The sequence below is a fragment of the Podarcis melisellensis genome, assembly GCF_964234715.1.
Source record: "Podarcis melisellensis genome assembly, chromosome: 8".
Classification (NCBI taxonomy): Eukaryota; Metazoa; Chordata; class Lepidosauria; order Squamata; family Lacertidae; genus Podarcis; species Podarcis melisellensis.
In genome coordinates this window covers 5,025,375-5,097,463 of record NC_138540.1, presented here as the reverse complement: position 1 = coordinate 5,097,463, position 72,089 = coordinate 5,025,375, and the positions used below count along the sequence as shown (strand labels likewise).

The following is a 72,089-nucleotide window of genomic DNA, read 5'->3' as shown; positions in this document are numbered from 1 at the left end:
CCATTCAGAATAAGGGCTTGCACAACCCACGAAGGAAGATAATAGCACAATACCATTCAAAACAGCACCAATTAATTGCAGGTTTATTTATTTATTTATTTATTTATTTATTTGCAATACATATATGAAGGGGACGCGGGTGGCACTGTGGGTCAAACCACAGAGCCTAGGACTTGCCGATCAGAAGGTCGGCGGTTCGAACCCCCGCAACGGGGTGAGCTCCCATTGCTCGGTCCCTGCTCCTGCCAACCTAGCAGTTCGAAAGCACGTCATAGTGCAAGTAGATAAATAGGTACCGCTCCGGCGGGAAGGTAAAAGGCGTTTCCGTGCACTGCTCTGGTTCGCCAGAAGCGGCTTAGTCATGCTGGCCACATGACCCGGAAGCTGTACGCCGGCTCCCTCGGCTAATAAAGTGAGATGAGCGCCGCAACCCCAGAGTCAGCCACAACTGGACCTAATGGTCAGGGGTCCCTTTACCTTTCACTTTATGTATATGAAATCTTTACATAATGATACATATACATTATATTTGTAAATTCACATTTTCACATTTCTTTATGTACCAACATTTATCCATTTCTTATTTCCTGTGTCTTCCCTCCACCTGTGCGTGACTTCCTTATTATTATTGTATAACTTTATTATTGAGATTGTATTTTTGTATCTTAATAATTAAACATTCAGTCTTATATATCTGCTTAGCTTAGCTTAACTTTGTGAAACCAGTCTATACATATTAATTAATTGCAGGTTTATTCAGCATTCGGTTTAAACTACTTAGCTTACCGTAATTTAACAAAATCGAGGAACGTGATCTTCCAGTGACACTAGCTTTATTATTGTTATTGGTGTTCTGTTGCAAGCCGCCCAGAGTGGTTGGGGATTCCCAGCCAGATAGGCGGGGTATAAATAATGTTGTTGTTGTTGTTATAGTGGTACCTTGATTCTCAAACTTAATCCGTTCTGGAAGTCTGTTCCAAAACCAAAGCATTCCAAAACCAAGGCGCGCTTTCCCATAGAAAGTAATGGAAAATGGATTAATCCGTTCCAGACTTTTAAAACAACTCCTAAAACAGCAATTTAACATAAATTTTACTATCTAATGAGACCACTGATCCATAGAATGGAAGCAATAAACAACGTACTGCAGTCACACAATCAATCAATCAGCAGCTGAACTGGGTTCCACACAGTCACAAAAACGAAACAAGAAAGCTGCAAAAACAAAAATGCAAAATAAATAGCAAAATCAAACAGACCTCAGCGTAACACTCAAATACAAAATTGTGGCACTCAAAATGGAAGTGCAACACTCAAAACAGAGCATGTTTGGCTTCTGAAAAAAGTTCACAAACCAGAACACTTCCGGGTTTGCAGTGTTTGGGTTCCAAGTTGTTTGAGTACCAAGGCGTTTGATAACCAAAGTACCATTGTATTATTGCTACTACTACTACTACTACTACTACTACTATTAAAAAGTCTGATATCCATTGACACTCCCAGCACCCTCCTGCTGCTCCCTGGAGGGTGGGGGTGGGGTGCTACTGCCTCCTTTGGGAACCATTAGACTAGAACCATTAGATCATGGAACTCTCTCCCACAGGAGGCAGGGATGGCCACCAAGCTGGATGGCTTTAAAAGAGGATTGGAGAAATTCATGGAGAAGGAGAGGGCTGCCAGTGGCTACAAGCCAGAATGGCTAAGTTCTGTCTCCACGGTTGGAGGCAGCAAAGAGGTATCAGTTGCTGGAAACCACAGGAGGGGAGAGGGATCTTGTGCTTGGATCCTGCTCGCGAGTTTCCCATGGGTTGGCCACTGTGAGAACAGGATGATGCACTAGCTGGGCCACTGGCCTGATCCAGCAGACGCTTCTCATATACTTAGTGTTGGACTAAGACCTGGGAGTCCAGGGCTTGAATCTCCACTCAGTCCTGAAGCTCAGAAGGTGCTCTTGGGCCGGGAACTCATTCTCAGCCTAACCTGCCTCCCAGGGTTGTTGTGGGGATTAAATGAGGAAGGGGAGATCCTTGAGCTCCTTGGAGGAAAAGGTGGGATTGGAATAAATAAATAAAATCCCCTTTTCCCAACTCCCCTCCCGACCCAGCTACTTGTAAAAATTGTGGTTGTTTAGAGCAAAGCATCGCCTGTCACCTGACAACCAGGTCACTCGGGGCCTGCCGGTTGCAAAGACAAGGCTGTTATTCTGTCCGTCAAAGTGCGCAATCGAGGCCTGGATTAATTTCAGGAGATTAACGTCATACACACATAGGGTTTGTTAACTTTCATCTGACACTGTTTGGACTGGGGTGGGGGCAAGGACAGGAGGTCCTTTGAAGGGGATTCCAGGCACCAGTTTCGTTGAGTGTTTCTTGCTCCCTTCCCTCTGGGCTGTTTTTGCAAAAGACAGGTTTGCCAGTGTCAACACAGGGGGCAGGGTTCGTTCACGTTCACAACCCGAGCATCCACTATATTCTAGTTTCTACACAAATTCACTCACCCCTCTCTATCCACCATCCAGCCAAGCAAGAGGCGTGGCCAGAGTTCAAGGGCAAGCGAAAATACTCAAGGAGGGGGCGGGGGCAAAGCTGCATACTCCACTACCGGGGGCGGAGAGCAGGCAGGGGCGTGGCTTTTTTTTAACTCAAACCTGGGAGACCAGGGTTCAAATTCTCGCTCAGCCATAAAATTCACTGAGTGAACTTGAGCCAGTCACTGCCTCTCAGCCTAATAACAATAACAATAATAATAATACAGTGATAATAATATCCCGTATTTTTCCGTGTATAACACCCCCCCATGTATAAGACGCACCCTATTTTGGGGGACTCCAAATTGGGAAAGTGGGGGGAGATTGTGTCCATGTATAAGACGACCCACAATTTTGAACATAGTTTTTAAATAAAAAAAACCTAGTCGTATAAGTCCTATAAATATAAAAACAAAGTACCATAGTGAGCATACTGTGGGCCACCAGAATGATGCTCATGGGGCCGTGGTGGTCTATGGGCCACAGTTTGGGAACGCCTGTTATAAATCAAATGCCACAGGCTTAAACCCTCAAAGGAAGATATGCAGGGAGGCCTGACTGGATGGGGGCCGCACCAAAGTGGCCCACGCCAAAGTCCAGCACTAGATTCTACTTGGAAGTGGCCATTGAGGTGGTGATCAGTGGAAGGCACAGACTCTGAGCCGGCTCTGCCATGAGGCAGAGTGAGGCAGCTCCCTCAGGCGGCAAATATTGAGGGGCAGTGCATGGAGAAAGCTCTGTGCGGGTGCTATGCCCTTGAGGTGCAATGGAGGGTGTTGAAATAACATTCAGCGATCTGCTGATTTTTTTGTACGTGGAAGGGGACGAGGCAATTTCTTGCCTTTTGCTTCAGGCAGCAAAGCCCCTTGGACCGGCCCTGCCTAGACAAAGTGGTCCATGAAAGCCCAATGAAGGGTTGCTAATGCTAATGGGAGCAGAGTGAGTTACTCTCCGCTCCTGGTCAGGTTCTTAGAGGCTCAGAGCCATGTGCTCTGCATTCATAATATAGAAATTTTGCTGTGAGATTTGCGATGCGCCTTTCTCCAATAAGCCGTGTGTGGGTTGCGATTCGGCGCTTCTGCGCATGTGCAAAGCACGCTGAAACCCAGAAGTAACCCGTTCTGGTACTTCTGGGTTTTGGTGTGTCTGTAACCCGAAAAAATGCAACCTGAAGCGTCTGTAACCCGAGGTATGACTGTACTTATGGCAGTGAGCATAGCCTTGAAAATGGTGGTCCTGGCTGGGACTGATGGGAGTTGTAGTCCAAAACCTCTGCAGGGCTCCAGGCTTGGGAAATGTCTCCACTACATATGCTACACTTCTGTTATAAATTCATAGAAAATCAACCATACATTGGATTTGCGCTGTTCCACTTTTATTTTACTCCATGAAGGAAGGACTACAAAATGGGGAAGGTTTGATACAGGGCAGCCATAATCCCTTCAGCATAACAGCACATCCACAGAAGCCCTGCCCAGTTGCTATGCCAACCCTGATGGTCCTAGACAACCCGCAGTCCATCAAGACCATCAAGATCACAAAGAACTTGCATATGGGAGTGGATTCAGCACAGACTGGAACAAAGGACAATAATCAGCTCTTCCCTCTGGGGGCAGGAAACTGCAAACTCCCCTCTGTCACCTGGAAAATACTCATGGGGAGGGGGAAAGGGGGAACCAGCCAGGTGACAGGACACTCAGGTTACCACCACAACTCCTCCCTCAACCCCTCCTTTCTGTGATGTATGCATGATGTTTCTGGGGGTGGGCTTGATCTACAGGATGGGAATTTCAAAAGTCTTTATAAGACTTTGCACCCCATTTTTTCTGTGTCCTTCCTCTCTCCTGCAAGTGAGGGGAGCACCCTGTTGCAACAGTTCAATAAAGGCCAAGCCTACAGGCTGCTGTTTTGCTCCAAGTTATCCTGGTTGGTATATTTGTTTTTGTCCAAGGGAGCCCTCGGATTTTTCTGTTAACAGTGCAAAGCGCGATTTAGCGCTTCTACGTATGCGCGAGCGTGAGCACTGGAACCCGGAAGTAACCCATTCCGGTACTTCCAGGTTCGGAGCGGTGCGCAACCTGAAAACGCACAACCTGAGGCGTCTGTAACCCGAGGTATGACTGTAGTGTCCAAAGGTAACCTGAATTTCAGCTGCCCTGCCCACCTTTACGCCCAAAGGGAATGCAGCCTTTGGATTGAAAAAGGTAGCCTTGCCTCCCTCTGGCTATAAATCTTTCACTTGTTCTAGTTCCTGGGCACCTTCAGGAAGTCTTAGCCCTCTGTGCAAACAACCGTGTGTTGTCTGAGCTGAATGAATGCTCCCGGTGAGAGAAGGTGAATGAGTCCTGGGAACTGCCTCAGCCCTGCCATTGAGTAGCTTTCTAACCCAAGACTTCCCTTCCCACTAGGCAAACACAGATAACACCTGCAAACTGCAAAAGTCCCATCCATTGATAGCAATGGCCACAGCAAGCGTTGTAAGCATGCCAGAGAGGTTGGGTTGCTTTTTCCCAGTTGTCAGATAGCTATTCTTGTCCTTTGAGTCCAGTGGTTCGGATCCTTGCCTCTGGAGCAGCAGAAAACAAGCTCGCCCCATCTTCCGTCAGAAACTAAACCTTACGAGGGAGCAGGGTATGTTTAGCCTGGAAAAGAGGAGACTGAGAGGAGATACGATGGCCATCTTCAGATACCTTGAGGGCTGTCACATGGAAGAGGAGACATGCTTGTTTTCTCCTGCTCCGGAGGGGAGGACTCGAACCAATGGCTTCAAGGGACAATAAAGGAGATTCCGCCAAACATTCAAAATAACTTTCTGAAAGTAAGAGTTGTTCAGCAGTGGAACAGACTCCCACAATAAGTGGTGGACTCTCCCCTGGGGATTTTTAAGCAGAGGCTACCTGTCATGGGAGCTTTAGCTGAGATTCTCGCATTGCGGGGGGCAGCGGCGTAGCGTGGGTTGTCAGCACCCGGGGCAAGGCAAGTAATTTGCGCCCCCTAACCCGGGGCAAGGCAAGTAATTTGCGCCCCCTAACCCCTAACCTGCCGCCGCTGCCAGCTTCTTCTTGCTGCTGCCTGGGCTGGGGTATTTACAGTAAGGTAGCCACGGCGGTGGCGGGTCCGTGTCAGGTGATCTGAAGCGAGTTGCCGCTGGTGCTGCCGTCGTTGACACCGCTTGCCCGGAGGAGGAGGGCAGAGAGGCGAGGAAAATGCAACATGGCCCAGCAGCTGCAGCAGCAGCAGCGGCAGCGGGATTGTGAGGAGGGGCTGCCTGGCGCGCCCTCCGCGGCCCTGACGCGTGGGGACCACGGCGAGCGCTGAGAGCCGCTGCCTGCTGGACGCCATCAACCCGGACACGCACACAGCTCGTCAGTTCCGCGAGACATGGGGCTCTCTTATAGCCTGCACCTGAGGCTCTTTGACGACTCCGGAGGCGGCGAGCGCCCCCCCCCCGATGTTGCGGCCGGTGCGGCCGGCCCCCCTGCACCCCCACGCTACGCCACTGGCGGGGGGTTGGACTAGATGACCCTCGGGTCTCTTTCAGCTCTAAGATTCTATGATTTGAACGTGGCTCTGATATCACCTCTCAGTTTTGTCTTCTCCACCCGAAACATCCCCAACTGATCCTCCTCTTAAGCCCTCGATATAATGCAATATTATCCAGCAGCACCCTTCCCCTTGGCCGAGATGCTTCTGTAATGTTTACTCACAAGTAAATCTTATTCAGTAAAGATCCCGACTCCCCAGCCATATCAAGTGAAGCAGGCTTTGTGCTTTATTTATTGCAGGTTGATTCCAGGGACGGGGTGTTGTTATTTCCTTATGAGTGGAAGTAGGCAATTAAGAAGGAACAGCCAGTTTAATTACCCCAAAATTGTTTCTCTAAATTGCCTGCCCCTTTGTGCCTTTCTGTTCCAGTGATGGGGAGGCACTGGGCTCCTTTGGAAGGAAGGGTGGAATACAAATGGGGAGAGGAGAGAAAAATCCAGAACTGAAGTCTTCCCTCCTTAAAATATTAAAGCCTCAAAAGCTCTCTACCTGCATGTGGTCCAGTTGCATTTGTGGTTGTTCATCACAAATCCATACCCTCCAACATTTTGTGGGGGGAAATTGGGGGCACCAAATCTGTCTCTTGCCCCCTCCCTGCCGCTGACCCCCTTCCTTGCCCATTTGGTCACTGCAGAAACCCCCTTGTTTTCCTCCGCCTTCCCCCTCCTCTCTTCTAGCTCCTGCTCCTCACGAGACACAGCATGGCCTGCAGCAGCCTGTGGGAAGGGTGCCCCAGCGCGTGCTGCTTCTGGAAAACTGGGGCATCCCGGATTGGGATCAGTAGCCGGGGCAGCTTCTGTCAGTTCAGGATGTCCCAATTAAATAGGGACACTTGAGGGGCATGCAAATAAGTGCAGAACTCAGACAGATAGTGTGGTGTAATGGTTAGAGCAAGGATACCGCCCACTAATGCATCTTTCTTGATGGTAAAATTTCCTTACCGCCCACCAGTGCTCGATAGGAGGATCAGCTTGTGCCGTAGAATCCCCTACCCCCCACCTAGAAGCCTGAAACGCCCACTAGTGAGCGGTAGGGACCAGGTTGACAACCCTGGGTTTAGAGTGTTGGATTGTGTCCTTGGAGCCCTGGGTTCGAATCTCCACTCCGCCAGGAAATGCACTGGGTGACGTTGGGCCAGTCACTGTCTCTCAGCCTAACCTATCTTGCAGGATTGTCGTGAGGATGAAATGCAGGGAGGAGAACAAGGTACAGTGGTACCTCGGATTAAGAACTTAATTCGTTCCGGAGGTCCGTTCTTAACCTGAAACTGTTCTTAACCTGAGGTACCACTTTAGCTAATGGGGTCTCCCGCTGCCACTGTGCCGTGATTTCTGTTCTCATCCTGAAGCAAAGTTCTTAACCCGAGGTACTACAGTGGTACCTTGGTTACAGACGCTTCAGGTTACAGACTCCGCTAACCCAGAAATAGTACCTCGGGTTAAGAACTTTGCTTCAGGATGAGAACAGAAATTGTGCAGCAGTGGTGCAGCGGCAGCAGGAGGCCCCATTAGCTAAAGTGGTGCTTCAGGTTAAGAACAGTTTCAGGTTAAGAACAGACCTTTGGAACGAATTAAGTTCTTAACCCGAGGTACCACTGTATTTCTGGGTTAGCGGAGTCTGTAACCTGAAGCGTCTGTAACCCGAGGTACCACTGAACATCCCCTTGAACTCCTTGGAGGAAAAGGTGGCGTATACAGGAAATATAACAAGTAAAGTGGGCAGCCGGGTACTAGGCAGGCAAGCATCAAACCGAGGGTGAAAGAGAAATCACTGCTCTTTTCCAGGGCCGAGACAAACATCTCTGTTATGTGTGCTATCAAGTGGGTAGGAAAGAGTCAACGATTAAAGGGAGAGCAGAATTTTAATGGCTTCAGCCTCAGCCCCACCCTGGCTGCCTCTGAGCGCAGCTTCTGCTGATCACCTGGCCTTCTGCTTGTAAAACCCAATCCGGGAGCCTCCCAGGGCTGCAGCTGGTCTTACCCGAAAGTCTGGAACCTGCAAGGGCTTCTCAGAAGGCTGGACCTGATCTCTTGCCTTCCGTCACCACCGCCCAGCAGGGGCTGTCCCTCCCTCTGCCTCCGGACCTCTGCCCTCTCTTAGGGATTTCTGGACTCCAAGCAGCCGTTCCACAAATTTGCCCCCAGTGCCCCCTGCCTTATAAAAAGGATTATTCAGAACAGCGGCTTGCGCAGCCGCTAAGGGAGATGATAATAATAATAATAATAATAATAATAATAATAATAATAATAATTTATTATTTATACCCCGCCCATCTGGCTGAGTTTCCCCAGCCACTCTGGGCGGCTCCCAATCAGTGTTAAAAACAGTACCGCATTACATATTAAAAACTTCCCTGAACAGGGCTGCCTTAAGATGTTTTCTGAATGTCAGGTAATTCTTTATCTCTTTGACATCTGATGGGAGGGCGTTCCACAGGGCGGGCGCCACTACCGAGAAGGCCCTCTGTCTGGTTCCCTGTAGCCTCACTTCTCGCAATGACGGAACCGCCAGAAGGCCCTCGGCACTGGATCTCAGTGTCCGGGCTGAACGATGGGGGTGGAGACGCTCCTTCAGGTATACAGGACCGAGGCCGTTTAGTGCTTTAAAGGTCAGCACCAACACTTTGAATCGTGCTCGGAAACGTACTGGGAGCCAGTGCAGATCTCTCAGAACCGGTGTTATGTGGTCCCGGCGGCCACTCCCAGTCACCAGTCTAGCTGCCGCATTCTGGATTAATTGCAGTTTCCGGGTCACCTTCAAAGGTAGCCCCACGTAGAGCGCGTTGCAGTAGTCCAAGCGTGAGATAACTAGAGCATGCACCACTCTGGCGAGACAGTCCGCGGGGAGGTAGGGTCTTAGCCTGCGTACCAGGTGGAGCTGGTAGACAGCTGCCCTGGACACAGAGTTAACCTGCGCCTCCATGGACAGGTGTGAGTCCAAAATGACTCCCAGGCTGCGCACCTGGTCCTTCAGGGGCACAGTTACCCCATTCAGGACCAGGGAATCCTCCACACCTGCCCGCCTCCTGTCCCCCAAAAACAGTACTTCTGTCTTGTCAGGATTCAACCTCAATCTGTTAGCCGCCATCCAACCTCCAACCGCCTCCAGGCACTCACACAGGACCTTCACCGCCTTCACTGGTTCTGATTTAAAGGAGAGGTAGAGCTGGGTGCCATCTGCATACTGATGAACACCCAGTCCAAATGATAATGTGATGACATTCAAAACATTAACAATCAACTGCACACTTGTTTGGAAACCCAATTCAAACCGCTTCGTTTAATTCGTTCCGCAGTATGGAGGAACTAGATCTAGGGCTGCCAGTGTTTCAAAGTCCGGTGGTCATTTGCACCTCCAGTACCAGGGCCGGCCCATCAATGAGCAGCTGCCTCGGGTAGCACCATCCTAGGGGCATCCCTTGAGGAGATTTCACCCCTCCCATATCCAAGAATCTCCTGAGGAGTCTTCTGATTCTCCAGAGAGAAGGAGGCGTGTTCTGCTTCTCTACTTATTCTACTCCAGCACCACATCAGTCCGTCAGTCAGTGTGTCGGAGAGAGAGATCGTGTCTAGAGATAAGGTTGCTGCTAAGAGCAGCTGCAGACACTCAGTGCAGTGCAGCATTCATTTATGCTTAGACCTTGTTAAGCTCTGTATATAGTTGTATAGTAGTTGTAGATAGAATAAAGAAGATATTCTACAGAGCTGCTCTCCGAGTCATTTATATACTCTGCTAGACTCTGCTACACTCTGCTGTGCGATGACTGTCTACTTGTTGGAGTGAATCCGGTGCTCACAACTCTAAGCTGTGAGTCCACAGCACTTTGACCTGTTCCTGTCCAGAAGGTGGTCTCTGGAAGTGCTGCCCAGCTCGCCTGGCCCAGTCGGGGCTGAGTGGATGAGTCCAGTTGGTGACGCTGGCTCAAGGGCGATGCTGACATCCCTGCCAGTGACAGAGAAGCGAGGAGAAGGGGCTAGGGGGGCTTCTGGGTTCCAGAGAGATCTTTTAAAAAAAATTAAATTAAAGATTTTCTTAATACGATAAAAAAACAACAACAAAGTAACATATAATTTTACAGTAACCATATTTTCTTCACTTCTTTGGACTTCCTCGCATCTCTCGTTCCTGCGTTCCAAATTTTCGAGCTTTACCCAGCAATTTATCACCTTGTTTCAATTCTTATATTATAATTTTCCAATATTGTATCCCTAATTTTGGATAATTTAACCCAAACCTTAAAAGCTTAATTTTAGCATAATATTTATCCAAAATTTATATTTTCTTATATTTTCATTTATCTTCATATTCCTTTTAACTAGCTTAATGGTGCCATATTGTTAATAATCTTACATCTTTCTTAACATTCATACAATTTACAATATTTTTGTAAATAGTCCTTAAATTTCTTCCAGTCCTCCTCCACAGCCTCTTGGGTTCCAGAGAGATCTCATAGGGTTCTGGTGAGACCCCGGCTTGCTCACACGGTGGCCCCTCAGGTGGGATAGCGGGACAGGTTGGCCCTGCCCAGCGACCCTCTGCTGCTGCCCCCTTGCCTCTTAGCACACCCACCCCACCTTGGGAGCCACTGATTTAAATAAACACCTTCATTTGACACCTCTCAAAGGTGGATCCACAAGGACACTAAGTGAGCCCTGAAGCAGGATCGGGGCCGAAGACCTATTGAGCCTGGCATCCAGCGTCCCATGAGGCCCCCCCCTTCTGCTGCCCCACCACCACCACTGGCACTCAGTTGCAGCCAAAGAATGGCCATAAAATACCTCCTGGCCACTTCCAGAGAGCCGCAGCCATATAAAGCCTCTTTAAAAGGCATCCCTAATCCCATCCTCAACTCTGAAGCTCTCTTGGGTGGGTCTTTCTGCTGCCCGGAGCAGTAAAGCCTTTGCCTGCCTCCTCCACTTAGAAGAATAGGATTGTTAATAATAATAATAATAATAATAATAATAATAATAATAATAATAATTTATACCCCGCCCATCTGGCTGGGTTTCCCCAGCCACTCTGGGCAGCTTCCAATGGAATATTAAAATACAATAACCTATTAAACATTAAAAGCTTCCCTAAACAGGGCTGCCTTCAGATGTCTTCTAAAAATCTGGTAGTTGTTTTTCTCTTTGACATCTGGTGGGAGGGTGTTCCACAGGGCGGGTGCCACCACCGAGAAGGCCCTCTGCCTGGTTCCCTGTAACTTGGCTTCTCGCAGCGAGGGAACCGCCAGAAGGCCCTCGGTGCTGGACCTCAGTGTCTGGGCAGAAGGATGGGGGTGGAGACGCTCCTTCAGGTATAGAGCTGGAAGGGAGCCCAAGGGTCATCTAGTCCAACCCCCTGAAATGCAAGAATCGCAGCTAATTCTCCCCAGACATCTTCCCTTCCTGTGGCCATCAGGCATTGCATCCATGGGGCAGGGGCAGTTTTGGGGCAAGGGAGACAGAGACTAGCCATTTGGAAACGGCCACTTCTTGGACTTGCTCTGCTGTTTAATTTCATCGCCTGGATTTTCTGAACCCAGTGGTGTAGCGTGGGGGGTGCAGGGGGGCCGGCCGCACCGGGCGCAACATCTGGGGGTTAGGGTTAGGGGGCGCATATCCACGGGTTAGGGGGCACAAATTACTTGCCTTGCCCCGGGTGCTGACAACCCACGCTACGCCACTGTCTGAACCCCAAATGGAACCAGCGTGGAGTATGTCCCACAAGCCTGGGAAAAGGAGAAAGGCTTGGTTTTAGTTAGGGCTCACCCAGGACGCCGTTCCAGAAATTGTCATCACTGCCGAGCTGAGAAGATGCAATGCAATTATAGGGGGTGGGGAGATTGCCCTGCACATTTGCAAAGGATTTAAAAGAGAAAATAAACTAATTTAAAAGAGAAAATAAATTAAATGTTGCACTATGGTCCATGCAAGCACTCTGCCTGTGCGGGGGGGGGGGGTTGTGGGGAGGGCGCTGGCTGACTCCAGAGCTGCTTTCAGATTAGGTTTGCCAACTGACCAGACAAAAACACGAATCCTGCTCTTCTTCTCCTGTGCCTTTTAGCAGTTCCTTGATGCGCAGAAATCAGCGTGTGGCGCTTTTCATGACAGGTCGACAGGATCACCTGCCAATATCTGCACATCAAGCAGCTGTGAAATGCACAGGCCGGTTGGAAATTTGCCAACCCTGATCCAGATTAATTCTCCAGACATCCAAGTTGTATGACCCAGATTTTTTTTTTGTCTTGAATAGGCTTAGAATCTACCAGCTGCGCCTTAATGGGCATTGCCTGCCTTTAATATATTGTGGCTGCATTTATCTTTAAGAGGGATAAACTCAGCAACTCTTCTGATGAGATTATATATTATACGTGCACATATATAATGCAGCCGTATATCTCTTTTTATCTTGTGCTTCTGCCCACCCACCCCAATGCTCTAGAAAGAGAAGATTGCGTTTTGTACAATTGGGCTTTGAAATGACAATTGCAGGCATTGCTGTTCTAGTACATCTGTATCTCTTGGGATAACAGAACTCCATGTGAGGACTGGAGAAGGCACGAAGGGCATCTGTGCCAGACAGAACGTCTGTCCCAAGAGCTTTGGTGGTGCTGAGCTCTCCGGTCCTTGGCAGAGACCCCCTCACACAGAAGTTCATTTCCAGAAAAAAGATTGCCTGCTTGTCTCCCTCCTTACTGTCCTGGAGACAAAGGCTGCCCACCAGATAAGGAGCCTGCCAGGCTAATCTCTTGGCTCTTTTGAAAAAAAAATACAGAGTGAATTCTGTGCATGATTTGACTGTGTGAAAAGGAAATGAGCTCTGCACCTGCTCAGGGGCACTTTCAGATATCTCCTGCAGGGTTTACACCAGGGGTAGGCAACCTAAGGCCCAGGGGCTGGATCCGGCCCAATCGCCTTCTCAATCCGGCCCGCGGACGGTCCAGGAACCAGCATATTTTTACATGAGTGGAATGTGCCCTTTTATTTAAAATGCACCTCTGGGTTATTTGTGCGGCATCAGAATTTTTTCATTATTTTTTTTTTTAATATAGTCCGGCCCCCCCACAAGGTATGAGGAACAGTGGACCGCCCCCCTGCTGAAAAAGGTTGCTGACCCCTGGTTTACACAGAATGGTGCCACCTATCTTGAATTAAGCCCTGTGCTCACATCTTGCCCATTGGCTGGTGCTGCCCACCAGTTGCAAGGGATCTTTTGTCTGATGCATCAGGGCTTTCCTGATGTTCTTTTAATCTTTTGAAGACTTTGTAGGATTTCCCTTTTAGAAGGCCAGGGGCTCCCTCTCTTCTGCTCTGTTTCCTTGGACTCTGCAGAGTAGTGGGGTGTGTTTTATGCAACAAACGTCTCCTCGTCTCCTGATGTGTTGGGCTGGGGCAGGTTTTGGGGCAAGGACGCAGCCAGGTGGAATGAGGAGACCAGCAGACCAAACAGCTGTTGTTGGTTTAAATTTTGTTATTCAATGTCTATTTTGGTGCATATTTTATTTTCTATTTTTAAAATGTTTAATCTGCTTTTAATATGGGGTTTTTGCATTCCAGGCCAGGCTTTAATTCTTGTTTTTCACAATACACAGATTTGGAATGAATGGCAACAATTTTTATTTCTCCTGACCTTTATAAAGAGCATTCTGCAGTGGCTTTTCAGAAAGGCTGACTATAGCTAAATGAAAACAAGCCCAGTGAAGTCCTTTATTGAACCAACTGGAGAATATTATTATTATTTTGACGCAAACAATGTAATCTGATTAGGATCTGTTATTCAATACATAACAGGATCCTTTAGCAAGGAGGTCTCTGGTAATGCACCAAACTTGAGAGTTGCCAAGTCACCAAGAAAAATATGGCCTCGTGTGCTGCTGTCCCTTGAAGTGCTGCTTGATGGTCAGAACTCAACAGAACAATTTTTTTCACAGCATGTTAGTCACCTGCTAATAATGTCTGCAGACCAAACTGCCGCTGTAAAAAGTACAGGGGCAGTGGGCCTAAAAACATTGGCAATCTTAAATTTGTTGGCCTTCTTTCCTTAACTTCTGTGACCCTTGTCAAATTAAATTGGGATCTGGAAAAGTTGAGGACTGAAGCTTTTTCTCGTCCCTTCTCCTTTTCCTGAGAAGAGAATAATTAATAACTCCTATTGCTTTTATTGACCTTTCATCCGCAGGAGAGTTTCTGCAATGCTTGCAATTTTGCTGCCACCCTCTCAATGCAGCTGGGATGTAGGCTGAGACCCTACTTGTCCACAGAGTGTCTCTCGAGAGTGGTGCATGCTCTAGTTATCTCCCGCTTGGACTACTGCAATGCGCTCTACATGGGGCTGCCTTTGAAGCTGACCTGGAAACTACAACTAATCCAGAATGTGACAGCTAGACAGGTGACTGGGAGCGGCCGCCGAGACCACATAACACTGGTCTTGAAATATCTGCATTGGCTCTTTCAAGCACAATTTAAGTTGTTGGTGCTGACCTTTAAAGCCCTAAACGCCCTTGGCCCAGGATACCTGAAGGAGCGTCTCCACCCCCATCATTCTGCCCGGACACTGAGGTCCAGCTCCAAGGGCCTTCTGGAGGTTCCCTCACTGTGAGAAGCGAAGATACAGGGAACCAGGCAGAGGGTCTTCTCAGTAGTGGCGTCCACCCTGTGGAACACCTTCCCATCAGGTGTCAAAGAAATAAACAACTATATGACATTTAGAAGACATCTGAAGGCAGCCCTGTTTAGGGAAGTTTTTAATGACTGATGTTTTACTGTATTTTTAATCTTTGTTGGAAGCTGCCCAGAGTGGCTGGGGAAACACAGCCAGGTGGGCGGGGTATTAATAAATTGTTGTTGTTGTTATACATCCCTTTCACGGGCATTGGGCTTTACAAGATTGTACAAATGATCTGAGTCCCATGAACGTGCTGCAGAAGATGGATAGGGCCAGATGTTTCAGGAACAGCAGCAGGTAGGGAACAGGGCAATTACAATGTGGTCCATCCCTTGTTATTCATTCTCATCTTCCCACAATCTGCACTTTGGAGAACACCTTGAGGAATGAGGTTACATGCCAGAACTATCTTGATGAATAATGACTGATGGGCTTCTGTTTTTCAAGGACATGTTTTGTCACGAATTGTACTTAGTTTCCTGTGATGGAGCCTAAGAGGGAGAATTTTTGGTTCATGTCACTTAGCGACAGTTCCAAAAGCTGGTTGCAAGAAGCCACAACAGTAAAACAGGCACATAGCACTGTTTCAGTAGTAGAAATCAACAATCTATGCTGACATTCTGTGTGTTCATTGACACCTGGAAGGACAGATAATCTCTGAGACTGAAGGAATATAATTACTGTTTATATCCCGCTGTAATGAAGCCAGGCCATTAAGACTGGAGTGCTCCTGACCTCGTGGCCTGATCTTGTGCTTGTCTACTTACAAGTAAGTCTGCCATCCCCCCAACAGTGGCAGCTTTTGTTTCCTTGCATCAACACAATATAGGAAAGAAGTGAGGTTACAGGGAACCAGGCAGAGGGCCTTCTCGGTAGTGGCACCTGCCCTGTGGAACACCCTCCCACCAGATGTCAAGGAAATAAACAACTATCTGACTTTTAGAAGACATCTGAAGGCAGCCCTGTTTAGGGAGGTTTTTAATGTTTGATGTTTTATTGTGCTTTTAATTCTGTTGGCTGGGGAGTGGCTGGGGAAAGCCAGTCAGACGTACGTATAAATAAATAAATAATTTATTGAAGTTTACTGCTTGCCGCCTCTTGAGGACTCTGGCAAGACAGCAAGTAAAAGACCACAAAATTCCATGGAAACAGAATAAAATTTAGTCAGAAGAAATGCTGCCCCCCCCCCCAGCTCTCTACATATTAATTTGTATTTACAACATTTTCATGCTATCCTGGATTGTGGTATCTCAGTGTCCTTTAAGGCCAGATTCCAGAGTCAAATTCTACCAGTACCAAGAGAGGGGGGAGAGAGAGACTGAGAATTGAATTAGTAAACGTGATTTGACATTCTACTTTTCTCACTGAGAAATACTATATTTTGCATAAAAGATTTCTGGCCCAGATGCAGAACAGCCTTCTGTTGTAAACTTACCCAGCAAAAATGTCCAAGAAACATGCAGTAGGCAGCTTTGCCAGGCAGTCACAGCAGACACTGTTCATGTAGGATAATATCCTGCCTGCTGGAGTTCATGGTGGGACTCATATAAGATTATACAAGAAAAAGGAGCCGCTTTGATAATATACACCAGAATAATTATTCCTTTGATTTTAGGAGGGTGCAGCTGTATGTGGTCAGTGAATCACAACCCTCATGAACTCCTTACTACATAATTACTAGCTTTTGTTCTTTAACTTAAACAAATAAATTGACATCTGTTAATGAGTTGGGTGAACATCCGCCTCCCGTTTGTACTTTGTACTTCCTGGGGGGAAAGAATACACAATTCTAGAAACTGGGCTTTTAGTGTTGTAGCTCCAGCCTTCTGGAATGCGTGAAATTAGATTAATGCCTAGTGTCTTGGTATTTAGGTGGCCACTGAAGATGTTTTTGTTGGTTTCCCCTGATCCATCCGTCTTAGAGAATTTTAATTGTAGAAACAGTTTTATCGCTTAACAGTAGAAATGATTTTGTTGTGTTTAGAGCTTAATCTTTATATCATTTTATTTTATTCTATGTCACTTTGGTAGCTGCAGGCAGTGTCGTGGTTTATAAATCTGCAAAATAAATGAATAAGCAGCCGCTAAAAGAACTATGCCATTAATGAAATAACTCAGCAGATGCCAGGCTGATCTCTTTTATGTTGGTGGCCGCCATCACGATGGTGCAGTTGCCAACTCCGACAGACACAGCATCTCTGCAAACACACAGCATCCCTGCACACCTCATTGTCACCAGTCACAACACTGAGCATTGATGTGCCCACATCACCCATGTACAGAGGCACAAAATCAATGCCCAGTGGCCAAGCAACACCACGTCGTCCCCCAGCCCAGCCCACACTGTCTCCTGAGTCCCCTGGGACCCCAGCACCAGGCGATGCACCCAGGACCGTTATGTATTGGGCTCTTCACCTTCCCCCCTCTCAATGCTACACTTGGCCTTCGCACAAACAGCTGCTGGGAGCTTTTGTCTTAGTGGATTCTTAATCATGACCCAGATTCCCTCCTAAGTCCTAAGTCCTCCCCACCACCTTAGGCCAGAGCCAGCTGAGCTGGGCTCATGAAGGCCAGCCTTTTCTAGAAAGGTGTGTGTGCAGACCTTTGGCCACTAGGAGGTTGGGGTTGCCTGGCACTTCTTCACTGTAACCAAAGACCATTAGGGCAGACCTCACTTCCATAGGTGCCCACCTATGGCTCCACTTGGGATCACCTTTAGATCTGGGGATGATAGAGGCACTGTTTTCATGTTCACAGAACCCTTTCCTTCGGTTCATAATGAATGTGAGAATTCGTCCCTGGTGCAGAGGGAGAGGGTGGGCACAGCTCTCAAGGCCACCAAGATGGAGAGAATGGGCACAGAATGACAACACCCCTCCCGTCTCATAATACGAGTCAGGAACACCCAAGGAAGCAGACTGCAGCAGCAGCTGGCTTCAGGATGGACTAGAAGGACTTCTTAAGAACGTAAGTGGAGCCTTCTGGGTCAAGCCAAGGGGACACCCAGATGCCGCAACAGGAAACCCGCAAGCAAAACTCCAGCATCTAAGAGCGCTCTCTCCTCCTGCAGTTTCCAGAAACGGGGATTCAAAAGCACTACTGGCTCCAGCTGTGGAGGCCAAGCTGAGCCATGGCTAGCAGCCACCAGGAGCCTTTTTCTCCACACAGTGCTGCTTCACTTATTAGCTTTCGATACTGTGAGAGAGGTGGCAGACCCCAGCTTTTGTAAAGGTGGTGTGTGTGTTTTAAGGGCTAGGTAAGTCTATGCAGGAGGTGAGGAACGCAGGAACCTGCATTGTACTGAGTCAGATATTTGGGCCCCCTACCTCAGTATTGAAGGGACATGGGTGGTGCTGTGGGTTAAACCACAGAGCCTAGGAAGGTCGGCGGTTCGAATCCCCACGACGGGGTGAGCTCCCGTTGCTCGGTCCCTGCTCCTGCCAACCTATCAGTTTAAAAGCACGTCAAAGTGCAAGTAGATAAATAGGTACAGCTCCGGCGGGAAGGTAAACGGCGTTTCCGTGCGCTGCTCTGGTTCGCCAGAAGCGGCTTAGTCATGCTGGCCACATGACCCGGAAGCTGCACGCCGGCTCCCTCGGCCAGTAAAGCGAGATGAGCGCCACAGTCCCAGAGTTGGTCACGACTGGACCTAATGGTCAGGGGTCCCTTTACCTTTTTACCTCAGTCTTGCTCCCACTGGCTGGCAGAGGCTTTCTGGCAGTGGCTCTACATGAGAGGCAGGTCGGCCACATAACACAGCACCAGACAAGGGCCACTTTGTGTATTAAAATCTGTGCAGAGACGGCCCTTATTTAAAGTATTCCCTTCAACCCATTAAAAACAGACAACAGCAAAGTATTATGAAAAAGTGTACTTCACTCATTTAAATAACTATAATTCAGCGTATTAAGGAAGAAATAACTGGCAATCAAATATAAACACTTTACGTAAATCAAATTAATTTAACCACACAATAAATTAATACATTAAATATTAACTTTCAGTGCAACATATACAGAAGAAACAAGTGTACCGCTGACTAAAAATAATCTTCAGGTTGGTTATAACAGTAAACGTACTTACAAAAAAAGAGGGGGGGGGTTGTTAACAATATAACCAGAAGTCAACACACAATCAGGAAGGGGGTGTCTCATTTATCAAACATGTGTCTAATGTGAAAAATTGGCACAGTTCGTCCATTTTATTTTTTAAGAAACATACATACTGATCCTGCTTCTGGTCAAGTATCCAAATTGAAACAGAAGCTCAGGTGGGATCAGATCACAAAGCTCAGGGTTAAAAGGCCATCTCTAATTTCTCAAAAGCATTGCAGGGTACAATTGCAGAGAAACGTACAAGCCAGCTCGTTTATTCAGACAGCAAGTCACTTTTCTGCCTATTCCTTCTTCCAGTGGAAAAAAAGGAGCACAGGGTCACATTGTGCAAAAGGTATTTAAAAACACTGCTTTCACACGGCTGACAAGCCACGCTGCAGCACAAATAAGAGCAAAGTCCTGGGACTGGGACTCCGAGGTTTTTTTAGGCCCAAGATGGGACTTGGGGTAAAGGTATGCCTTGAAGGAGGTCTGAGATACCTGGAGTCCTTACAGCAGCCATTTGCAACCTGGTGCCCTCCAGATGTTTGGGTCTGCACCTCTCCTAGGTGTATGGTGCTGGGAAGGAGGGGAGATGTGGTCCAAAACATCTGGAGAGCGCCAGCTTGGGGAAAACTGCCTTTCGATGGGGAAATTCCCACCCAAGTGAATTGCTCTTCCTTAGTTCTGCGGCAATCAAGTGACCCTGACTGCACCTCAAGAGTGCAAAAGACGTTTGCCAAAATCTTGTGAACTTCATTTTTCAAACAAGCTGGAGTAATGCCCAGTTTAATAAATCAGCATTGGGGAGGAAAGGAGTTTAGGGACAATATTTTAAAAAACCTCATTTTTCCTTGAAGAGCTCAGTTCTCCTCCTCAGGACCGTCAAAGAAATATTTGTGCTGAATGACAAATAAAAAGGGATCGGGCCCTTTAAACGTAGCACAGAATGTCGTAAACTTTAGAACTAAAACTAACCTGCCTATAACTATTTCTTGAAAGGTATCAATCAGATTGGCTCTGGCAGCAATCAGGGTCAACAGGGGTTTTAGACATGCTCAAGTAGGAACACGGATAGGGAATGGAATGGAAATAATGGAAACCAAGCTGGGGGGAGGAGGAGGAAAGCTAGAAATTTCACAGAAGAGGTTTCAACTTGCATCTTGAATTTCAATTATTCTGCCTACTCAGAAAGAACAGCATGGCTTTTGAGTGATTTAAAAAAAGAATTTCCTGATATATTACTGCCTCCTCTCATTAGGAACTCTGCATTAGAAGCTGTCCTCTGAGGGTCCTGATTCTTGCTTATCAATTTGGCTTACAGAAGAGAGGTTTCGGCAGAATGCGGACCTCCCAAATGGTGAACTTTGAGCCAACGAGAACAGCCCTCTTCCTAACACACCTTTGGCTGGACACTCGGCAAGGAATCAGGACCCTCAGCAACATGCTACACCCCTCACACTCAAGAGCCAGCCCTCTTCCTGCAGAACAAGTATCGGGACATGGAAGCCCTTCCACAAATCGCCCCTGTCTTTGGAAACATGCGTTAGAATTGTCAGAGCAAAGATGCACAACAAGCCCAGCTGATCCCATGGAATGTTTCCAGACACACAAGTATCTGTTGAAACGCTCCCGTCTCCTGACATTGTCCTGTTAAGGCAGCCTAAAAATCCCTTCCTATTTAGAACCACAAAGGGATGACTTTTAAGAATCCACCCAAAAGTGATTTAAGTAGGATTCTTATCTATTTCAATGAGCTGGGCTTTTTTGCAATTAGGTGCTAAAAACCATAACCCAAGAAGCACCCTTCCCAACATCTCTTGCCTTGTAATCAACACATTTTTTTATGGTCTCTGCTTTTCATTCTTTGGGAAAATGCAGCAGAGCAGTCGGTTGTTGTTGTTTTGATCCAGTTACACAGAACGGAGGTCGGGTCGAAAAAGAACTTTCTAATTTGGAGGCACAGTGATGATGAAAGCTGGAAATGTGAGCTATGTTGCTGTCGTTCGGGCTCAAAGGTGTTGCTGCTCAGTCCTTACTTTTCTAAATCCAGATATTCAAAATATGGAAAATGTTCGAGTGCTGGTAGATACAAGTGATCACTTTGGAAAATTCATCTGGATGTTTCTGGATACAAAAAGATATTTTTTTCGGGCGGTGGGACTTGCAGTTGAACCCAGCGGACCTTCTTCTCAATTGGATAATTTAGCTCTCTCAAAATCACTACTGTAGCTCATCACTTCTTTTGAGTCGGATTCTGTAATGAGTGCAGGATCCTAAGACTCGAGTCCATGTTCCATGAAGTCTCAAGCAAGGAGGAAGATTATTGTGAAACAAAAGTTTACCCCCACCTGAACTGTACACAATTCTTTCCTGGTATCAGACACCCCCTCCATGTGCATTTCTCATAGCAACGTAAACATGAAGCTGTCCAATGTGCACTTTTTTAAAAAAATGACCAGCCTGTACTTTTCCTACTCTTTATTTTACTATGTGAAGTCTTTTGAGATTCCTTGGTTATCCATAGGCTTCCATGTATGGATTGACCTGGTGTGTGGTGTCACGTGTCTCCACATAGCAGGGGCCGGATTCCCTCTGGCAAAGTTCAGGAAGCACAACGCATGAATGGAGGATACAGACAAGAAGCCGAAAGTTGCAGGGAGTCTGCTTGCCAATACTGTTCTGTCCCCAGGAAGCACCTGTGTCCATCTTAAGTGTCCCTCTGGAATATTGTAGGCCTCCTGTAGGATGCTCAAGTGGTCCCTTCTACACACAGCAGTAAGAATCCCAGCAGACCCCCGTCTCCATCAGACAACTGTGAAAACAGGCATCAAAATAGTTTAAGGATAAAGGCTTCATTCTGACTAGGCTGTAGCAAAGCTACGGTATAATACAATCGCATCTTGCATGCAACTAGCTTGCACGATTGAACCTCACACAGTTGACATTGGGCAAATTAATAGCATGCAAGGCAGACAGCTTAAAAGCTGGTTTTCCAGGTGTGGAAGAGCTTTTAAGCTCTCCACCCTGCTTAATGGGTTCTGGGATGCTCACACAAGACATTGCAGGAACTTGGACAGTCCTTGCGGGAGTGTCCCAAAACCCGCATGCTGAGTGGGACTTGTCTGATAAGCAAGGCAGAGAGCTTTTAAGCTGTCTGGATGTGTGTGTCCAGCATACAGTGGAACCTCGGTTCCCGAATGCCTCCATTGTCGTACGTTTCGGTTCTCAAACGGTGAAAGCCCGGAAGTAAATGCTTCTGTTTTCGAACATTTTTTGGAACCCAAACATGTGACACAGCTTCCACTGAGTGCAAGAAGCTCTTGCAACCAATGGGAAACCACGCCTCGGTTTACGAGTGTTTCGGAAGCCGAATGGGATTCCGGAATGGATTTCGTTCGAGAACTGAGGTACCACTGTACGTATTTTTGTATATACACATCATACCTAGAACATAACCCCCATGTAAGGTATGATTGAGCTATGCAACACTGCATGGAATTAAACGTTGCCTTATAGGACATGTTCTCATGCCACAAGATGTCACTGTCTCCGTGCACCTCCAAAATCTGTTCTGGGTGGCCCATCAACCTCCCAGTTCTGAGGGTGTGAAGATAAGGGGAAGGTGGTGATCCTGTTGTGCAACTGGAGGTCTGTTCCGCTCACACACACAGCAATGGATATGACCCTAAGTCACAAGCTGCGGGGATGATCACTAAGATGGTAATAGTCAAGCCCACAGAGGATGGACCACCAACAATGATGGCAAAATGGTACCCTATGTCTACCTCGCAATACCAATGTGGGGTTGGCGGGGGAAAGAACACAGGGGAAGGCCACCAATTTCTGCCTAGGAGCTTTCAGGTGTACCTGACTTCCCAGTGCTTTGGCCTCATCCCACAAGACAGTGCCAGTATCCTTAAAAGGCAAAACCTCCAGGCTAAACTCAGCAGGGCTAGGTGGGCACATGGTGAATTTGATGCAAACTCTGCGCACCTTCCTGGAGTAGCAAAGCAGCTCATAGATTATTCTATAGCTTGTAAGAAGCAGCAGCGAAGCTCCTTTCAACGGGGGAAGGGGGCGTAAGTTTGTTTGCAGGGAGCTCCAAATGAGGACACTCAGGACTGTAAGTCTAAATCAGGAGAAATATAAATCCTCCCATCTGACCAAGTTGGAGACCGGGCTGTAAAATCTATTTTGAATGAGCAGAATTCGCCCCATGCCTCAGAGGAATCTAATTTAAACAGTTGAGAATTCCTGCTGTCTTCTAGTTGTAAGACTGAGAAAGAGGCAGTGTCCTCTCACACAGGACAGCAGAGTCAAAGGATGGCTCCATTTTGCTTGGTATGTAGCTGATGGAGGACAAGGCTGTCAGTGGCTGCAAACCATCCCCAGGATCAGAGCCAGTCTCCCTCGGGATACGATCCAGTGGGGGACAAGGGGAGAGTGCAACTGCACTGCATTTGCCAGTGCAAATCTCGCTTCTAGGTTCTGCTTGTGGGTCTCCCAGGGACCTCTAGCTGGCCACCGTGGAAAATAGGATGCTGGATTAGATTGACCCTTGGCCTGATCCAGCTGCCAACCACTACCTGGCAGCCCTGATGATCTCAAGGCCTGCATTTCAGTTTACTGGAAATACTTATTTACAGTGTCATTTTGCTTGTTTACCTTCTGTCAGAATTGGTTGTTTATCGGTCCCTTTTAGGTGATTTTGTCATTTTTGTGGATTGTTTTTTGTCTGTTTATTTTTACTACTCTGGGACCGAAACATTCTGTGAAGAGCGGGTTGCAAATACTGCAAATAAATAATAAATTCTCACGTTCTTAACTCTCCAAGCTCTCAGTCAGAGGCCTCTCCAGTTCCTACTTCCTGAAATCCTTTGGTCTGGAAATGCTGGAGATTGAATCTGGGAACTTTTAACCTGCGAAGAGTGTGCTCTGCTACTGAACTGGAAACTCAATGCAGGTCGTGCCTGTATGAACTATTGCAGGAGGCCACCCTGACCCTCAGGGGGACGTGGGTGGCGCTGTGCGTTAAACCACAGAGCTTGGGCTTCCCGATCAGAAGGTTGGCGGTTCGAATCCCCGCAACGAGGTGAGCTCCCGTTGCTCGGTCCCTGCTCCTGCCAACCTAGCAGTTCGAAAGCACACCAGTGCAAGTAGATAAATAGGTACTGCTCCGGCGGGAAGGTAAACGGTGTTTCCATGTGCTGTTCTGGTTCGCCAGAAGCGGCTTAGTCATGCTGGCCACATGACCCGGAAGCTGTATGCCAGCTCCCTCAGCCAATAAAGCGAGATGAGCGCCGCAACCCCAGAGTCGGCCACGACTGGACCTAATGGTCAGGGGTCCCTTTACCTTTACCCTGACCCTCAGCTCACGGAAGTAGCTAGTTTTCACCTTACTACCCTTCAGGTTAAACACACCCTCTAAGCTGCTTCTGTAGCCCCTTTATTTACCTGTCTCTGAATGGCAGCAAGACGTTCCTCCTTTCAGGAGCCCGTTGGGCTTCTCATGTCTGCAGACAACAGTTCTGCACCACTCGCAGTGTTTCCGTATCCTACAGCAGCTGCAAAACATAAGCGTAAGAGGTTTAAGGCAGGGGAAGGCTAGGAATGACATCAGAATGCAGAGGCTCAGTGGGTAGTGTGTTGGATTAAGAGCTGGGAGACCAAGATTCGAATCCCCACTCAGTCTTGAAGCTCACTGGGTGACCTTGGGCCAGCCATTGTTTCTCAGCCCAACCTGTTTCACAGGGTTGTTGTGAGGATAAAATGAGGAAGGGGAGAACCATGTACACCATTCTCCAGCTATTTGGAGGGAAAGGTGGGATATAAGTGAGATAGATAAATAAATGCGAAGGGGTGGGACATCAGAATGTCGTCCGTCCCTACAGTAGAGAGGGCGGCTGGCAAAGTGGGGGCCACTTTGTGACCACCTTCAGAATGGGCTGGCAAGGATGGGCCCTTGAGTTTGTTCACACACCTGGTAGCTCCAAGCTAGCCCCTTGCACTCTGAAAAGCTGATCAGCCTCAAGTCTCACATTTGACAGGTTTATCACAATTCAGCCCTGCTGTAATCCCGTTTTATAAGCATCTCAGGCCCTGTGATTAGGCACTATAAAGTTTGTTGCTGGATTCCAGGTTTCCTGTTAAAATTCAGAACTCCTGAATTAGAGTGGAAAACTTAACAGCTGGAAAAATAAATCAAAATGGGGTGTGTTGTCTATTAAAATAAAAGGAAGACTGTTCGGTTTGATTCGAATCACTTTAAGATGCTTCACTAATTTAAGATGAAATCTTTTGCACCAGCCTTATAAGAGACCAATAGCCTAGGGAGCAAAGACCCAAAGACAAGAACATTCAGGTGAAACAATCCAGGTGGTAGCTTTAAAAAAAAGGGGGGGTTTCTCTCTCTCCCTCTCTCTTCCTAAGAAGAACTCAAGCCCTTACATCCCAGCACAACCACTGGAAACACAGAATCTGGGAGTTGGAAAAGACCCAAAGGGTCATCCAGTCTGCAATGCAGTAAATCATCCAAAAGAATCCTGCTACTGGTCCCCCCTGGGACACGGGTGGTGCTGTGGGTTAAACCACAGAGCCTAGGACTTGGCGATCAGAAGGTCGGCGGTTCGAATCCCCGCAACTGGGTGAGCTCCCGTTGCTCGGTCCCTGCTCCTGCCAACCTAGCAGTTCGAAAGCACGTCAAAGTGCAAGTAGATAAATAGGTACCGCTTTGGCAGGAAGGTAAACGGCTCTGGTTTGCCAGAAGCGGCTTAGTCATGCTGGCCACATGACCCGGAAGCTGTACGCCGGCTCCCTCGGCCAGTAAAGCGAGATGAGCGCCGCAACCCCGGAGTCGGCCACGACTGGACCTAATGGTCTAATGGTCAGGGGTCCCTTTTCCTCACTGATCCCCTGTGTCTCAGGAGTCTGACCAGCCTCAACTAGAAGCCAGTCATTCACTGTTGCTGGTCCCAGGCTGTGCAATACTTTTCCAGCAGAGATTCAGCAGTCATCCTCCCTGTTCTCCTTCAGACAGGCCCATTCAGCTGCTTAAATTCTGTTTTAGATAAGCCAGTCGTCTCTATTGTTGCCTTGTATTTATTTATGGCATCTGATGTTTCACAGTATTTGTATATATTGTTATGCACCAGCTTGATGTTTTCTGCGAGTGGGCGGTATAGAAATACTTTTAGAAATAAACAAAAGGTGAGTCAGGCTCTCTGGTGGCTAGACTTTGGAACTCCCTGCCTAATGATATCAGGCAGACACCTTCACTGCACTCTTTTTGGCACCTGCTAAGAACATTTCTGTTCTGACAAGCCTGAGATGCTTACAAAGTTCATGTGAGTTTTAATCTGTTTTTAAGCTTTTGTTGTTTTAGCTTTTCAAAATTCTTAAGTTATTGCTGCTCATTTTTCTTAGAGATAATTTTATTGGCTTTCCTTTTTTTGTAAACTGATTTTTTGGTTTGTTTCTTTTACAAATCAGGCAGTTTATAAATATTAGGAATTTAAAAAAAAAATTCAGACTAGACTACTGCAATGCACAACAAATAAAGAACGGTCTGAAATTTTCAGCTAGTACAAAATGCAGCTGCCCTCATGACCCAATTTGTGAGCAAGGATGTTATTAAAACATTACAGTATTTACTACCAACACACTCCTGCATAAATACTTCTCAGCACCAAGAAAAGCGGCAGGACCTGGAGAAACCCGCTGTTGTCAGTGACTGTCCTAACTGGTTTGTTCGTTTTGGTCTCGCTGCTGGCAGAGAATGTTCCCCGAGCAAAGGTGAGAGGAGGGCTGGGAACTTGCTTGAGAAAAGGGATTAGGCAAGGCATCTCGCAAGGCGAGCCACGCAGATTGGGAAACCAACCACAACGACACTGCTGCCCGTCCTCTAAATTACACAGCAAAGACTTTAATTTTAGCTTAATGGGTGGCGTTCCAGTTGCAACACGCATGCCACCATCTCCCGTCCTCAGAACAAAAACACACCGGAACACATGACCTCATTGCAAGAAAGAGCCATTCTAGGACATCCAGGCTGCGGATGGAGAAATTGCCAGGCGGAAAGGGTGGGGGCAGAGGCAGCGCAGGGCGGGTTTTGTTTTGTTTTTTTTGCAGCAGACAACAGCTGAAAACAAAACGCATGTCCAGTTCTCTCCAAAGTGTCTTTCTAAATTAAGGGAATCCTTAATTTAATTGCGTTTTTTGCAAAACAGAATTAAATGCTGAAGTGCTTCTGCAAATCTACACGAGGAAATGGAAGATAAGCAGGAGGGTGTGTGTGTGTGTGTGTGGAGGAAGAGACATAGTTTCATGCTCTTCTCATCCACAAAGTTAACAAAGTGGTTCAATTTACAACTACAAATAAATTACGCAATATATTATAATGAAGAGACACTTTCAGAAAAAGTTCCCAGTACTTCCAAAGCAGCTGTTCCGGACACTGGGTAAAAGTAAGACTTAATTCCACCAGCCTTCTGTCTATATCTTAAGCCAGGGTTTGCAGATCACAGAACTGTAGAGCTGGAAGAGACCCAAACAGTCATGGAGGATTATAAGGGTAACTTCCACTGAGTGCTCATTACAGATTTGCAGGTCTACCTTGTTAAAGGAAAGTTTTCAGTGTTCTGCATTAACCAATATTGGTCAATGGCAGCTCCTCTGTTTTGAAGCTAGAGGCAGAATTAGGCTGAGAGAAGGTCTTCCCTTTCCATGCAATCAATTGCCTTCAGCATCTAAGAGGCCAAGTCCATATTCAATTTCACCCAGGTGTTACACTTCCCCCTCCCTGCTCTTCTTCCATGAGGTTCAGGATGGCATTCCAAGGTGGTTTCCCATCCAAGAACTAACCAGATTTGGGCTGCTCAGGTTCAGGGAGGTGACTGCACCACATGGACCACTCTGAGATGCGCCTAACTAAGTGACCGGCCATAGCTCAGAGGCAGAGCATCTGCCTTGCATTCAGCGGGTCCCAGGTTCAATCCCCATCAGCATATCAGGGCTATGATTATCTCCTGCCTGAAATCCTGGAGAGCAGCTGCCAGTCAGTGTAGACAACATTGAGCTTGTGCGGGCAGGACTCCGCACAAGGCAACTTTCTATGCTTCTAAGATCATGCACACTCTTTTAAACGAATTTCTACCCTACTCTCCAGGGGTGGGGAAGGCTGCCCGAGAGAGACTTGTACATCACTACAACCAACAGGCTTACAATCTAAAAAGGCAGGGCACAAAAGGAAAACTGGTTGGGAGGGAGGAGGAAATGAGCAAACTCAGCTGCACATTCTTTGTTGGAAGTTCTTCTAATGATCAGCTAGGGTAGTCCAAGGAGAGGAGTGCAGAGTTGATGACGACCCAGCATCCCTTCTCTTGTCTCCTCTGCTGCAGACTGATGCTGCGGTTCCTGCCTGGTGACAGCTGTTGGAGGGAGAAGTCTGCTGCCTAGTATGCATTGCAGTCTATGCAAGCAGCCTTAGCCACATGTCAGGGAGAGGTCTGCCTCCAGCCTCCCAAACTGGGAAGCAGGCTGGACTTGGAAAAGGAGATCCTTCTCTCCATCAACTGTTGCTGCCCACCTGAGCCTATTCAGTAGGCTGGCCACCTTTTAAGACATGCATTTACATAAAACACACGCCTTGGTACATGCACATGCACACACACGCTTCATGCTTGCAGAGATATCAGTTCAAATGGGAGTTTCACTTACTGTATTAGGACGCAGACCATGATAAGGGCAACAGAGGCTATAACGGAAACCACCACCAGGGCGGTGATGGTTTGCTTTGTCTGGTTGGCAGCCACCACTGCAAGGAGGTCCGCGTGTTCGCATCGCGCCCCAACGTACCCGGAATGGCAGCTGTGACGAGGCAAAAGAAAATCAAGAGCAGTGAGTGCACAGAGGAAAAGACACAAGCTTTTTAAATATATATGTGTGTGTGAGTGCAGAATTTGAGCCAGATGCTGTTTTCTCACATTCAGAATTAAAATGGGATTTTATCTAAATCAGGAGGCTGGAACGTTCCTAGAGGCAGGGTGGGAAGCAGCTATGGAAGGCCTGGTTTGCATTTCCCATTTAGAGGGAAGCGCAAAGTCCTGCTCTCTCTGCCTCACTCCAGAGTTTGCAGTGCTCCTTTTGAGCCACGGGAAAAACTGCACAGTGTTCCCAATTAGGGCATTAGCCAGGCGTGATACAAATAAACCAATGAATTCTACGTATTTATACTTCTGCTATGTAATGTGAAATTTTAGCTGCTTAGGAACTGTTTCAGCATATAAGTGGCATATACGTTAATTTTAAAACATTAATAAAATAATTGGTATTTTACTCTTCCCCATCTGAACACAGCACGTGCTCTGGATCACGTTGACATGTTTATCCTCTTCGCACCAACTCTCAACATTCCAACAAGGCAAATCTTTCAGATGAAGGGAGCTTTTCCATACGTCCCACAAGGGCCCAAGAGCCATCCCCATTCCCCAAGGCTCCCCTAAGGATGATGGGAATTGGAGTCTTCTTCTGGACTCCAATTCCCATCATCCTCAGCCAACTTAGCCGATTGCAGGGATGATGTGAGCTGCGGTCCAACAACATCTGGTGACCCAAGAATCCAATGCAGGCATAGGCAAACTCGGCCCTCCAGAGGTTTTGGGACTACAGCTCCCATGATCCCTAGCTAACAGAACCAGTGTCAGGGATGGTGGGAATTGTAGCCCCAAAACATCTGAAAGGCCGAGTTTGCCTATGCCTGGTCTAATGCATGGAGGCAGAGACACTTTCTTTCGTGGCATGCCGACTGCACGGTTACTGCTGAATGCAACAAGGTGGGTATTACAAGATGAAAGAGAGAGAGACTTACACGCAAGCTGGTTTTTCCTCTTGCACCAAGAACCTGCAAGTACCATGGAAGCAAAACTCACTATGAGCATCTGGACAGCTGTTAAAATGAGATCTCACAGCAGCAGCCACTGGCGGACCTAAGAAAGGATGGACAAGAGAGAGAGAGAGAGAGAGAGAGAGAGAGAGAGAGAGAGAGAAAAGACTGGTTAGTCTTTGGTACCGTTGCCAATACAACTCACACTACATACAAAGAAACATACTTCAATCGGCCTCTTTGTTTGTTTGTTTTGCAGAGAGAGAGAGAGAGAGAGAGAAAGAAAATGTAATTTGTGAGGTTTCCATTACAGTATTTCCATTTTACCATAAGGATGAACTAATTTGTCAATATTGGTATCTCTCAAATTTAGTTTACCACATTTCCCCCATCAGTTTGTATTGTTTTAAAAAAGATTTTCATGAGAATTCATCAGCAATGCTGTGAACCTTTATATACATTTCTACATGAAAGTGTACATGATATGAACATTTCGGCAAGCAATTTCCCTTAATATTGGGCTTTTCGTAAAAATAAAAATAAATTCACAAATATATGCATTTTTAGGCATGCTTGCCCTTAGTACAAGCATTTATCTACACACTCCTTGGTTAGAGAGGTGCAACACAAAATATGAAGTGGAGCAAAACTGGAAGGGTAACTTAATTTCTTTGTGAATTGTTTCAAAAAGAAATTATTAGGTAGCCAAGCATTAAAATATAACTTACACCAAATTGCCTCCCCCCCCCTCCATGGCCATCCCAAGGACACGAAAATAGCCTGCTGGATCAAGCCAATGGCCCATCTAGCCAAGCATCCTGTTCTCACAGTGGCCAACCTGATGCCCGAATGGGAAACTGGCAAGGAGGATCCAAGCGCCAGAGCAACACTCTCCCCTCCTGGGGTTTCTAGCAACTGCAGAGGCAGAGCAGAGCCATCTTGGCCAGTAGCCATCAATAGCCCTCTCCTCCGCAGGTTTTTCTAATCCTCTTTTAAAGCCATCCGCTGGTGGCCATCACTGATTCCTGCAGGCACTTCCACAGGGTGGCAAACATGTTTGGGGTGCACAGAAGAGGCAGCACATTGATGCAGAGGCCATGCTCAGTCAATGTATGTTTTCACCCACGAGTTGATCCTCACCTACCACTGAGGCTCGACTAGAACGCTATAGCTAGAGTGCATGAACCAAGCCAAGGTTTGCCATTACTGTAAGGCAAGCAGAAGGGACAAAGGCACTTAATCTTTGTCTACATAAATAATCTGGGACGCGGGTGGCGCTGTAGGTTAAACCACTGAGCCTAGGACTTGCCAATCAGAAGTTTGGCGGTTCGAATCCCCTGTTGTTCAGTCCCTGCTCCTGCCAACCTAGCAGCTGGAAAGCATGTCAAAGTGCAAGTAGATAAATAGGTACCACTCCAGCAGGAAGGTGAACATTGTTTCCGTGCACTGCTCTGGTTCGCCAGAAGCGGCTTAGTCATGCTGGCTACAAGACCCGGAAGCTCCCTCGGCCAGTAAAGCAAGATGAGCGCCGCAACCCCAGAGTCGGTCATGACTGGGCCTAATGGTCAGGGGTCCCTTTACCATTTACATAAATAATCATTTAAACATTTCCATTGTTTCTGGATTATATTTTTTGGTTTTTGTCTTATTAAACCAGATTAAGTGTAAGGTATTGGTTGTGTTTAGAATAGATTTATGAAAAATTTAGAAAACTTATTGATTAGAATATTTGTATGAGATTGTATGGGAAAAATACAGAATAACAAATACAATTTTGCTTAAAATGTATATAGGAAGTGCAGTGTAAGTGATGGAAGTCAATCAATGAAATTTTATTATTGAGATATTTGTAGAATAAATTTGGAAGAAATTCTTCCAATTTTTCTTCTCCTTATTTTTTCTTTTTCTTTTCTCTTTTCTTCCTTTTTTCTTCTTTTTTATATATGCGTGCTTATCTGAAATATATATGTATGTATGTATTTGCAGTATTTTGCTTGTGTTTTGTAATAATAATGTTAAATAAAATCTAAATAATTTTTTAAAAATTAAAAAAAAAGAAGGGACAAAGGCAGCAGTAACAGCTGTCAATATAAGGATACTTGTCACACATACTTTTGTGGGGTAGTGGGCTGAGAATGTGCGCTGCTAAGAACACATCCATTTACAGGAAGAAGGTAACTGACCATGACATCATTCAACCTTTTTAGAAGCCATGTGTCTTACAACTTAAATAGTCGTAATAATAAATGAAGATATATTTGTGCATTTATGCAAGACATTCCTGGGCTGCCTTTCTGGACACCATCCTCTCAAAGAGGCTCACGGAATATCACATGCCATAAAGCAATCTTCCTAAATTTGGCACCCTCCAGATGTTTTGGTTGACAGCTCGATGGGACTTGTAGTCCAAAACATCTGAAGGACATCATGCCGGGGGGCAGCTGCTACAAATGTCACCTTCCATACTAAGTACCACAGCCACCAGATTGGCAAATTCCACAACAACAAACAACAACAATTTTATTATTTATACCCCACCCATCTGGCTGGGTTTCCCCAGCCATTTTGGGAGGTTTTCAGAATACTGGATAACCCTCATTAGCAATGCACGCCAATGTATTATTTGCCATTACTTGCAAAAAACACCTGGAAAAAATCTTAGTGCAAGAATTGTAACATGCCTTGCAGGAACCAAGGCTGCAATTTTTGCAGCATTTTTGTAAACTACAGTGGTACCTCTGGTTGTGAATGGGATCCGTTTTGGAGGCCCATTCGCAACATGAAAAGAACGCAACCCGCAGCGGCACATTTGCGCATGCAAGGGTTGTGATTCACCGCTTCTGTGCATGACGTCATTTTGCACTTCTGAGCATGTGTGAGTAGTGAAACCCAGAAGTAACCCTTTCCGGTACTTCCAGGTCGCCGCGGGACGTAACCTGAAAGAACGTAACATGAAGCAGATGTAACATGAGGTAAGACTGTACTCAGAGACTATTGCAGTTGAGTCGCATATCAACTGTAGGAGAGCCAATGTGGTACAGTGGATTGACTGTCGAGCTCTAGGATCTGGGAGACCAGGGTTCAAATCTCCACTCTTGCCATGAAGGTCACTGCCTCAACTAACCTACTTCACAGGGTTGCTGTTGTGGGGACTGAATTAAAAGAGGAAGAAGAACCATGTATCCCACCTTGAGCTCCTTGGAGAAAATGTAACAAATAAGAAATAATAATTTAAATAAAAAGAGTTTCATGAGAATTAACTACCTTTAAAAACAGGACATACCGCTTAAAAGCCTCTAAAAGGTTATTGAGACAAAAAGTATCCCTCGTTTGTGATAAAATAGAGAGGCTAACAGATCCTTTGAAAGCCACAGTTTGACCGGTTATGAAAGTATTTTCTGAGAGTGCTTTAAGCTGGACATTGTTAGCACTGGTTACAGATGCTGGCCGACATCTGAAAAATCTCACCCGGGGAAGACGGAGGCTGCAAGATACTTTTCTGGAGCAAGCAACCAACTTCCTTCAGACCAGTCTGCCCGCACTGTTGTGTGGGTGGCTTTACTTTGCTCAAGTAAACCAGATGTTGCAGCAGGCAGACAAAAGCTGATGCCACAATAAATCTGCTAGTCTCGGTTGTTAGTGGAGTGCGAAGTGGTACCCTGGCTCCGTTTCCCAAAGGCTTCCAGGCCCCCAATGACACGGTGAAATCGACGCAGCCGGGCTGCAGTCTGCACACAGCCTTAAAACACGATCCTGAGTGTGTTTACTCACCAGATCCAATGTGGCCCCCGCCACACAGACATCCACGCTTCCCCTCAACTCAAAGCAGAAGAGGTAAACAGAATAAGAAGGCAGGCCTTGTGTGAGAAGGTTTGAAGAACACAGCGATCTTTCAGATTTCGTACGCAGCAGTATGCAGAACTTAAGAAGTGTGCGTGTCTAGTACCGTTTGGAAGGCTTAATTTCATTACATTAAGCTACATACGGTATGTCTGAGCAGAAACGGGATCAGCAGTCTGCCCCTCAGGACTGGACTGCCTCCTGTCGTCACTTGGCCCAAACGCTGCCACATAAGACCTGCCCCGCTCAAAATTTTAGTGTAGCAGCACCTACCCTCTGGAACTCCCTGCCTCTTGACATCAAGCAGGAGCCTTCGCTGTGCACGTTTCGGTGCCTGCTAAAAACATTTTTGTTTAGACAATCCTGTCCAGATGTTTAGAAAGTTGGTGCAAGTTTTAATCCATTTTTAGTCTATTGTTATTTTAACTTTTGGGAAAACCTACATTGTTATCAATTCTTCTTATTGATCATTTTATCTTTTTTTGTAAACTGCTCTGAAGGTTTGGTTGGTTTTTTACAATCAAGCAATGTATAAATTATATGAAATAAAGTAAGAAATAAACGCGTCTGACTTCAACATCTCTCCTGTTTCACCTCCATGAAGGCCTGGCCTTAACCCCCTAAGCCCACACTTCCAAACGGATAGAAATATACTTAGAAAAAGCATTTATATATCACTGTATCATTAAAAAATGTCAAAAGCCATTTACAAATGTGTGTGTGATAAATAATGAAAAGCTCAAAATGAGAGATCATCAACTAACCAATCTGGAAATATGTTCTCTTAATTGCCTGCACAATTTCCTGGCGGCACTGAAAAAGTTTTCAGCAGGTGTCTAAATCTTTTGCAATTATATTTGCCCACTCATAGCTTCCTATCCTTGCTTCTCTAACCACTGCCACCCCCACAACTCAAAATTTACACCACAGGTTCCTGAGGACACCAATTTCTCTCCCCTCCAAAAAATGTAACCAAGCCAACACCACAAACAGCAAGACTCCAAAGAGAACACAAAAACGTAAGAGCCCAATGAATCAGCCCATCTAGTCCAGCATCCTTTTCTCACAGCAGCTGACCAAACATTACTCCCTGTGACTAGGATAACTAGGGGCAGCCTATAGGAAGTTCCCAAGCAGTTAAGAGGTATCCTGTAACTTTGCAAAAGGGATGGGGAAAACTGTGGTCCTCCGACATCTGGAAGTCCAACAACATCTGGTTGGCCATCAGTTCTCCAGCCCTGCCTTAGAAAATCTGCTTGCTGTGGGAATGTAAAAAAGCGAAAAACTTCTGGGAAATGATATATAATGAGATGAAAAAGATCTTGAAATATACATTCATTAAGAAACCAGAAGCATTTTTCTTGGCATTGTGAAGAGATGATATTAATAGACAGGATTTTAAGTTGCTTTTATATGCAATGACGGCAGCAAGAATATTATTGGCACATGATTATTGGCGGATGAAGTTGATGAACTATGCAGAATTAGATAAATTAACTGGAAGTGTTCGAAACCTGCGGGATCAGAGATTCTTAGAAGACTGGAGTAAATATACAAACTATTTGAAAAGTAACTGTAATGAACAGATTATGCTAGTAGGACTGCAAGAAGTTTTGAGACGAGGATTATCTGAAATATTGCAAGAAAGACTATGAGGAGAATTATTAGTTAATGACAATTAAGAGTAATAGCGAAATTAAGAAATGCAGAATAAGTGATAAAGAACGAAAAATAATCAAAGGTGTTGACAGAAGTCTAAAACATTGTATATGATAGGAAGTTATGTTATATGATTGTTGGAAATGATATGTTAAGAAAACCTAATAAAAAAGTATAATTAAAAAAAGAAAAGAAAATCTGCTTGCTTTCCGAAGAGATGTAAAAAAATAAATCTATAAGCACAAGGAAGAACCATAGATACAAGAGAACTACTCTCTCTCTCTCTCTCTCTCTCTCTCTCTCTCTCTCTCTCTCTCTGTGTGTGTGTGTGTGTGTGTGTGTGAGAGAGAGAGAGAGAGAGAGAGAGAGAGAGAGAAACTGTGGCAAAACTTTTGTGCTGGTTATTCCATATAATGAACCATTATTATGAAGAATGTTTGGTATTAAAGAGATTACCAATAAGTATGGATCAGGAAACGTTCAGGGAATCCTGATCCTCCCGCATTGTTACACAATTATTCAACACATCCTGGGCTGTTTTAAATTGTTGGCCAACAGTTGACATGGAAAACAACATCCTGCTCAGCAGATCGCCCCTTATATAGAAAGCCCACCCATTCTCCATTTCAAAGCCCCATCAAGTTCCTGTTGCAGAAAGTTAATGGCAAACCAGGCAGCAGAGCTAATTAAAACCACAACTTCGAAATGTTTCAAATGAGACCCTGGAAGAAATTAAACATCGCTGAAAACTTTTCCTGCATTAAGTTAATATTTTCTTTGAGGAAAAAGGTAGGCTTGTTCCAGTTCTCATAAAACAACTGGAAAATGGAAATGAAATACAGTCGTTCTTAATTGTAGTCAAAGCGCAACAAGAAAACGCATGTCACAGGTCAGGTCAAGAAACTGCGCTGGAAGGCCCCAAGTTGATGAAGAAAGCGAATCCCACTCAGAGGAAAATACTATGCAGGACGCAAGTCACTTATCTTTTGCGAGACCCCCACTTTTTGTGTGCTCTTGAGTGTTTAGCTAGCTTGGGGGGTGGGACACACGGACACACACACACACACACACACACACACACACACACACACACTCCATTAACTCTTTAGTGGCCACATCCCCTTCACCACCCAAACCTTGCATTTGGACCGAGGAGACCCAGTTTAACTCTCTGCACAGCCATGAAATTCACTGTGGGGTCTGCCTTGAACAAATCAGTCCCAGTCTACCACACAGGGTTGTTGTGAGAGGTGCTCACCCAGTACTTCCATGAAGGATATAAATAAAAAATACCCCAAACCACCACCACCCAACATTTTAAAATTCATTGTTTATTGTACTCTGATTTCAAATGGAACAAAACACAGCTGTAAACAGTGGGAGAAGATAAGCTCACTCGGGTTAGTTTTAAAGGAACATGAGCTTAAGGCAAGGGAAAGAGGGATGTATTGCTGTCTAAGTGTTCCTGCTCTTAACTGTAGTGCTTGCTTTGCACAGATCAGTGTCATAATATCATCTCATTCTGTAAGGACCAGCTAGATAATCTATTGACTCCAATTCCAATATTCGTATATGTGCTGTTTATTTGTATATATTTTAAAATTTTACATCTAGATGTTTTATGATGGCCTATACAGTGGTACCTTGGTTCTCAAACTTAATCCGTTCCAGAACTCCGTTCCAAAACCAAAGTGCTCCCAAACCAAGGTGCGCTTTCCCATAGAAAGTAATGCCAAATGGATTAATCTGTTCCAGACTTTTAAAAACAACCCCTAAAACAGCAATTTAACATGGATTTTACTATCCAATGAGACCATTGATCCATAAAATGAAAGCAATAAACAATGTACTGCAGTCACACTATCAATCAATAGCTGAACTGGGTTCCACGCAGTCACAAAAACAAAACAAGAAGCTGTAAAAATAAATAGCAAAACCAGACAGACCTCAGTGTAACACTCAAAACTGAAGTGTGGCACTCAATTCAGAAGCATAACACTCAAAATGGTTTTGTGGCACTCAAAACGGAGCACATTCAGCTTCCGAAAAAAGTTCGCAAACCGGAGCACTTACTTCCAGGCTTGCAGTGTTTGGGTTCCAAGATGTTTGAGTACCAAGGCATTTGAGAATCAAGGTACCACTGCACTTGTAATGCCTAATAAAGGTTTGGGTAAGTAAGTAAATAAGTAAGTAGGGTCTAAACCACAAAGCCTAGGGCTTGCTGATCAGAAGGTCAGTGGTTCGAATCCCCGCGACGGGGTGAGCTCCCGTTGTTTGGCCCCAGCTGTTGCCCACATAGCAGTTCAAAAGCACATCAAGTGCAAGTAAATAGGTACCGCTCCGATGGGAAGGTAAACAGCGTTTTTGTGCACTGCTCTGGTTCGCCAGAAGTGGATTAGTCATGCTGGCCACGAGCGCCACACAGTGGCGTAGCATGGGGGTGCAGGGGGGCCGGCCGCACCGGGCGCCACATCTGGGGGGCGTGCTAATCTAGTGGAAGAGACTCGAGTGCTAAAATCCACGGGTTAGGGGGCGCAAATTACTTGCCTTGCCCCGGGTGCTGACAACTCACGCTACGCCACTGGCGCCACAACCCCAGAGTCGGCCACGACTGGACCTAATGGTCAGGGGTCCCTTTACCTAAGTATGTAAGTAGGTCTATTGACTCACTAGCATAGGTGGACATTATTTTAAGTTCAAGCAATCCTGGGAACTGGATCAGGGCTCATTGTGCAGCTGGAAAGCAATTAACGAGCCATAACTAGACAGCTGTGATTTACAAGCTGATGAAACAGCCCCTCTGATTGTCCCAGGCTTCCACATAAAAAAGGATTCGGTTGCTTCTTTGATTCTCCTCCTACACCTCTAGTCTGATTAATTTATTTAGTTAGTTAGTTAGTTAGTATGCTGCCCTTCGTCTAAAAATCACAGGGTAGTTCCCAACATAAAAATACAAAATGAAAACACAAAATACATAATGAATCAAAAACCAGAGAATGTTAATAAGTCAAAGAAACATTTTTGCCTGCCGCCCAAAGATATGTAATGAAGGCACTAGGTGAGTCTCCTTGGGGAAAGCATGCCACAAATGGGGAGCCACTACAGAAAAGGTGTTGGTGTTGACACCCTCCGGACATCTTGTGGAAAAGGCATACAAAGAAGGGCCTTGGACAATGATCACAGGGTCTGGAGAGGTGGTCTTTGAGGTCTTGCTGTCCTAAGCCATTTAAGGCTTTATAGGAGGTTAAGGGGTGATATGATAGCCATGTTCAAATATATAAAAGGATGTCACATAGAGGAGGGAGAAAGGTTGTTTTCTGCTGCTCCAGAGAAGCGGACACGGAACAATGGATCCAAACTACAAGAAAGAAGATTCCACCTAAACATTAGGAAGAACTTCCTGACAGTAAGAGCTGTTCGACAATGGAATTTGCTGCCAAGGAGTGTGGTGGAGTCTCCTTCTTTGGAGGTCTTTAAGCAGAGGCTTGACAACCATATGTCAGGAGTGCTCTGATGGTGTTTCCTGCTTGGCAGGGGGTTGGACTCTTCCAACTCTATGATTCTATGATTCTATGAAAATCAGCACTCTGAATTCGGCCTGGAAACTAATTGGCAGCCAGTGCAGTCAGGCCAGGATCAGTGTAATATACTCAAGCCATCTTGCCCTGATGTGCAGCCTGGCCACCGAATTCTGCACCAGCTGAAGTTTCTGAACCATTTTTAGAGGCAGCCCTACATACCAGAGGATAGAGGAGAGAAATTAGACAATCCTTGTCCAGATAGAGCCACAGTTGGGCCACCAGCCAAAGCTGATGGAAGGCACTCTGCGCCACTGAGGGACCACCACCTCTAGTTTTTATCAGCCAAGAGGTGCTAGCGGTTGCCACTACGACCCAAGCCCTTTGTCCACATCCTCAAGCCTTACTAACTGAAACTCATCCAACACAACAGTATTAGACAGTTGCTTTGGACACCCCTTGAGATTCATCTGCTGTAATAGAAGAGTCAAGATCCTGGGGCAGACTTTGTGACCACCCATTTATATTTAAATGTGCACCTCAGTATTTGCACCTCAGCATTTCGAACATTTTCCATTGTGTTTTGGTGCTTCGGGGCAGGCACTGACTGTGAAACTCAGAAAAGTGCAAAAGCCAGAGGAGAGTTATGTTCCAACCTGTGCATTAGTTAAGAAGGTGCAAATTTTGGCAAGGGCCACCTGCACATCTGCAAGCGCCAACAGCTCACAGCTAAGCTACTGGGCCCCAGCAGGAAGGGGCTGGATGAGGGTTCGGAAGGCTCACAGCGTCTTAGGATTGCCTTTTTCTACAAGGCGGGGAGACGGGGCAGCAACAGAGGAACGCAGCTCAGTCTACTAGAGCTTCGCTCCGCTAATGTCTGTCCCAACATGAGGAACTGGCATTGAGCATCTTCTAAGAAGGCGGAAATCTTCCCCTCCAAGCTTGGAGCCTCCTATAATTTTGCGCCTGCCTGCCATTTTGAAGTCAAATTGAACACCAGCCTCTTAGAAAGGAGGCTTTATCTGGCTGCCAGGAGTGATATTTATAAGTTCACCTTCCAAGAGACACAAAATGCCTTTCAACAGGCTGCCGTGTAAATAACCAGGGGATGCATGAATTGGCCCCATACAAACCTCCAGAGCTGTTTTGCTTTGAACCTGGGCAGAAGCGTGAAGAAAACACACACACACACATATAGACAGACCCTAAGACATCCGGCTTTTTATGGTCCCACCATTCCAAGTAATGGATCATGTGAGACAGGTTTCCCCTGCCACACACCTCCACACACACACAGGTATTCTGCACAAGCCATATTTCTTACATTTCAGTGCTTTCCAGAAGGGCAAGTGTTGACGTGTAATCTCTTTCAATTCAATCCATTCATAAAATCTACTGAACATCCTATGAGGTGGTAAGGATAGACACAAGACAAGGAATAGAGTAAAGAAGAAAAATAATTCAATGCCCTTTGATTTACTGGGCTATTGCACACATTATGGAAGAAACAGCTGATCCAGCATATTCCACATAGCGCTGCACCAGTGACACCAGAATATTAGTGCAGGAATAGGGAGACCTGCGTTGGGGGAATCCCAAGCTCAAATCTCTACACCTGCCTCCCCTAACTTGGTGCCCTTCAGAGGATCTGGCCCAGCCAGCACAGCCATATGATGCTGGGGGTGATGGGAGTCGTAGTCCAAATCCTCATTGGGCAACAGCTTGGGTGACCTTTTGAAGGCTTCCAGGATATAGTTCAAGGTGAAAGCCCCAAGCCCTCTCAAGCAGCAATGCTGAGGCCATCAGAGACATACCTGAAAGGGAGTCTCCATTCACATTCCAAAAGCTTCCCAAAGGCTTCACAGCCTAAGACCATGCAGTGTGAGATGGGGGAAGAGAAGGGAAGAGAGCCTGGAGCAACTATGCTGGAGAAGTCACTGGAAGTTCACTGGATGCCTGCACTGGAAGCACTGCAATGGCCAACCAATTGAAAGCTTGGGGTGCTGTGCAACTATGTTTTACTCAGAGTTGACCCACTGAAATTAATGACTATGACTAAGGTCCATTTTGCTAATGTTCCTGTAATATATATGAAGCTAGTTATCCTTGCATGCTGCCTTTCAAATGCATTACCACATTGGATAAGTGAATGAATGAATGAATGAATGAATGAATAAAATAATACACAAGGCTCATCTAGAATTCTCAAGTCTGAGAAGGATTACAAGGGTTTGTCAGAGTAATTAGCTTCTGTCAAAGTAATGAGCGGCTGTTTTAAAGATGTAACATTCTGAATTGTTACAATTCCAGTCACAATTCAAGAATGGTACAAACAAAGCTATATCTATATATCCAAGTTACTTAACTGTTACGAAATCACAACACCCAAGTCTATTATTTATAGCCAAGCATGTTAGCAAGAGATTGAGTTGTTCCCTTGGCAAAAAGCCAAGAACCCAGACAGTTATAAATGCCACTGAAAAACCACACACCCCTCTATTAAAAGACAGGAGTCAGTTTAAGTGTGTTCATTTCACAGGGCAGATTGAGGTGGATCCAAAACTGAGCATGTACACACACCTGCGAGATGAGGAAGCAAGCCCTTGCCGTTTGAACAGAGGAATGCCAGGTGAATACCTGGAATATTTACCGGTAACTATGGCAAAATACAGCCAACTGATAATATTTAACCAGACAGTTGACCAGAAGCTCCATCCTAAGAGACAGGGAGCACCCAGGTGCATCAGTAGTACTTTGTCAATAGCAGATGAAACTCTTCAGGATTTGGGCATTCTCCATATGCACAGTTATACTTCATCTCCTCAACTTGTAGGCACTTTGGAATAGTCCAAATCACTTCATAGATACTCAGAATTCAATACCTGAATCACAGGACTCTGTTTGCTTATGAAAGGACTGTGGAAAAACACCAGGAATAGGTCTTCAGACCACAACAGTTATTTGCCTTTGAATTCATTGAAAGTGATGCTAAGAACAGGCCAGAATCACACATTTGCATCCCAGGAAGTCTCTGTGGTACAGAGTGCCTTCTATCAGCTTCAGCTATCAGCTATATCAACTTCTATCAGCTTCAGCTGGTAGCCTAGCTGTGCCATCTTATTGATAACCTAACCTTTGTTGTCTCTGCTCTGGTACCCTCTAGGTTAGATTATTGCAACACACTATATGTAGCTCTGCCTCTGAAGATGGTTCAGAAACTTCAGCTGCTGCAGAATTTGGAAGCCAGGTTGCTTACTGGGACAATACTTGGCGTTAACAAAGGATATTCAGTCACCGGATGTGCAACCATTTGCTTTTCATGAGAAACACAAACCACCTTGCAAAGCAGTGTAACTGTGCAAAACTGCTAGTGTAAAAGTAAAGAGAAGTTTGATTATTTCCCTCATCCTTGGATTTCCTCAGTGCTCCTCTGCCACAAACAACAGTTAAACCAGAAAGCCACATTCTCGCTTGCCAGAGCAAGGGGAATCTGAATTTTGGAAGGTTCAGGACAGACAAAAGAAGAAAGGACTTGTGGCCGACCTGCCTCTCACGCTGAGCCACTGCCAGAAAGCCTCTGCCAGTCAGTGGGGGCAACACTGAGGTAAAAAGGTAAAGGTAAAGGGACCCCTGACCATTAGGTCCAGTCGTGGCCAACTCTGGGGTTGGGGCGCTCATCTCGCTTTATTGGCCAAGGGAGCCAGCGTACAGCTTCCGGGTCATGTGGCCAGCAGTACTAAGCCACTTCTGGTGAACCAGAGCAGCGCACGGAAACACCATTTATCTTCCCGCTGGAGTGATACCTATTTATCTACTTGCACTTTGACGTGCTTTTGAACTGCTAGGTTGGCAGGAGCAGGGACGGAGCAATGGGAGCTCACCCCGTCGTGGGGATTTGAACCGCCGACCTTCTGATCGGCAAGTCCTAGGCTCTGTGGTTTAACCCACAGTGCCACCCGCGTCCCCTAACACAGCTGTAGTGACTATGTAAAATTTTTTTTTACTCTTTCTGGGAAGAGTCAGGTCAAAACTGATTCAAATTAGGCATGCTTAAGACAGTGAACTGTCAAAATGTCTTACAGATATGGTACCTCCGCAGGAAGTGTGTCAAATATCTAAATGGCCAAGAGTTTATGAGGAAACGCGCACATGTTCAGAAGCACTTGCAGCTCAAAAGGGTCAAGAGGCATTGTTAGTGCCAAGGACCGACAGGTCTGCAAGAAGGTATTTCACCCAGGGTAAAACAGAGTCACCCTTTTTTACTACACACCTAGACAGCTGCAGGCTGGGTTGTAAAGTTGCCTTTGGATTTTATAGCTTCACATAAAAGAACAACTGGTCTGCATTCATCCTGCAGATCTCTTGATCATCTGCAAAGTGACACTTGGGGTGGTCTCTCTCCAAGGGCCAAAAAGTTTGATACAGAGCGCGAGGCTAATGCTCCCAAAGAAGCAGAACACGCCACACACCATGACGCCACTGCAACATAGCGGGAGTGCAAAAAAACAACAACACAGAATGTGGCACTGAGTGGAGAAGTCCACTTCCTTAGAACCTACCGTATTTTTCGCCCTATAGGACGTACCGGCCCATAGGACGCACCTAGATTGGGGGGGGAATAAAGGGGGGAAAATTATTTTCCCCCCCAGGCACAGGGCTTCCCCCGACCCCAGCCCCCAGAACGGGTCCCAGAGCGCAGCTTCGGCATTGCTCTGGGTGCTTGCCGGGCTGGGGGGATAGCTTCCTGAAGCCTGGAAAGCGAGAGGGGTCAGTGCGCACAGACGCCTCTCACTCTCCAGGCTTCAGCAAAAGCCTGCATTCGCCCCATAGGATGCACACACATTTCCCCTTCATTTTTGGAGGGGGGAAAGTGCGTCCTATAGGGCGAAAAATACGGTAAGTTTCCATTTAAGGAGGAAAAATATGTTTCCAGTCCTTAGGGTAGCAAGGATTAAAGGGGTGTGAACAAGATCACAGAGAGGGGCTTTGGTACCCAAATTTATACAAACTTGCTTCATTTGTGTAATTTATATGGATTTGTTTTCTTGGCACAAAGCTTTTAGTGCTTTGAGGAAACAGAGTCTGTGTTTGCACACAATCTTAAACTATGGCTTGTTCTAACCATGGTTTGTTCAATCGTAAGTTGTGTCACAGGCAAGGAAAACAAACCACAGCTTGTTTCTCCCAAACTTGGTTTCTTTTCCAGCTGCTTCTACCTCATGATTCAGCTTCTTGCTGAGCATTTGGTGTGTGGACAAACAAACTATGGTTAAGCAGGGCTGTTGGGTTTGGACAACTCATAGCCCACTGGAACGGGTCCAGGAAGACATGCAGACCAACCATGGCTTAGTGTTTGTTGCAACCAGAGCTCTGGGTGACATTATCTCAAAAAGGATATTGTACAGTTGGACAATGTTCAGAAGAACAAAATATTCAAGGGGTGGAGCAGCTCCCCCATGAGGAAAAGTTGCAGAATTTGGGACTATTCAGTTCAGAGAAAAGGTGAGTAAGAGGCAACATGATAGAAGTTTATAAAATTATGCATGGCCGGGAGAAAGTGGACCGAGGAACGTTTTTCTCCCTCTCTCATAACACTAGAATTCATGGACATCTAAAGAACCTGAATGTTGGAAGATTCAGGACAGACAAGAGAAAGGACTTCTTCACACAGCAGGTAAATTATGGAATTTGCTCCCACAGGAGGCAGTGATGGCCACCAACTTGGATGGCTGTAAAGGAGGGTTAGACAAATTCATGGAGGAGGAGAGGGTTAATGGTGGCTATGAGCCTCAGTGGCTATGGTCTGCCTCCATGGTTTCTGAACACCAGTTGCTGGAAGCCACCGGAGAGGAGGGTTCTTGGGCTCAGATCCTGCTCCTGGGCTTCCCACAAGAGGCATCTGGTTGGCCACTGTGAGAACAGGATGCTTGGCTAGATGGGCCATTGGCCTGATCCTGCAAGCTCCTCTTATGTTCTTAGCTTTGGCCCAATTATGCTGCATTACTGACTCCAACGTATTTTTGTTTTGCCAGCGCCCAGGAGAGGTTTGAGGAACCGTCTAGCCTACCGTGGCAAACTTCCCTCTCCAGCAGCATCACTTCAAAGACCCCAGGATTGCCTCCCCCTAAAGGCTGCCGGTTGTGGTTTCAAGGGAGCAAGAAACCCATGTGCAGGATTCCCATACGTCTCAGGCTTGTCTGCACGGAAGGAAAGAAGGGAGGAAGGAAGGAAAGATCCTTTGGCTCCAAAATGCATAAAGTGTGAAGCAGCCACATATGACACACCGCACAGTGCTGGAAGCCCCTACAGCCAGGACAGCAACGAGGTCTCCTCGTAAAGCACTGAAGTTATTATCACGCCAAACTCCTCTCTCTGCCTCCACAGCTGCGGAACATCCTCCTCTTTTCCCACAACTGCAAAGCATCATTAGGGAAGGCTGCCGCCTGATTAGTAACAGACAGAAGCATTTCAGCAGAGATCCTGCCTCCCGTAAAGCTAAGCCGCCCTTTGATCTCAGGACCCGCTCACGCTTTGCATATCCCTCCATGGAAGCCACCCTAACAGCCCAGGGCCAATTTAATTTGCTCCAGGAAGCATCTCATTGGAACAAGGCTGGCCATGTACACAGGTTTAATCTATATAGGAAGGGCGATTTCTGTACACCACAAAAGCTCGGGGTTAATAGCCCAGTGGATTAGAGGATTGCAGAAGCAGATCCCACTCTTAACCCCAGGGCACTGCAAGTTAAAAGAGAATCAGGCCAAGGGCTGAGGCTCCAGAGACAGAATAGCTGGTTCTGCGTCCAGCCTACAGCTGCTTAATGCTCTCTGTACCACAGCACTGAGCAGCTTTCTCCAACCTGGTGCCCTCCAGATGATTTGGGCTTCCACTCACATCAGCTCTAGCATCATACAGCTGTGCTGGCTGGGGCAGATGGACGTGCTAGTCCAACTAGAGGGCACCAGGTTGGGAAAAGGCTGGCGCCAAGACCTTCCTTTGCAAAATGTCTAGGAAGTTTTTCAAAACCTACAAACAGAAACACCCCAAACCTACACCCAAAAAACTGAAAATGCAACTGCTTGAATAAAGGCTAATAGAGAAAATACATATCTAGGCAGAAGAGCAAAAGGAAGGCGGTTTTCCAAAGACAGTTTTGACAACAGCACATTTGGCAAAACTGAGGAGCAGGAACAAGAGGCTGACCACCCCGAAAAGACTCCTAACTGTTGCCTCCTTTCCATTCTCAATCAGCCATACTTTTAAAAAACAAAAACAAAAACCTATTGGATGAAATATTTGGGAAATCCATCACCGCCATGGTCCTTAGAGGTTTGCAGCTGGACCCATTTTGGGTTGATGCAGCAAGGAAATTACTAAGTTCTTCATATTCTAAACTGGGGAAAGACCAGAGAGCTCAATCTATCTACTGGAGAGAGATTGATGGGAGTCAGGTGGGGTGGGCAGGGCGGGGGAGAACAAAAATACATTCCCTTGGCACCCCCCTTCTCCCTCTCCTTTTCCTGCTGAAAATGAGGAGGGAGGTCCCATCCCTTTTGACCCAGTATTACGATCCCTGCTGCAAGAGGAACAAAATGTTGCAAGGCTGGACCAGCTCTGTGTCATTACCTGTCCTCGAGACCAGAAAAACAAAGCTTAAACAGAAGAGTATAATTTTATAACTAGGCAGCTGTGCAGTCCATTCTTATCAAGCCCTGCTGGAATGAGGAAAGGTTTTTGTTTTTTAACTGAGCTGCCACCAGATACCACCTCCTTCCATTTTTGCTAGCAGAAAACCAGGTTAACAATGCTGGAGATAAGAGAATCTCTCTCCTTGGTTACATCAGCTGAAAATGGGAGCAGCTGAACAAGAGGTGACCTAAAAGTGGTTTAAATGAGAAACCCCAGTCACAGAGATCCTGGCAGCCACACCTCCTGCAGTCTCAAAAGAAAGTTCCAATGTTAACTGCTGGGGAGGGGGAGACCTCCAAATGGAAGTATTTGTATTTCTTTACCGTATTTTTCGCCCTATAGGAAGCACTTTTTCCCCTCCAAAAATGAAGGGGAAATGTGTGTGCGTCCTATGGGGCGAATGCAGGCTTCGCGGACCTCTCCGCAAGCAGCGGGAGCGCTCCTGCTGCTTGCGGAGAGTTGCCTGCATGCCGAAGCCTGCGCGCACTGAGCTCAGCACGTCCAGGCTTCGCGGACCTCTCCGCAAGCAGCAGGAGCCAGCACTGGGCTCCCACGGCTTGCAGAGAGTTGCCTGTTTGGGGGCTGGGGTCGGGGGAAGCTCGGGCGGGCCTCCCCCGCCACAGCCCCGCGCCTGGGGGAAAAATAATGTTCCCCCCCTTTATTTCCCCCCAAAAAAACTAGGTGCGCCTTATGGGACGGTGCGTCCTATAGGGCAAAAAATGAGGTATTTGTTTGCAAGGATCAGGGGAATTAAGAGTGAGCCTGCAGACAAGCTGGAGGAATCTGTGCCAGCAAGCAGCCACCACGGGGCAGAGGCAATGTGTTGCAGTGGTTAGAGTGTTGAGCTGGGAGAGGAGCTGTCACTTAAATAAACACTCTGCAGGAGTGAACAGCAGCCCAAATCCAAGCTTTCACAAACAAGGCAGATTGCAGCCTTGAACCAAGAGGAACTCGTAAAGGTAAAGGAACCCCTGACTGTTAGGTCCAGTTGCGAACGACTCTGGGGTTGTGGCGCTTATCTTGCTTTATTGGCCGAGGGAGCCGGCGTACAGCTTCTGGGTCATATGGCCAGCATGACTAAGCCGCTTCTGGTGAAACCATAGCAGCGCACGGAAACGCCGTTTACCTTCCAGTCGGAACGGTACCTATTTATCTACTTGCACTTGAATGTACTTTCGAACTGCTAGGTTGGCAGGAGAAGGGACCGAGCAATGGGAGCTCACCCCGTCATGGGGATTTGAACTGCCAACCTTCTGATCGGCAAGCCCTAGGCTCAGTGGTTTAGACCACAGTGCCAACTGCTTCCCATAGAGGGACTCTTACTGGTTTGTTATTTATTTCATTTATAGCCCAAGAGGAGCTCAAGAGACCAAAGAACCAAGACCACAGAGAAGCGTTTGACACGTGCTTTTTGACTGACACCCAGCCACACGGGAAGGCAAACACTGGCAGGTGGCATCAAGCATATTTCATTTTACAGCTTAATGAACTCACCACTCAAGGCTGACGTTGTGTTCTCCACGGCCTGGCACACAGCTAATACAATACCTAGAGAAGGAAAAATAGCCAGCTTTAAAAACAGGGAACATTTGAGAGCGTCAAGAGTTTACTTTAAAAGCTCAGGCTACTGAAAATCCCACCATGACAAGCATTTTCATATTGTGTCAACCCCCCCTTATTATTCAGGTACATCTGCAACGCAAAGTCAACACCCAAAACACTCTGATGCAACCCAGCAAGGGTGAAAATTTAGGGTTGTGATTCAAGGCCTGCATGCCGTGCCGACTTCCAATATATTTACTTCCAAGTGAACGTACAGAAGACTGGGCTGCATGGCTCAAACTATGTTCCCCCTTCTGCACATGATCAAAGGCCAAAGAGTGGATCTTGCAATCAGCTACTTCGTAATCAAATTAACAAAAATGAATGGATTTCTTGGCAAGAGCACATGGGGGGGGGGGGGAGAGAGCAACTAAAGTCAGAACTATTCAGACTTTAATCCGGTCTTCAACCTTCTCAGATTCAGGAGTCACTTTTTAACTAATAAAATGGGACTTGATTTTAACTGCCCTTTGCAGCAGTTGAAGATTATACAAAGAAAAAATAAAAGTGTTTTTTGTTTTAAAGAGTAATTTGATGGGTTTCAGGAGCAAAGAAACCTCATCTGATAGTGTCCCTGATTAGGACGACTGCATGGGATGGAAGTAGGATTGGGGGAGAAATTTGTTCTGTTTGCATTTTAATATGCACCAAATTTGCAAATGCAACTGAAATGCAGCTCTCTTTCAAAATTCATACACCCAAATTTTGCAGTGCAATTCTCCAACTAAAAAATGCATTATGGGCATTAGTGGAAATAACATACTGGACCAACTTCATTACATTGCGGGAAAGTGCTTGCCAAAAAGCGTATACCAGGCAACAAATTCCGTCTGCTAGGTGGGCAGAACCACAGGCAGAAGTGGACACAGGAACTTTCACTAGCAAGTGGGGTGGGGAAGAGCATTTGCTTCACATTGTTCCTTTGATTTTGCTGGAGGTGCCAGCTGGGAAGGAAGTGGAGTTGGGGGCTGACCCAATCCCTGGACTGGCTCAGAACGGCACCAGCGAGGACGACACTGGCTCAGATCCCGACCAAGGCAGCTCTTGGCCGAGCCAAACAGCGACCCATAAATATGCCAACAGCATCACCGGGCGTGATGGGAAAAGCTTTGGAAGCGCTTTCGCCGACCTCATCCTTGGGATTGGTGCCCACCATGATTCAAACTGGGGCAGAGATCGTGGCATTCCCGCCCGCCCCACAGAAGAAGCACCTCTTCAGCTCAGCTGGGGTTCAGCACCCGCAGAAAACACAGAGAGAGAACTCATTAGCTCAGCTGGGAATTCTGAGTTATTAAAAGACCGATGGGTCCACGCGGTTCAAAGGAAGAGTTCTTGGGGGAGTCAGAAGGCACAGGAATGCCTGGCAAGGGCTTCCGATGGATTCTCAAAACACTGAACTACAAAAACTGGCTTTCACACACAGCTGGTCTTAGTGACCCCCCTCATGGGGGGGGGGGCAGGGAAGGGAATCTTTATTTTAATGCATGTATATCTAAGGAGCTGCCTTCCCCCAAGTCAGAGCACTGGACCAGCATTTGGGACTGAGTCCCTGCAGTCTTTCCCAGCCTGCTTGCCCTCTAGCTGGTTTAGACTACAGTGCCCACTGTAGTATGAATGTATGTAGTATGTGTGCCTGGCGCCTTCATTACATATCTTCAGGTGCCAGGCTAGAGCATTCCCCTTCTCCCAGGTATTGGCCTAATTAAACAATCCATGGGCTTTTAAACCGTGGCGGGCAGGGGGCTATTGTTTTTGTTTGTTATTATGGTATGCATTTTTGTGTTTTTATGTTATAAACTGCACTGGAATCTTCGGATGAAGGATGGAATATAAATTCAATAATTAAAATAATAAATCAATAAATTACACAGTGAAGGACACCAGGCTGAACAAGGTTGAAATACTGGTTTTGTTTTATTTTAACTGGAGGTGCCACTGTGGTCCCAGTCCCCGGAGCGATCACTACAAAGCACCCTTGCTTTTTAGTGCAGGGTTGGGGATATCAGAAGCTACCAGTACAGTCACCTCAGTACTGTCAACTCTGACCGGCAGCGTCTCTCCTGGGTTTCAGGGTCTCTCTCCCAGCCATCCCTGGAGATGTTGGAGTCACTAATTATTTCCTGAGATTTCCTGCAGGCAAAGCCAGCTCTGCTCCTGAGCTAAGGCCTTTCCCTACTGACAGAAAATCCTCCAGCGCCCCATATTTCCAAGGGGGCTCTCGTTCAAACACTAACCAAGCCTGCCCCCTGCTTAACTTGCAGCTGCTTTCAAGCTGGTGTGCCTTTGTGGGTGGTGGGGTGGGGGGAAGAGGGGTGCTGAGGCAGGGCGGGGAATTCCAGAGCAGGGGGAAGAAGAGAGAATGCTTCTCATGCCCCGAGACAGAATGATCAGGTCCACCCAGATGCAGGGCAAAGCCCACATGAGTCACCCTGGTTCGGTTAATCCAGAATAAAGGCCCCTCCTTAATTCTGCTCTTGAAAGAGACACGGGTGGTTTTGGGGAAACTTTTCTGACAATCTTCTTGGAACATGGGAGTCCATGCAAGGAAGCAAAGGCAAGCCACTACAGGCTGCTGTCTCATTGCAGTCTTCTTCATCTCTCTCCCTACCCCCCACCTTGAGTTCACACTCCGACTTCTCCTCTTAATCATCAAATAGTCGCAGTGCAAGAAGACTCCCCAAGCTGACAGGACACACTTTCAACCAGAGGCAGGCAATGTCAGCTTCCACAAAACAAACACAAGCGCCTTATTTTCATGGAACAGAACTGCTTAAGTTGTGGTCCTCTGCTCTTCACCCAGGGTCTCAGACAGATGAGCCAATGGTCCGACTCTAGGTTGCTTTCTACATCCCCTTCAAAATCATGGCACCCTCAGAGTTCAGAAGCTGCCCGATTCCACAAGAAGGCGTGGCGTGTGACTCTGGCTCTCTGACCAGCCTGCAGTCACTTTGTCAAGAATGCAGGATTGGGCCTTCGGAACTGAGAAGGCAGCACTTTGGGCTCTCAATCAAGCCACAATTTATGCCCATTTAACAGTCACAAATTCGACCACATAGAGTTGTAAGGGGTCCCAAGAGCCATTTAGTCTAACCCCCTGCAATGTGGGAATGTAAGAAAATAAAGAGCTTCTGGGAAATGATATATAATGAGATGAAAAAGAAGTTGAAATATACATTTTTTAAAAAACCAGAAGCATTTCTACTTGGTATTATAGGTCAGGATATTAATAGGCAAGATGTCAAATTGTTTTTATACGCAACAACAGCGGCAAGAGTAGCCCAGAAATGGAAGCAAGAAGAAATTCCGACGAAAGAAGAATGGCAGATGAAAATAATGGACTATGCAGAACTGGACAAAATGACAGGAAGGATTCGAAAGCTTCGGGAACAGAGATTTACAGAAGATTGGAAGAAGTATACGAACTATTTGAAGAGCAATTGTAATCAACAAATAACGCTAGTAGGACTACAAGAAGTTTTGTAGCAAGAAATATATGAAGTGCTACAAAGTAATAATAATAATAATAATAATAATAAATTTTATTTATATCCCGCCCTCCCCAGCCGAAGCCGGGCTCAGGGCGGCTAACAACACCAAAATAGTGCGACATTATAAAAAGTAGATAAAGAACAGAGATATTGGTTATGAATTTTAAATGTAACAGGGAAAATAAGAAATGTATACTATGAGATTAGATTGGAAAATTTTCAGACTGGACTGATGGAAGTCAAAATATTGAATACGATGTTAAAATATGCTTAATTACTGCTGAAAATGGCATGTTAAAAAAACTAATAAAAATTTATTTTTAAAAAAATCCAAGCAAGGGCAAGAGCTTAAAAGCTCTTGTTGTGTGGCGTCTCCTTGGGCTACCCAACTTGGAAGGAATTTTTAAGCACTTCTTCTTGCTGGGAGGGTGGGGGCAAGACTTGCTCAGTGAACTGGCTCTGGGATGCTCTCCCGAGATCTTGAGGGGCGTCTGCATTCTTATGAGATCTCGCAGGAGCATCATTCCAGAGAGGAGGGGCCAAGCACACCTTGCCCACCAAGAAGACCTGGCGCGGAAAGAGCTGTTAAATTCTCTGCCTGCTGGGCAAAGCCCAATCAGCACTCAGCCCCTGGGAGTCCTGAGGATTCTCTCTCCCTCCCCTTCACCCACTAAGTAGCTCCAAGGGTTTGGTATACATGGTTTTCGTGCAAACATGGAACCCTTGGACCCAGACCCCCACGTAAGATGCAGCCCCACTGTACCCAGACGGGGGTGATGGAGGGAGGGAGCGGAAAGAAGAGAGGGGTTGGCGATCCAAGGCAGTTATTCCTTTTTTTGTTGTTAAATAATTTTTATTAGTTTTCAATTATAAAAATCCAATATTGTATATGCCACATTGTATCAATACCATATTACCCCACACATTTCTCATTAACATCAAAAAATATCCAAATAGAAAACACACACACACCCCAAATCCCCAGACTTCCCTTCACCCCCTCTTCTGGTTCTTTAAATAAACCAAATCATCTTACATTCCAAATCCTTTTACCCAATTTTCCAACTACCAAACAATTAAATTTGTGATATACTGCACAGATATTTTAAATATTCAAACTGCTTTATGCATTACACATTTATGCTTACAGACTATTTCCCCTTTTAAAATAATCCTCATTGTTGCTTTTTGCAAGCATTTTTAATCCATATCTGCTGATGTCCTGATTTATTTACAATCGTTGGCCCCTAAATAAAAACCATTTCCCAGACAGTTACCCATTCTTTTTTCTTACTTTGGCATATTTAAATTTCCTCTGGAAGAGGCTTCCCATTAGGACAATTCCCAGTTTCAGCCCCCTTCCTTCCAAATTTCTCTCTGTCTCCACGACTGTGATTTCACCAAAATTTCTCTAACTCAGTGGCGTAGCGTGGGGGGTGCAGGGGGGGCCAGCCGCACCGGGCGCAACATATGGGGTTAGGGTTAGGGGATGCAAATCCACGGGTTAGGGGGTGCAAATCCATGGGCTAGGGGGTGCAAATTACTTGCCTTGCCCCGGGTGCTGACAACCCACCCTACGCCGCTGCTCTAACTTAAGGCAGTTTTTCCTACAGCATATTGAGAACTGTGCAATCGCAAACACACACACTTTGTTCTACTGAATTACATGGGGCTTCCAAGACAAAACAAGCAACAGGCAATAGCAGCACAACAAAGCATTGAGCATTGAGCAGCACCAGGGAACATGTTTGCACCCCAGCTCCTCAATCACAGCCACATACAAGGGGACGTAATTGGAAGCAGGAGCAAGGAAGTGCAACCACAACAGAGGTCTGCCTGCCTGGAAGGAGACCCAGCAGGACCACAGAGGAGGAGGAGGGGCGCTCCTGGAAGGAGAGAAAACTTCGCTTCCCAGCTTGATTCAGAGGAAGTTCACAGCAGCTGTTCCAAAAATGGAAAGGGCACAAAGCAAGACAGCAAAGGTGATCCCACCAAAGTTTCTGTCCCGGACAACAACAAAAATCCGAACAGAGAACCCTCCCTTACCGTTCAGGATTCTTTCAGAGCAGGAAAAGAGTCTTTTGCAAAAGCTGCCAATGCTTATGTCTGGGAATTAATTTTGATGGGAAAGTTAACAGAAAGGGTACGTGAAAGAAAACAACGTGAGAAACTACATAACTTTTGCATAATGTAGTCCTCCTTTATTACATATTCATCAAAGAAAGAACTTGCATTTAAACCACCTAAGACACATGGGAGCATATGGAATGATATTTTTTAAACCAGCAACTCTAGAAATATTTTTTTATTTGACTATATTACTAATATAATTATCTGGACGTAGTTGGGGCTGTTTGGGGGGGGTTAGGGAAAAACTGTATTTGATTGCTTGTACTTGATTATATGTTGTTCTTATAATATATATATATATATATATATATATATATATATATATATATACACACACACACACACACACACACACACACACACAGCGCTAGCTGCCCTGTACCATGAGAAGTCTGCATTTGCCCCAGCAAGTTACATTTGCAGGGCATCAAACCCAACAAGGATGGCATCCCTGAGATGCTCCTGTGCTGCCTGTTTTGGTTGCACAAAGTCACTTTGCACCACACTGTTAGGCTACCTCTCACAAACTGGGCTGTGTGCATACCACATTGACAAGATTCCAATTCTGAAACCACACACGCCAAAGTCTCTGGCGAGAAAAGAGGTATCTCAGAATCACAGTGAGCAAATTGTCCCCGGTGTAATGAAATATGCAGTATGGTACAGTGGTTAGAGTGTCGGACTAGGACCTGGGAGAGGACAGGGTTCCAATCCCCGCTCATTCATAAAGCTCACTTAGGATAGTTGCTGCCTCTCAGCCTAACCTGCCCTACAGGGTTGTTGTGCAGAATAAATGAGGAGGGTGGGAAGCATGTATGCTGCCCCTCGAGCTCCTTGAAAATAAAGATGGGAAATAAATGAAATAAATAAATAAAGCAAGTTTATTGTCATGCAACTCTATCCTATGCATATAGTGTGATGGAACCTCCTGCTGACATGGGCTGGCAATCATGCCGGCCACTTTCAAGCCTATCGCTGCCACAAGCACTTGAGGGCTGGAAGCATTTACTTCATCTGAAAGGGTTCTGATCTTCTAGCTGCAGAATTCAGGCCCATGAGAAAATTCTGCCCTCCCTTAGAATTGCACAAGATGAGCAGAGCTACGCAAGGTTAGGAGCTGCTATTACAGTAACGTACGTCAGTGTGCTAATACCATGTCCCAGTTGTCTTGTAATGCTGGCATGACAGCACAGATTGTGACTTCATGCCTTGGCAAAAGGAGCCTCTTGAAGACCATCTGTGGAGAGGACCAAGGAAGGCTGGTGGGACGGGAAAGGGGAATGAACATAAGAACATACAAAGACCCTGCGGAATCAGGCCATTGCTCTTTTAAAGCCATCCAGGCTGGCGACCATGACTGCCACCCGTGGGAGAGAGCTCCACAGTTAGGTACAGGAATGGGACCAAACCTTGGGGATTCTGCCTAAAGGGGAAAGGGCACCAACACACCTTCCTCTCTCTCAAAAAATTCAAGGGTCCATCTTTTTAGTCGAGGACCCACGTGACTGTGCCATACAACCACGATTCTACAAAACAAGCACAGCACTGAGCGATTGTTCAAGCAATTTGCAAAGTCAAATTAGGAAAAGCACAATGAGTAGGAGCAGACCAAGTCAATGCAAAGCGATTCTGTGGGATGTCAAGGCAAAACATTTGCAGCTGAAAGGAAAGAGGCCCTTCCCAAGTTCTTCGGAAGAGGGTGGGTGTATACGTGACACCCCCACCCCCAGCCCTTGCCCTGGGGAAAAAACCACTGGGCTTTGCTTAAGCAATTTTGGGAGGCAAAAAATGAGCAATGAACAATACAATGTGTTCCTCTTTTTTTCTCTCTCAAGGCAGCACAATTTTCTGCTTCAGGAGCAGTATACGGTCATTCTAGTTTCATTGATGCAAGTGGCCGACAGAAGATGAACTATGAAGTCCAGAATGTTCTGAAGCCAGTGTGTGACCTGCAGTGTGAACCTTCTGCATTAATATATGAGAGCCAACCAGGTGCCCTCCAGATGTTTTGTACTACAACTCCCTCCAGCCCCAGTTGGGCTCCCACCAGTGTGAGCATTGCATGGTCATGTTGGCAGGGGCTGGTGGAGAGAAGAGGGCACTACAGGGCCATGGCCTGATCAGAGATGGTCTGCAACAGCAATGTGATCACCATACCAGCCTAAGAACCAAAAAAGAGCCTCCTACTAAACTGAGTGAGGAGCAGGCTAGCAAGTGAGTTGGTGATAGAAGGGAGGTGTGATTTGGGGGAGAGGGGTCTTCTCCAGTTCATCCTCTTTCTACAAAACTATACCAGCAGCCTTTCTGAACATTACCTGGGGTTCCCACAAGGATGGAAAGATGGACAGTCTGGTAGCATATCCCAAAAGTATGCCACAGCCAAGGTGAGCTTCTCAAAGTCACCTCCACCCGCCCCCACCCCCAAAAAGACTCCTGCCTCTCAGAGGGAAACAAAAGAGTAAAGTCACTACAGTGGTACCTCAGGTTAAGTACTTAATTCGTTCAGGAGGTCCGTTCTTAACCTGAAACTGTTCTTAACCTGAAGTACCACTTTAGCTAATGGGGCCTCCCGCTGCCGCCTCACCACGATTTCTGTTCTCATCCTGAAGCAAAGTTCTTAACCCGAGGTACTATTTCTGGGTTAGCGGAGTCTGTAACCTGAAGCATCTGTAACTGAAGGTACCACTGCAGATGGTTTGTTTTTCCCACTGCGAGATCTCCATGTTTTGCCATGGGACCCAAATCCTGGTTAGACTATTCAGAAGACCAAGATGCACCCAAATATCCCGCCATGAGACCACCACCAAGAAGGCAGAGGGTTCAACTAGATGTATATTATATTCTCAAGTCAGATGGCTAGACAGACAGCAAAGGAATGATGAAGGGAAACTTTGGGAGGCAAAGTCACTGCAAAAGTTTAAGAATGGCTATATCAGTGGTACCCAAACTTTTGGGGGCCACTGCCCCTTTGGTTCCATAAACTCATCCCCAGTGCTGCCTAGTCTAGCCTGGCCTGGACTGCACGACCCACTAAGGAATATAACAACACAATAACATTCAAGAGAGCAACAATTCAACATCTATTCAAACCCCAATTAAACCGGTTTAGTTTAATTAATGCAACAAAGCTGATGAACTTGATCCAGCGATATCAACTTTTCAAAGTCTAATAGTCATTCACATCTCCAGTGCCCCCTGCATCCCCTTGCTTCTCAGTGCCCCCCTAGGTAACCCCACTGCCCCCCAGTGGGAGGGATCAGTCGCTTTGGGAACCCCTGGGCTACATCCCATTCACCTGCAGATGGAGGGGCTCACAATCTCTTGCACCACCTGGGTGCCTGCTGGGTGTTTGGGACTGCAGCCCCCCGTCAGCTGTTGTGGCTGAGGTTGATGGGAGTGGCTGTTCTCTTGGGGTCTTCAACTACCTGTAAGGGGAAGCTGCCCTGTATATATAATAAACAGATATAACAGATGGTTTTATATTATACTAATACTGCCTACCAAGGGAGAAATGCAGTTCAAGCGGAGCTGCAATCTGTAAGGAACTGGCTGTGCCTTCCCACTTCACACATGGCCAGTTGGCATCTTTTGCTCCCAAATGCACCTGAAAGTCTCTTTACTCAACTAGCAAAACTGACAAGTTTCGGTGGCATGAGAGAGCACTGTGTGCCAAGAGAAACCCGGCAGTGGAGGGTGGAGCTGCTCCTCTCCCTGGATCGGCTGGGAACAGAAAAGCAAGCAAGAGGGAAATGTAGCAATGCAACAGGATTTCAGCCTCCTTTTCCTAGGAAACTCTCACACAAACATGTCACAACCCTTCCACAGTTCGGAAACCCACAATACTCAGCCCTGATTTTAGCTAGAAAGTTGTGTGTAAACTGTGTGCTTGGGTAAAAGGCAGCAGTGGGTATAAATTCAATAAGGAAAATGTAAATTAAAAGAGACTCACTGCTTGTTCTTCAAAATACAGTTGTACCTTGGTTATCAAATGTATTGGTACTCAGATGTTTTGGCTCCCGAACGCTGCAAACCCGGAAGTGAGTGTTCTAGTTTGCGAACGTTTTTTGGAACCCGAACGTCCAACGCGGCTTCCGACTGAGTGCAGGAAGCTCCTGCAGCCAATCAGAAGCTGTGCCTTGGTTTCCGAACCGTTCCGGGAGTCAAACAGACTCCTGGAACAGATTAAGTTTGACAACCAAGGTACCACTGTATACAAAACCTCAGCGGCAAGCAAACACTGCTCTAGAAACCTTAAAAAAGGAATCTAACAACAATTTTCAATTGCTCCATTTTCCTCCTCGCCCGTTTCTCAGAACTATCACATGGATATTTTAAGAGATCAAATGAACAAACAATTAAATCGAATGACTCTGAGATAACTTGCTGCCCCAAGTATATACAGCTGGAAATACAGCTGGAAATTCTGGGACATGAGTCCTAGAGCTACGTGTTACTTCATGTGGGGAAGGGCTGTAGTTCAGTACACCTGCTTGGCATGCAGAAGGTTCAATTCCTGGCATCTCCAGGTGGACTGACAGAGACTCCGGCCAGAAGCCCTGCTGAGCCACTGCCAGTCAGTTTGGACAATAGTGAGGTGGATAAGGCAGCTTGCTATGATCAGTGGCACCCCCTAAAAATACCTCTGCACCCCAAGCAGCCAGTGGGGTTCCTCATGCAGTTAGGCTGGCCTCATTAAAAGCCAAAGCGATCATCAGCACACACGGACAATTAGAGGCGCCGTTCGTAAAAAACAAACCAGACACTCAGCTAATGCTTTCAGGAATCGTTCCATGTTCATCTAAGCATCTCTTGAGGCAACACTGAAAGTGTTCCTGGTCACTAACAGACTCTGCTCCTCAAATACTATTCTGAAAAAGGAAAATCCAGACCTGAATAAAAAGGTGGTTCAAGGGTGATAAAGATCACTTGCCCACCTCATTTGGTGCTATATGTGGTATCAAAGGTTGTTTTTTTAAAAAAAAAAAAAGCTAGTAGATGAATATTCCACGTTCTTTCATCCAAAGAGCTTGAAGTGGCCTGCTCAAAGTGGTTCTCCTTCTCCCCCTTTTTACCCTCACAAGAACCCTGCGAAGGAGGTTAGGCTGAGAGGCCGTGACTGGCCCCAGGTGACGCAGCGATCGCCATGGTGGACTGGGGATTGGAACCCTGTTCTGCCAGGTCCAGGCCCAGTGCACAAAGCACCAAGTGCTGAGAGGCACACAACTGGAAGATTACAATACAGTGGACAAGTATCATTGCCATCGCGTACTTTTCAGCAAGGTTTACAAAGAACCACAGAGCACAAAAATGATGGTCTTTGTACTGAAGAATGCTCTGAGCAGCAGGTAACAGACAGCCTTCCGAATAAGGTACTGTTTTGAATATCTTCCCAAGCTAATACACACCTCAAAAACATTTCAAGGCCCTGATTGCAGTTTTCACAACTGGGAAGACTTCAGGAATGTTCCTCTCGCCAAATAAGTTACTCGATTCCAAGAGGATAACACCACACAAGGGTCCAGAATCATATGCAGGTTATTAAAGAGAACTGTGCCCTTGTGTGTGATTTTGTATTCCAGCACCACTACAAAAGAGCCTGCTGGATCAGGCCAACATGGCCCATCTAGACCAGCATCCTGTTCCCACAGTAGCCAGCCAGATGCTTCAAGTGGGACCTGAGCACCTCCTGTGGTTTCCAGCGACTGGTTTGCTGGAGGCACAGAATAGGCAACCTTCTCCTCTTCCATGGATCTGTCTACTCTTCTTTTAAAGCCATCTAGTTTGGGGGCCAACACTGCCTCCTGTGGGAGCGAGTTCCCTAGTCCAAGTGAAGTCCATGTACAGTGGTACCTCTGGTTGCGAATGGGATCCATTCCAGAGTTCTGTTCACAACCTGAGCAGAATGCAACCCGCATCTGCGCATGCACAGGTCGCGATTTGCCACTTCTGCGCATGCGTGTGACAACATTTTGAGCATTTGCGCATGCGCGAGCGGCAAAACCTGGAAGTAACCCGTTCCGTTACTTCCAGATCGCCGCGGTACGTATCCTGAAAGAACGTAACCTGAACCTAACGTAACAAGAGGTATGACTGTAGTCCATAGATGACGCTTCTTCCTGGAGGTGGGCATTATGTCTTAAGCAACATTATGTCTACAGGAGCTTTTGCAGAACAAGCTCTGCTTCAACCTCTCATTCTGCTCTGCTGTAACAATACCTGCTCAGTTCCCCAATGTGAATCGATATTGCCAGGGTGAATGAAACACACAAGCTTGCAATAGACCAAGGTCAGGTTAACTGGTGGGCTCAATGTACTACAGAGGACAGCCATTGCAGGCTTCAGGATTCCTAGCCAGGACAAGGAAGAGGTGTGACGAAGTGCCTCAGGGCACTCTCTTAGCTCCAATGCTGGCCAATATCTACAAGAAGCTGCTGGGAGCTGCCATTAGGAGTTTTGGGAAGAGGTGACATCAGTACGTTGAAGGCAGTCGGCTCGTTAACATCTGAGCTGGGAGATGCCATGACAAGCTGAGCTTGAATCCTGGCAACACAGAGGCCACTGTGGGTGAGTGGTTCCCATGTCAGAAAAGCTGGTCAAGTGCCTACCCTCAAAAGAGCAGGTTTGCGTTCTGGAGATGCTTCAGGATACAGCTCTGTCTCTGGAGGCCCAGGAAGTGGTTAGAACTTACAAGCACCTTCTACCAGCAGAAACTGGTCCAGCAGCTATAACCATAGCTGTCAACCATCCCATTTTTTTTGCAGGAAATTCCCTTATTCCAGCGCCGTTTCCCGCTGCTTCCCACTGCTATCCTGGATTGTTAGATATCCTGTAGACTGTCCCCGGTACAGGAGAGGCTGCTTATTTTCAAATCTGAAAGTTTGTGACTGTCCCTCGACTGGGAGTGTTTGGCCACAGTCGTTCATGCAATGGTTGCCTCAAGACTGGGCTACTGCAATGCACTCTATGTGGGGCTTCCCTTGAGCCTGATCTGGAAGCTGCAGTTAGTGCAGGATGTTGCGACACAATTGGCAACCGGAGCGAGACCCTGACAGTATATTAACAGGTGTATCGTTTTCATCTTACCCCATATATGCCCACTTGACCACTTTGATTCACGGAAGTGGCACTACTACAGGTGCCCCACAATACCTGTTTTGCAGTTGTAAGAACGCAATCTTTTAGTGTGGCAGCACTCTGGAACTCCCTGCCTCTTGACATGAGGCAGGTATATTCACCATACTCTTTTTGGCACCTGTCCCAAACATTTTCTGTTCAGGTATCCAGATATATAGAAGGTTGATGTGTGTTTTAATCCGGATTTAGTTTGTCATTGATTTTTTTTTAAAAAAACAGTGCTTTAAATTGTTGTTTTTAATTGTTTTTTACTGGTAGTTTTATTGGTTTTGTAAACGGCTTTAAGGCTGTATTACAATAAAGCAGCATATAAAGCTTGTAAAATAAATAATCCAGTTTCCAAGGCAGTAGTGCAGCCTTTCCCAGCATGGTGCTTTCAGCTGTTTGGGAATGCAACCCCCACCAGCCCTAGGCCATGGCTGGGAGTATGATACTGCAGCTCTCATTCCCCACCTCTCTTCTTCCCCAACCTTAAACCATGTATAACATTATACAGTCGTACCTCATAAGTAAAACGGAATCTATTCCGGAAGTCCGTTCGACTTCCAAAATGTTTGGAAACAAGACGCAGCTTCTGATTGGCTGCAGGAAGTTCCTGCAGCCAATCAGAACCCACATCAGATGTTTGGGTTCCAAAGAATGTTCGCAAACCAGAACACTCACTTCCGGGTTTGTGCTGTTCAGGAGCATAAACGTTCGGGTCGCAAGGGGTTCAACAACCAAGGTACAACTGTACTGTCTCACATCAAATATAACTGATCTGTAGAAAGGATTCTATGAATGGAAAACAGAAACTTTTGCAACCCAATAAAATATTTAATAAAAACAATCTGAACAAGAAAAGGGGGCGAGCAGTTCAGCAGCAAAACAGGGTTTAGGACTTATGAAGTCCAAACTATTCCAGTCTCTGCTTCCCAAAAGTTAGTCAACAACACCCAGGCCTTGCCTGCTGCACTCAAGTTTGCTGAACAGCTCAGCTGATTCGGCCCCCTGGTCTCTCAAGATGTTCATTAAAATGTGGTGGTTCCGCTTCCCATGCAGGAACGCTCAGCAGAAACTTCTGGGCACTTTGATCCATCGCTCGCTTTCAGAGCCGACATTTTATCCAGATGTTATTTGCCAACCATTGTGCCTCTTTTGGCTTTTAATGAAAATAAACAATCCTATTGTGAAACTTAAACCAAATTGCTATTTCTGGTCTCGTTAGTACGATACTAATTTTGACTCCCTCCTCTCATTTTTGCCAGGAAAAAAAAGGAATAGGATGTCCTTGTCTCCTGGCCTCAGCTACTGTTTTCCTGGGGAACTTCCAGTCCCACCCCCCACCCCACCCCCGCAAGTGAGGGAAGCCCTTTTCGAGCAAATCCTTTGATTTAAATTCGCTCTGAACTCTTGGCCCTTGAACCTGCACAGGTCTGCCTGGGACCGATTCACAACTTTCAACACAGAGTAGTGACAGGGCAGGGCAAATAAACTGAATAAGGCTTTTGCAACAGTCTAATCTACAAATCAACTGATAATGCTGGCCTGGGGTTGGTTGGTGTACACAGTGTTTTGCCTTGGGCTACAACTGCCTGCAGAGATTATGTGACACTTCTCTGCTTTTGCTTTACTAAAGCTGAAAGAATACAACCCAAATGTGGCATCAAGTGACTTTAATCACACTCACTTCGGAAGACAGCTAAAGTCACAGGGGCCCCTGAAGGACACTACATACTGTGTCCGTATCCAGGTCAGATACTGTAGTTAGAAGCTGCAGCACAATTTCAGTTCTCTTACCAGAGCACATCGATACCTAGAACTGTAAAAAGTAGGTATGGTACACCTTGAGGGCGCATCTTAGTTAGTTACTGTGCTAGTGTACCAAACAGCCTTTAAAGGTAAAGGTAAAGGACTCCTGGACAGTGAAGTCCAGTAAAAGGCAACTATGAGGTGCGGCGCTCATCTCACTTTTAGGCTGAGGGAGCCGGCGTTTGTCCACAGACAGTTTTCTGGGTCATGTGGCCAGCATGACTAAACCACTTCTGGCACAACGGAACATGATGATGTAAACCAGAGTGCACGGAAATGTCGTTTACCTTCCCGCCGCAGTGGTACCTCTTTATCTACTTGCACTGGCGTGCTTTTGAACTACTAGGTTGGCAGGAGATGGAGCAGAGCAACGGGAGCTCAACCTGTTGCGGGGATTCGAACCGCCAACCTTCTGATCAGTAAGCCCAAGAGGCTCAAGGGTTTAGACCACAGCGCCACCGCGTCCCATCAAACAGCCTTTCGTTACATCTGACTATTCCAGCGCTGCAAGATAGATCCCTCTTAAGCAGGCCGGGAATGGCTTAAGGTGAGCATGAATCCTCACTCCAGAACAGGCTTTCAGAAGCAGCCTTGCTCTCACTAAACCCAAATATTAGGGTACATGTGGCAATTCCAGTTATCATGAAAAAGCATGCACTTAAGAGACATCATGCTGAAATTGGAGCCAAGCAAAGAAGTGGCTGAAGATGAAGATTCTCCCTTCAGATTCTTGTGTTGAATAAGCAAAAGTTGGAAGCATGTTCCATGAGAACATGGGAATGGAGCACTTGCCCGTGTAGTTTACACCTGTATACCTTTGGCTTTCACCCAAGTTAAAGGCATGCTATTTTTATCCTATAGACTTCTCCAACCTGACACCTTCCAGATGTTTTGGACTACAACTCCCATCAGCCCCAGCCAGCACAGAGGCTGATGGGACTCGTAGTCCAAAACATCTGGAAAGCACCAGGCAGGATATGTCCAACTGTTGAAATAAAAGCAAAGCTGCAACAAAATGCATTCTTTGGGGCCGAAAGGGAAACCACCACTGATGCCCTCACCTCCCTCATAAGGAAGGTTCATAAAGCAAGGCTGCAACATCAATTGTGCAAGAGGAGCATTTGTGAATTGACCCTTTCTGATGCAATGCCTGGGAATGTGTTTCTGCATCACCTCAAATATATTTTGGTTGTGTCTCTTTACACATTCTACTTCCAGTCATCAAAACACAAGAGAATAGACTGGCAGGATTTGGGTAGGGGTCATATGCACACGTTCTCTTGAAATGCCCCAAAGATTCTTGATTCAAGATCAAGTCCTGTTCCAACCTATGTCAATTTCGCTTTAATCAAGTGCAGCTTTTCTTTTTTAGTTTTCCCTCGAACGTATGGAACCAGGACACAGCCCCTCTGCCTTTTCCTAGTGGATAGGGCCCACATTCTTTACATGAGTAATCATGCAAGACTTGATTTCTTCCTGCTCAATGTTTGAACTGACTCTTTTGAAAATGGTGTGCTTGACAATACTATTGCGAGGCACTATTAAAGTTCCACCTTCAGCATCTGTCCACGATTACACATTCACACATGCAATTAACCACCTGATGGTACAGGAATCAGCAGGGCATGCATGTGTGAACTGCCTGCAAGAGAAACTGACCAGTTTTATGAACCACCATTTGGAACCCTGCCACCCCTGAATTTGCTCTGTCTATACACACCAGGCCACAGATAAACAAGACAACCCTCCCCCCCCCCCGCCCCGGGACACACACCCTGAAGCCTATTAATCACAGCTTAAATTCTGCAACCTGATCCTAAACATGTTTACTCAGAAGCAATTCCCACTTAATTCAGCAGCACTTAGGAAATGAGCAATCTGGATAGTTCTGTATTGTGGAAGCATGCACTATGATTTTAAGGAAGCTCCTTGGGGCAAGGACCAGTCATTTTTGACATATTAATCTAGAGCACCATGGTCAAGGATGACACCACCTCAAGCACTCAGCTCTTGGTGTATTTGTGTTGCAAGATCCTTAAGGCAATTGTCAAGTTCTTCACTGGGGAAATCCTGCGATTCCTTGATGAGAAGATCTGAAACAGCAGGTCAAGGGTTCCTGAAAGGCAAAGCGGCCCAACATGTAGTTTCGAGGGGAGCACTGGATGCAATATGGGGGTACCCTCTCCATAGCTTATTGGCCAGTGCCAAGATTTATTCCACATGTGCCAAGTAGACACCCTAGAAAAGCCTTCCCCAGCCTAGCACCCGCCTGATGTTTTGGACCAAAACTCCTATCAACCCCAAGCAGCACGAGGACTGATAGGAACTGCAGTTCAAAACATCTGGAGGGCACCAGGTTGGGGAAGGCTGACCTAGAACACAACCCAGGTTCTCCCATTTAGGGATTCCATGATAGTCAGGCTGCTGTGGAAAGATATGAGAGCCAGTGTTTTAAGGAAGGTGGCCTCTGACTTACATACAGGGGTGAAAAACTGACTGATGAAAAGGAAGATCACAGGAGATTATTTAAGCACATGCCTGGTTAAACAACCTTCATTCATAACACTGAGCTATTAAGATTTCAAAAAACAGGAACTGGGAGCAAGGGAGATGTCTTGAACCCGGGAAAGAATTGCGATAAAGCCACAGAGTAAAGTATCTAGCCTTTCGATCCAGAAGGTATCTCCTGCGTCTGGTGTCTCATAACCGAAAGCTATCCAAGCGCCTGGTAACTGGAAGCCAGAGGGGACGTCTAGATATAACAACCGAACACTAACACTACTATGCCTCTAACCTGAGAAGATAATAGCTGAACTTTTAATCCTTTGCTAAAACCCACTTGCGCTTTTATAGGCCAGGTGCCTCCTTCTTTCCCGATACCTGTGGGTCTCAGGGCCCCTTTCCAAACCCAAACAGGTCAGTGTCACACATGAAGCCAGACCCCAAGGGGCCGTTCTCCTCCCCCACTTGACTGCCCGGCTTTTATCAGTCTCATTTTAACCTATTATTTCCGCAGCTGATCCTTAGCAGGATTCAGTCCAAAGAACAAACTTCTTAACTGCAACACTTGCTAGTTTTTCTGAGAGTGCGCAGAGAGAGGGGGGAAACTGCTCCCTGCTGATCTGAGCTGCTGGGAGAAGCTGGAATATTGCTTATTCGGTTTAATTTATTACAAGTTACATAACCTTAATGCCCATACAGGAGTTTGGACCCAAGGCAGCCTTCTTTGCACCACAGCAAATCCCACAACAGCAAAAGCTCACACCCCTAGCAGCAAACACCCATCAGTGTTTTTAAAAAGTGCCATTTGTTAAATTCTCCAAAACAGCATCTCTGTAATTATCTGGCTATTTCACATTTCAAAAAGATTGCTAATCGCTCGGAACAAAAACAGCCCCAGTCCATATTGTGCGTTCAGGCTGCTTTTGCCGTGTAATTAAAAGGAGGACATTCACAGGTAAGCAAAGTCACCCTAAAAGGCATTTATTTGACACCCCCTTTAAAAAAAAAACTGTTTACAATAAGACAGAAAATACCATGGAGGGTCTAAATGCCTCCAGTTTCTATTGTTCAGCCACCAAAGCAAATCTAGTAAGGAGGAGGAACAGGAGGAGCAGCAGCGGAGAGAATAAAATACCCCCAAAATGGGGGGGGGGGGGAGGCGGCAGGGAAGCAGAGAAGGAAGCGAGAGGGGACAGATAATCCGATTGCTTCGCTTTATCAGTCCGTGGCGAAGTCTTGAGCAGAGATGGATTACTTAGAAAGCCTTGCATGTATTCTAAAGCAGGTAGCTCTCAGCAGCCCCTATGTCATTTCAAGCAGGTAGTCCTCTGTGAGGCCGCTTGCTGCCTTCCCCTCCTTTCACTGTTTTCCTCTTGGTTACAATAAAATTTCATTTATTGCATTTCTATCCCGCCTTTGTCCTCCAAGAAGCTCAGAGTGGCGTGCGTGGTCCTCCCCCACCTCAGCTGACCACCACAACAGCCCTGCGAGGCAGGCTGGGCAGAGAGGCAGCAAGTGCCTGGCCCAAGGGCGCCCAGGGAGCTCACGGCCAAGTGGGGGATTTGAACCCTGGCCTCTCCCAGCTTCTAGCCCGCCTCTCTCTAACCACTACACCGCACAGCCTCCCATCTACTCTGGCCTCCTCCGCCTCTTCTCCTCCGGAGCTTGGAGGGGGGGAAGCGGGTCTGCCAAGGAGGGGAGCGCTTTCGAAAGCGGCGGCCAGAGACCCCAAGACTCCGCGCTCCAGCTCGACGGGACGCGCGACGCTTGCCGCTTCTTCCATCCCATCCCAGGTAAGTTTACTCGCCAGGGTTCCCGGGTGGTGTTCCTCGCGAGCAAAGGCTCCGTTGGGAAGGGGAGCCGGAGCCGCGCCCGGACGGGAGGGGGCCACTTACCGAGGGTGAGGAGGGCCACCTCGGCGGCCGCCGCGCCGACCATCTTGCCCGGCCAGCCGAGGAGGAGGAGGAGGGGGAGCGGCGTCGGCGTCGGCGGACTCAGCTGGCCAGCCCTCGGCCCCCGGCGGCAGCGGCGGCGTCGAGCATTCCCGGCGGGGCGGGCGGGGAGCCCCTTCGGAGGGCGAGCAGGAGGCGCGTCCCGAGGCCGCTCGGCAGCGATGCACCTGCGACGGGCGGAGCAGCAGCGAGCGCCTTCCCGGGCGTCGGACGCGCAGGCGAGCGAGCAAGGGCGTCGGTGCGCTCCTCTCCTGGCGGCTCCTTCCAGGTGCGCTGCGCGGCCCCGAGTGGCCGAGGCGGCGAGCAGCGTCCGCCCCTCCTCCTGGCGCTGCGCCGGCCTCCCTCCCACGCCCCCCGGGCGGGGTGGCGGCTCCGGCCCCCGGGACGCCCTGCAGATGCGCCCCGCGGGCGCTAGGCGGCGGCGGGCAGCCGCCAGGGAGAGGCTGCACGTCGGAACAGCTGGAAGTCGGACCCGCGACCCGCCAGGAGGTGGTCGCGCGGCGGGAAAGCATCGCTTGAATGCCTCTGTTTCATTTCGTTTCTTTTGGGCGGGGGGGGGGGGAGCTCATGAAAACCAGGGGAAAGTTTCATGGGAAAGTTTCGAATTGCAACTTTTTTTTAGGACAGTACTTCCACTCTTGTATGTGATAAAAAGTGCATTTTATATTTGTAATACAATAAAAATCCTTTTTTAAAAAGTTTGGTTTAGAATTATTATCCCCGAAGAATGAATGATGCTCTAACTGTAAATGTATTTTCCCCTAATGATTTTCTTTTTTAACTTTAAACTGCTTTTAAATGATTATCATTGTAATTGCTTTCGGAGTGTTTGAAACAGTTTCAGAATATTCCTATCCCTTCTTTTTCCCCCCCTTTTTGAATTGCGGGTCTGTTTGCCACTCCTCCCCCCCCCTTGCCCAGGCTGCTTGGCTTGGATGGACAGAGCTAGAAATTCAACAAATAACTCAAGAAGGAGCCTCTGGGGTTGCCTAAGATTTTGTAGCTCTGCTGCGTCTTCAGGTGTTGCCATTACTCAAACAAGAGGCCCTGATCCTTCCCAGGTATCTGCAAAACCTCGCCATTCCCAAATTGCATCACGAGAAACAAGGCAGACCTCTCCTCTCCCCACTCACCAGCTGGGGCAACCCAACAGACAACATATTTTCCTCTTAGTCATTCAGGTGACTTGCACCTATTTGACTTGGGGATGGCCACATTCTGTAGTTTTTGCAGCAGAAACCAAAAGCCAGAAAGTGTGTTAGGATGAGCAACTGGCTAAGAATGACCTGAAATATCTGCGCATTCGTATCCAGACTGGATGGCAGCCATGGGGACAAGCAGGAGAGTGGCAGGTGAGAAAACCACTTACATGGAGAGACAGGTAAGGATCGCAGGGGGCTGGGCGGGATGACCCTGGCGAGGGGTCCCTTCCAATTCTATGACTCTTTGTTAAAGTGCAGGGCTACAAGCTTGAAACATCTTCTTTTAGCTTGAAAGACTAACAGATATCTTATGTGAGGCTACCTTTGAAGGTGACCCGGAAACTACAACTAATCCAGAATGCAGCAGCTTGACTGGTGACTGGGAGCGGCCACCGAGACCACATAACACAGGTCTTGAAAGACCTACATTGGCTCCCAGTATGTTTCAAAGTGTTAGTGTTGACCTTTAAAGCCCTAAATGGCCTCGGTCCTGTATACCTGAAGGAGCGTCTCCACCCCCATCATTCAGCCCACTGAGGTCCAGCGCCGAGAGCCTTCTGGCAGTTCCCTCACTGCGAGAAGCCAAGTTACAGGGAACCAGGCAGAGGGCCTTCTCGGTGGTGGCGCCCGCCCTGTGGAACACCCTTCCACCAGATGTCAAAGAGGAAAAAAACTACCTGACTTTTAGAAGACATCTGAAGGCAGCCCTGTTCAGGGAATATTTTAATGTTTGATGTATTACAGTGTTTTAATATTTTATTGGAAGCCGCCCAGAGTGGCTGAGGAAGCCCAGCCAGATAGGCGGGGTATAAATAATAAATAATAATAATAATAATAATAATAATAATAATAATAATGACATTAACTTTCACAGATTGCTGCAGACCAGAACAGCTTCTGCCACAATAAATCTGTTGGCCAACAAGGTGCCACAAGACTCTTTCTTCTTTGTATTACGACCCTTCTGAAAAGCCTAGATTAATTTTCTCTGTATGTTCACAAACTAAAATTATAGCTGAGGCCAGTTTTAATGAGCAAGTGTAATAAAAAAATGTTCACTAGTGAGGCTATAAATAGGGAATCACACTTGGAGGGGGGGCAGGAAAAGGGTGGTTTTTTTGTTTCTCGTGGGTGACTATAAGCCAGAAAGAAAAAGGATCTTAACACAAAGGCCTTTCCTGCTTAGAAATATGTAGTGAGCCTCACCAGTTTTTTTTTTTGGGGGGGGGGGGGTCTTTCCCGGTACTCACCAGGATAGCGAAATAGTAGTACTACAACAACAGTTCTAAAAGGCATGGTGCCCCCTGGTGGTGTGGGAGTGGAATAGAAAAGAGCCTTGCTGGGATGGGGGGGGAGTCAAACTACAACTCCCTTCAACCTGTGGTTTAAATTACATCTGGAGGGCACCACGTTGGGAAAGGCAGTGTGAGTGCTTTGGATGATAGCTGGAATGTATGCTGAACCATTGCCCAGGAGAACCACTGCCCAACGGCCGACAAGAAATTTTTGCAACACCCAGAAAAGCAAATTTGACTCATTCCTCTCTTTTTTATTTATTTAATCAAAGTTTTGATATAAACATCAACCGCAAAGGACACATACAACAAAAACCATAATAACAGTAATAACACAATTTGACAATTCAGATTTGGATGCACCAATATACCTATTTGACTCATTCCTTTCCAAACGAAGGTTGCCATGTTTTCAAACTGGCTGCTGTGCCTGCGCCTCTGACGTCTGGCGTCTATGTCCAAACAGCAGGAAGCTTTGACCTCTGCAGATCAAGCTGCTCCATTAAAGGCACAAGGGGGGCGTGGGGGGCGTTTTATTCCCTGTCACCTGACAACCCCACTCAACTCCCCTCTGTGTTATTTCTCATCTCTTTGGGCAAGCTTGGAGACCACAATATTTATTTATGTAAATAGAAGGTCGCTCCATTGTAATCAGCTTCCCACTCCTTGCTTGAGTCATTCATAAGCATAGTTGCTACATCTCTGGAGGAAGCAAAAACCGGCAAACTCAGTGATTATCAGAGCGGTTTGAACCCGGGGGGGGGGGAGCAGGAGAGATTTCTTCAACAGCTGGATGGGTTTAGTGAAGGAAAAAAACTAGGCCCATCCTAATCCAGATTATTCAGCGTTAAACAGCTTTTGAGAGAATAAAACTGCTATAGGCATGTTTGCAGATCAGCCCCTTTGCACCGCGGCAGGTGACCCGGGGAGAAAGAGATGTGCAGCAGGTGCTACTTTCACCCACCTTTGTATCACAGGCTGCGTCTGACAGCATTTCCTTATTTAATCCCATCGGAGCCCTCGCTCCCACATTGCATCAGGTCAACTTTATCTCCATTGCAGCAAATGTAACAGCAGTGTATATTTTACCTTACGCGTAGGGGCTGGGGCTTTGCTTTGTTTTGCTTTTCTACAGTATTGAAGCAGAACCATACCAAGAAATCATGATACCTGACAAGGCCTCTCCTCCTCCCAGAGGGAAGGGGTTGTGAGCGGGAGCAGCTTCCCGCAGGGGCAGGGAGGCGTGCTCAGTTCCCTGCTCCTGATTGCTTCTGCTGCCGCGGCCAAGCCTTCCAGCCGACCAATAGGACCAGCTGGTGGGCGGAGCTAGCTGCATTTAAACAGCCGCGGCAGCGCTCAACTCCCAGTCTGTTCCTGCTTCCTTCGGATCTCCCACCCTGCCTCCCTCTTAGGTCAGCTTCTTTTGCGTATTGACCTTGCTATGGACTTGGGTTGGTTGCCTTGGTTGCCCAAGGGGCCTGGTAGGACTTTTTTATCCATTTGGCAAATTGGCACCAGCCTCTTGGTTTTTCCGCCTACCTCGTAGCAATTCATCACAACTTTGTGGTATTGGCGTTTAGGCATTGGAATATGTGTGCTGTGTTGGAGGACTGGGTATGGGCCATCATCCACCCCTCCTCTTATGGGTATTCCGTTAAAGGAATCCAGCGGTCGTGGATCCTGTCCGATGCCCTGCTGGTGGCCAGGGCCATGGCACGACCCCCGGTGATGTCATGGGGGAGCTTCCAGTTGTATTTGCATCAACAAGCTCCTCCCATTGGTTGTTAACCCTGATATGACTCCCCTGGAGTCTTGTATTGCTGTTTCATCCAATGCCTAAGCCAATACTACTCACATGCTGTAACCAATAAAAGTTGCGGCCTAATTTTGCCCATTAACCTAAAATAATGTGTCTTTGTGTCTTATTTTAATCCTTTTTTTAAAAAAAAAAAATTTCATTAGTTTTCAATACATCACACTCACACACATTTTATCTGATTTTAACAAAATTCAAATTTTGGTCTTCCTTCGGCTTCTCTGGTAATCATCCATTTTTACCATTCAATACACATTTCTTTCATTATATTGCCATTTATCTTCCTCCTTTTTTCTATTTCCTTCAACAATACCTCTTAGAGTTTTACAGTGCTTCTTGAAACCCCACTAGCGTTGTTTGTACCTCACATATATTTTTCAGATATTCTACAAATTTCCCCCAATCTTCGATGAACGTTTGGTTTCGAGTATATCTTATTTTCCCGGTCAGTTTATCAAGTTCCGAGTAGTCCGTTAGTTTCATTCTCCATTCTTGGATTGTCGGTATTTCCTCTTGTTTCCATTTTTGGGCCATTAAAATTCTTGCTGCTGTAACTGCGTACTGGAAAAGTTTACAGTCTTTTCTTCTTATTTCTTTTCCTGTGATCCCTAAAAGAAAAGCTTCTGGTTTCTTAACAAAGGTGTATCTTAACATCTTTTTCAATTCATTATATATTGCCTCCCAGAAGCTCTTTACCTTTTTACACTCCCACCACATGTGGTAGAAAGAACCTCCTTTTCTTTACATTTCCAGCACTTATTACATGTTTTATA

General features: G+C 46.6%; 1 protein-coding gene across 1 annotated transcript; it reads right to left on the bottom strand.

The window, feature by feature from the left end:
* Positions 1-18,600: 18,600 nt before the first annotated feature.
* Positions 18,601-67,155, bottom strand: TGFA (transforming growth factor alpha). The gene is made up of 6 exons (XM_081922601.1): positions 66,947-67,155; positions 47,899-47,952; positions 29,684-29,801; positions 28,534-28,683; positions 24,274-24,383; positions 18,601-21,631 (listed from the first exon to the last, which is right to left on the bottom strand). The coding sequence occupies exons 1-6, from the start codon at positions 66,987-66,989 to the stop codon at positions 21,624-21,626; spliced, it is 483 nt and encodes a 160-aa protein (XP_081778727.1). The 5' UTR covers positions 66,990-67,155; the 3' UTR covers positions 18,601-21,623.
* Positions 67,156-72,089: the final 4,934 nt, after the last annotated feature.

Bases quoted from the DNA above. Each gene is read 5' to 3' on its own strand.
- TGFA (XM_081922601.1), bottom strand. From the start codon at position 66,989: ATGGTCGGCGCGGCGGCCGCCGAGGTGGCCCTCCTCACCCTCG. The intron at 29,802-47,898 runs GTGAGTTCATTA...ATCCTTTCTTAG, and splicing joins CACAACGTCAGCCTTGAGTG to GTCCGCCAGTGGCTGCTGCT. The intron at 28,684-29,683 runs GTAAGTCTCTCT...GCCTCGTCACAG, and splicing joins GAGGAAAAACCAGCTTGCGT to CTGCCATTCCGGGTACGTTG.